The 67,896-nt window shown below is 48.3% G+C and overlaps 5 protein-coding genes across 17 annotated transcripts; 4 read left to right on the plus strand and 1 right to left on the minus strand.

The window, feature by feature from the left end:
- Positions 1–676: 676 nt before the first annotated feature.
- OTUD5 (OTU deubiquitinase 5) lies at positions 677–29,983 on the plus strand. Of its 5 annotated transcripts, none has more exons than XM_027533724.1 (10): positions 679–1,811; positions 1,980–2,053; positions 11,279–11,372; positions 20,443–20,507; positions 20,594–20,750; positions 20,846–20,994; positions 25,227–25,430; positions 26,929–27,130; positions 27,219–27,332; positions 27,640–29,983. In XM_027533724.1, the coding sequence occupies exons 1-10, from the start codon at positions 1,460–1,462 to the stop codon at positions 27,762–27,764; spliced, it is 1,536 nt and encodes a 511-aa protein (XP_027389525.1). In that variant the 5' UTR covers positions 679–1,459; the 3' UTR covers positions 27,765–29,983. The 5 variants fall into 5 exon arrangements, with proteins under 5 accessions (XP_027389524.1, XP_027389522.1, XP_027389525.1 ...); XM_027533725.1 differs by having other exon boundaries at positions 11,282–11,372; XM_027533723.1 differs by having other exon boundaries at positions 677–2,053; positions 11,282–11,372.
- A 1,571-nt stretch (positions 29,984–31,554) lies between these two features.
- PIM2 (Pim-2 proto-oncogene, serine/threonine kinase) lies at positions 31,555–37,243 on the plus strand. The gene is made up of 6 exons (XM_027533736.1): positions 31,555–31,878; positions 32,022–32,131; positions 32,841–32,891; positions 35,072–35,444; positions 35,885–36,061; positions 36,158–37,243. Exons 1-6 carry the CDS (start codon positions 31,818–31,820, stop codon positions 36,319–36,321), a joined length of 936 nt encoding a protein of 311 aa, XP_027389537.1. The 5' UTR covers positions 31,555–31,817; the 3' UTR covers positions 36,322–37,243.
- A 1,052-nt stretch (positions 37,244–38,295) lies between these two features.
- Positions 38,296–46,397, plus strand: SLC35A2 (solute carrier family 35 member A2). Of its 2 annotated transcripts, XM_027533727.1 has the most exons (5): positions 38,296–39,142; positions 40,541–40,723; positions 42,983–43,134; positions 44,106–44,842; positions 46,112–46,397. In XM_027533727.1, exons 1-5 carry the CDS (start codon positions 39,052–39,054, stop codon positions 46,137–46,139), a joined length of 1,191 nt encoding a protein of 396 aa, XP_027389528.1. In that variant the 5' UTR covers positions 38,296–39,051; the 3' UTR covers positions 46,140–46,397. The 2 variants fall into 2 exon arrangements, with proteins under 2 accessions (XP_027389528.1, XP_027389529.1); XM_027533728.1 differs by lacking the exons at positions 40,541–40,723; positions 46,112–46,397 and having other exon boundaries at positions 38,977–39,142; positions 44,106–45,947.
- Positions 46,398–46,462: 65 nt separating this feature from the next.
- On the minus strand, positions 46,463–52,240 carry PQBP1 (polyglutamine binding protein 1). Of its 7 annotated transcripts, none has more exons than XM_027533735.1 (8): positions 52,096–52,240; positions 51,873–52,007; positions 51,595–51,679; positions 49,427–49,538; positions 47,557–47,669; positions 47,108–47,386; positions 46,855–46,915; positions 46,463–46,682 (listed from the first exon to the last, which is right to left on the minus strand). In XM_027533735.1, exons 3-8 carry the CDS (start codon positions 51,659–51,661, stop codon positions 46,526–46,528), a joined length of 789 nt encoding a protein of 262 aa, XP_027389536.1. In that variant the 5' UTR covers positions 51,662–51,679; positions 51,873–52,007; positions 52,096–52,240; the 3' UTR covers positions 46,463–46,525. The 7 variants fall into 7 exon arrangements, with proteins under 7 accessions (XP_027389536.1, XP_027389535.1, XP_027389534.1 ...); XM_027533734.1 differs by having other exon boundaries at positions 51,822–52,007; XM_027533733.1 differs by lacking the exon at positions 51,873–52,007.
- Positions 52,241–52,343: 103 nt separating this feature from the next.
- TIMM17B (translocase of inner mitochondrial membrane 17B) lies at positions 52,344–56,354 on the plus strand. 2 transcript variants are annotated; one of them, XM_027533737.1, is made up of 6 exons: positions 52,344–52,452; positions 53,318–53,417; positions 54,434–54,497; positions 55,425–55,553; positions 55,645–55,755; positions 55,847–56,354. In XM_027533737.1, exons 1-6 carry the CDS (start codon positions 52,427–52,429, stop codon positions 55,933–55,935), a joined length of 519 nt encoding a protein of 172 aa, XP_027389538.1. In that variant the 5' UTR covers positions 52,344–52,426; the 3' UTR covers positions 55,936–56,354. The 2 variants fall into 2 exon arrangements, with proteins under 2 accessions (XP_027389538.1, XP_027389539.1); XM_027533738.1 differs by having other exon boundaries at positions 52,364–52,434.
- Positions 56,355–67,896: the final 11,542 nt, after the last annotated feature.

A 67,896-nucleotide genomic window follows, 5' to 3' on the forward strand; every position in this document is an offset into this window, starting at 1 on the left:
TTTGAGACACTGGCTTCCTCAAGGTCATACAGTGGTAATGGTCCACGTGTGCCTGGAACTGAGGTCTTCCTGACTCAAAAGCTTGGGGTCCTTTCCATTGCATCACAGTACAGACTAATTTAGTGATGTGCCAGGCATAGCACCAGACCCTTTGCAAGGATTAACCTTTGATCCTTAAATTGGGATTATCATTGCCATTTACAGAGAAGTAGAAACTAAGGATAGGGTGGGTATTAAATGACTTGTCAGAGATCACTCAGATAGAAGAGGCACAGCTAGGATTAGCTTGTAGTTCTCCATCCGTTCAGTAGCAGGAATTTTACCAACTTTACTGCTAGACGCTGGTTGGTGACCGAGCTGGTTTATAAACATTGCTCGATTCAGGTAAACAGTTTCAGAGGAGGGGGAAAAAAAGAAAAAAATTATGTGCCGCGCCTGCGCGCTAGCCACAAAGGCGGGGAGGTCAACGCGAGGGCGAGTGTACGCGGATGCCAGAAAGGGCGTGTCTGCTTCCCGAACACCCACTTGTCCCCACGATGCATGTCTGTCCCAAGGTTGGCCCGTCCGACTTGAGTGGTGGCATCTCTTAACCAATCACCGCGGAACTCGGCCTGTTGCCAGGGTGAAGCGGCGCCCGCCTCTCCACCGGATGTGAATTTGTAGGTGGGTGGAACCGGAATTGACGCTTCAGGGGCTAGCTAAGCCCTGGGAGTGTTGATATTTTTGCAGTCAGTCCGGCTGACTTCGGCCAATTTAAAAGCCTGGAAGGGAGGCGACTTTAAACTTGTGCGTGGGGCAAGCCACGCTATTCTGTCGCAGTGCCCCTGCCTGCGAGTCAGAGCCTCGGGGGAAGAAGAGCCGGACGGAACCAGCGAAGGGAAAGGCAAGGAACAAGGGTGCCGACTTTGGCTGAAATCTGAGACGGAGGGCAGGGGAGGGCGACGTCTGCTTCTGATTGGCCCGTGGTCATCATCGAACACCCACGCAACCGCTTCGATTGGTTGGTGCTCGCAATTGTTGTGGCGGCAGCGAAGATTTTGCCCACGTACTTCCGAACAAGAGGCGGGGCTGTGCCCCGGCGCGCCTGCGCAACGTTCCAGGCCCCACCCGGTAGTTCAAGAACCTGCGAGGGGGCGGGGCGAAGAGGTGCTTGTTTTGGTTCTGTTTCCTTTGAAGCCGTAGGCCGGAACGAGCGTAGCAATAAAGTTGTTGGACTTGGAGAGGCTACGACAAGCTCGCCGAGGTGCCTTAATCTTGGACTTCATATCCGAGTTCTCCTGCTGCGTGACCCGCGTTCTTCCGACGGTTCGAGAACCGGTGCCGCGCTCTCTTTATCCGGGTCCCGGCGATCCCGTCGTCCTTCGCGCACCACTGTACCCCCCCCCCCCCCCAAAAAATCCGGGTCCTCTCCCAGCGTCCCCCGCGGCGGGTTTGCTGGGGGCTACTCGGCGGTGCCGCCATGACTATTCTCCCCAAAAAGAAGCCGCCGCCTCCCGACGGCGACCCCGCCAACGAGCCGCCGCCGCCCGGACCGCTGCCCCCGGCGCCTCGCCGCGGCGGGGGTGTAGGCGTGGGCGGCGGCGGCACGGGTGTGGGCGGCGGCGACCGCGACCGTGACTCGGGCGTCGTGGGGGCCCGTCCTCGGGCTTCGCCACCGCCTCAAGGCCCTCTCCCAGGGCCACCGGGTGCGCTTCACCGCTGGGCGCTGGCCGTGCCGCCCGGCGCCGTGGCGGGTCCTCGGCCACAGCAGGCCTCTCCACCTCCTTGCGGGGGCCCCGGAGGTCCCGGCGGCGGTCCTGGTGATGCGTTGGGTACAGCAGCGACGGGCGTGGGCGCGGCGGGTGTGGTGGTGGGCGTGGGCGGTGCCGTGGGTGTGGGCGGCTGCTGCTCAGGGCCGGGTCACAGCAAGCGGCGGCGTCAGGCCCCCGGGGTTGGTGCGGTTGGCGGGGGCAGTCCTGAGCGTGAGGAGGTCGGCGCAGGTTACAACAGTGAGGATGAATATGAAGCGGCTGCAGCGCGCATAGAGGCCATGGACCCCGCCACCGTCGAGCAGGTATGGGCATTGGGATGGGGGAGGTGAGTGAGTGTGGTGGATGGGATCCCTAGACTGGCTAGGGACCCAAGGAAGGCTGTTTGAGCCTGCTCCAAGGGGCCTATGTCTTTTCTCTTGAGTCTGGCACTCTTTTCCCTGGTGATGGGGTTGCGATACACTCTCCCACCCCGCCCCCCCCAACCCCAGGGATTTGGGATTAGAGGCCCCAGATAAGATGGAGGATTTAAAGATGGAGTCTGTGGTCTCTTCTAGGACCCGTAGTTGATTGTGGGCCCTGGGGCCTCATCGTGTAGGGCCAGTAGGTAGGCACTCCCCAGGAGAGACAGGCAGAATGGAATGCTTCCTGAGAGGGGAGTCTCCTGACTCTCCAAAGGATCTTGGTTTGTGTTTGGTGACTTGAGATTTCTTTTCCCCTGGAATGAGATTCTTAAGATTCCTCCTCCTGGGAATACAAATAAGGTGGTGACCTCAGAGATACGAGTGTCCCCAGGATACCTAAATCCTTTTCAGGGGTCTGAGACACTATATAGGACAACCCTTTCTCCTCCTCAGGGGATACAGCACAGGACTATGCAGCAGTGGAGTCTGAGACTCTGTTTTCTAGAAGTCAAGGACCTGACACACACACACACACACACACACACACTCTCTCTCTCTCTCTCTCTCTCCCCCCCTCCCTCCTTCCCCCCCCCCCTCCTTCCCCCCCCCCCTCCTATGATCTCTTTCCACTTGGGTACTAGGATCAAAACCAACACCCTGGGATCAGAAACTCTACTAGGGTACATGAGATTTATCCCTTTCTAAGTGACAGGGGTCTGTGCTTTCTCTAAGGGATCTGAGACCTCCTTGGAGACAAGAGTCTGAATCTTTCTCTAGGAGCTTAAGCTTTTTTTAAGGGCTGGACACCCCTCCCCCAGGCCTGAACCTTTCTTCAAGAAAATGAGACTCACTGCTTTGTATACTGGAGCCTAGGATTCCCCCTGCTTATAGACTGGGGCTTTTAGGTCTGAAGCCCTCTTCAGGAAATTGATGTCCCCCCCCCCAGAGGTCTCTAGGGGACTTTTCTACTCAGGGACTGGTCTGAGTATTCTCTTTGGGCATCTGAGACCCACTGTGCCAAGGATTCTTGAGCTTTCCCTCAAGGATAAGAGATGCATACATACCTCACTGACCAGTATGTCTCTAGAGATGAGGTCCACGCTTCCCCCTCAAGGAACTTAAGGCACTCCTTCGGAACAGGAGGTCTCCCCAGACCAGAATTGAGCCCTGAGACCTTTCCCTTGGGGCATGGGTAGAGTCCCTCTGGAATAGGGTTCTGCATCTCCCATCATGAGTTTGACTTTGCCTCGGGTTCATGAGACACCTCCCCCACCTTAGGACCTGATAACTGAACCTACCCTGAAAGAACTGTCACCTCACTTAAAACAGCATATGTGTACCCTAGTCTTAAGAGGCCTTTTAGGGTCATAAAATTTCCTGCCTAAGCCCACCTTCCACTTTGAACTGAATTCTGGCTCTCATTCCCCTTGTGGACATGGGTAAGATGGGATTCTGAGGTAAGGAGTCTGAATCTCCTCCCAGGGGCCTGAGCTTGCCCTCTGGGACAAAAGATTCTTTCCATTAGGGAGGGGCTTGAGCTCACCTCGGGTATGAGGCTCTCCCTCCCTCCCCAACCCCCCAACCAGACAATCCTTTCTCATCTGGGAGAAGGATATGATGTCACCGCAGTGTAGCCTAAGGCCACCCCTCATTGAACAGAGGACCTGGATGCTTTTCACAATCGTAAGAATTCCCTGTCTGAGCTAGCTCAGGCTAGGAAGTCCCCCTTACTTTCTATGAGAAGGTTGTCAGGTACTACTGGGGACATGAGGACTGAGAAAGAACTATCCTCAAGAACTAGGAGGATTCAGCTGTGCCTCTAATTTTCTGGATCAGAGAAGTATTCTGAGTTTCCTGAATAGCTTTCAACAAGCTTTTTTCTTCCAGAGTGAGGGAAGGGGTTTGGGACATCCCCACTTGAGGGGATTCTCCACCCACACTCCCCGCCTTGGCTCAGGTAAATCTTTCTATGCTTCACAGGGCCAAGGCCTTGTCTTGAGCCCCCATCCTTGTTCCCTTTTCATCCATTACTACTTCTGGCAGGATGAATCATCTGCCAGGGTCCGGACCAGGAGTTGTTTCTTCTCTCTCTGGTTGTGATAAAGTGTGCCTTGCCTTTTCCTTATTTTCCACAGAAATAAGGAATTTCAGGGACAGAGAAAGTCATGTGCCACCATGGTGACTAGAAAGACACCACCTTACATCCCCTTTGCCATCTCTTAGGCTAGGAGTTCTTCCCTTCTATTGTCCCCATAAGAACATGGAAGTAAAGCCGTGTGGTTGCATGATACCTTCCCTTCCCAGTGACAGAGGAGAGGTTTCATGTTCTCTTCACTTCTTGGGACAAAAGGGCAAAGAAGATGCTTCTTGCCTTACCTAATTCAACTAGGGGATGAAAATAGAGATTCTTCCTGCTGCCCTAGGCTTGGTCCTGAACCATCACTGGGGCCATTTGTGACCTAGAGAGCCATTTAAACCCTTGGGAAAGGGGAGAGTTGTTGAGAAGGAGTCCACATGGTGACTCTGGTCCCTGTGACTACCAAGATTTCCTGTCTGACCTGGTGCTGTTACTGTATCTACTGCCTTTAGGAGCCCTTTTGACACCCCAGAGGTCCCAGTGCTAGGTGGTGTCAGGGATTTCCTTTCCTAGGTATGGCTGCCTTGCCAGAGTCTCCCCTGTGAAAAGAATGACTTGAGAGGGTCCTGAGCTTGAGGACCCCACAGAGCATTTTGAGAAGGGGGCCTGTGTGCTGAGATGGTGGAAGAAGGTGGACCTGGCACTGTAGCCAAGCTGCCAGGTTTCCCATTTTGGCTCTCCTGGGGCTTTTCTGGATGAACCAGAATTGTTCTGCCTATGCTCCCTGGGCCACAGTTTTCTCATTGGTCAGGTAAAAGCTGGTGGGGCATTGTTTAACTTTGGGATTTCAGGGAGCTCACACCAAAGCCCTTTGGGCCTGGAGGTGACAGGGTATGGTAGGTGTCTTTCAAGGAAGAACTGGATTCCTCCCCTGCTCCTCTGTTCCCTCTCAGCCATCCAAGCTTTGTGGTCAGGACAAACAGTCTGGTAAGTGTGAGGCTCAGGGTTGGCCTCACAGTGACTTTTGTGGCCAGCTAGCTTGGGGTTTGTTAAGAGGCCTGTTGGATGGTGTGGAGGTAGGATTGTGTGTAGAAAAAGTTTAGGCTTTGGACCTGACGGGTCTGACCTCAAATCCCAGGACTCCTGCTTAGCTGCCAAAAGTACATCCATGCCCAGGGTTATTGACTGGTTATCTGACCTGGCCCACCTTGGACCTTGGCTGATTTTTCTTCTGCAGTTTCCCCAGGATCATCTGGGTTCTTCCTAGGAGCCTTTGCAACAACTTCATTTGGCACCTATGAACCTGCTGATTCCTCTGATCAGGAGGCAGAGTGGTATAGCAGCAAGTGGTTGGACTTGGCCTGAGGGTCTGGGTTTGAGTCCTGTATCTTCTGCAGTTACTTTTTCTGGGTCTCAGTTTCTCCATCCTTAAAAATGGGTAGTGATGAGGAAAGAGGTTGTACTCGTTGTAATCTCTTTAATTCCCTGCTCCCTACTTCCCTCATCCATTGTGAAAGTTTTGAGTGGGGCTCCTTGGCTTTTGGGGGTATGCTATGAAGTTTTAAGCAGTTACCAGCTTCCCTCTGCCCAGCCAGTGCTGTAGGCCTTTGTGTGTGTGTGTGTGTGTGTGTGTGTGTGTGTGTGTGTGTGTGTGTAACAGCTTTATTGAGACATCATTCACACATCACACAATTCACCAGTTTAAAGTGTACAATTCAGTGACTTTTAGTGTATTCACAGTTTTGCATCTGTCATCACAATCAGTCCCTTTTAGAACATTTTCTTCATCTCAGGAAGAAACCCTGCATCATCATCATCCCCTATCCCTTCATCCCTTCTCAGCCTCTGGCAACCACTCATTTACTTCTGTCTTGATTGATTGTTTTTTTCTGTACATTGCATATAAATGGAATCATACACATGCAGTCCTTTGTGACTTCATTTCTTTCACTTACCATAAAGTTTTCAAGGTTCATCCATGTAGCATGCATCAGGACTTCATTTATTTTTGTCAGAGAATAATAGCATCTTCATTTTTTAAAAAAATATTTATTTTTATTTTTTGACTGCACCCGGTCTTACTTGTGTTATGTGGGATCTGGTTCCCTTGCCAGGGATTGAACGTGGGCCCCCTATATTGGGAGGCAGTCTTAGCCACTGGACCACCAGGAAAGTCCCCTGCATCTTTGTTTTTTAATTATTCCCTCCCTCCTTCAGTGGCCTAGTAGTAGGTTTGGGGCCTTGCTCTTTTCTGATTGCTCTGCCCTGGAGAGCTTCTGTTAGTCCGTAAAGAGCAGTGTGTCATCTGTATTTCTCACTGGATGGGTTGCATATGTTTAGCCGGTGGAGCAGAGCCAGTGTTCTGGGTGTTTTGGGGAAGAGAGGGGTGGTCTTGGCACCAGACTTGCTGGGACAGAGCTGTGTAGTCCAGAATACTAAAAACCTCTTGGCTGTGGGCTCTTCCTACACATCGGTCTGTCCATGAGCTACCACTGCTGCTGCCATCTCCCCCTGCCGCCTCCTTGTTTCATTGGCAACTCATTCATCAATAGACAGGGTCAGCAGCTTCCCAGGCTGGGAGGGGGGTTTCCAGGCCCTTTCAGCTTTGATTCTAACCCTTTCCCTGGGCGTGGGATTCAGCTGAGGTGGATCCTGTGGGGTGGGAGCCATGCCATGTTGCCTCACGGTTCACACTAGGGAGTGCTACAAGGGTGTTACCTTTGTGTCCTGTGGCTGCTGTGACAAATCACCACAAACTTGGCAGTTTAAAATAGCAGAAATACATTCTTTCTTTGTTCTGGAGGCCAGAATTTCAAAATCGGTTCCACTGGGTCAAAATCAAGGCATTGGCAGGGCCAAACTTCTTCCAGAGTCTCTAGGGGAGAATGCAGTCCTCTTCCATATTCTGGTGGCTGCTACCATTCCTTAGTTTTTGACTGCATCACTCTGACCTCTGCCTGGCTTTTCTGTGTATGGGTGGTCTCTCCTGTCTGTCAGATCCTCCTTTGCTGTCCTAAGGACACTTGAAATTGCATTGCATTTAGGTCCTACCCTACTCCAAGATAATCTCCCATCGCAAGATCCTTAACCACATTTGCAAAGACCCTTTTTCCTTGTAATATTTACAGGTTCCAGGGATTAGGGCCTGATATTTTTGGGTGGTCATTATTCAGGGATGTTCTTGTTTCCCTTCAGGGAGAGGAAGGGAACTCATTAAGTGCTCTCATACTGAACAGTCTTGTAATATTTGAGTCTGCCCAGTATCCCTGTTATTGGGAGGGTTATTAGCCCATTTTACAGATTGGAAAACTATGGCTCAGAGCAGTTAATCACTGACTAATAATTGTTGGATTGGAACCTAAGTCAGTTGGGTCTCCCCGGCTGCTTCAACTTCTCTTGAACCTTTGAAGTAGCAGGTTGCAGTTTTGTACCTCAGATGCCATTGTGTCAGAGAGCTTTACCCAGCCCTGTTTTGGAGGCTCAGAGATGTGGAGGGAGTCGCCCTCAGGTTCAGCAGTGGGCTTGCAAGATTCAGGGTCTGGACTTCTTAATTTCAATTTATTATTATTTTGGCCATGCCATGCCTCATGAAGGAGCTTAGTTCCCTGACAAGAGATTGAACCCATGCTCCCTGTGGAGTTTTAACCACTGGACCACCAGTGAAATCCCAGGGTCTGGACTTGACTTTCTTAGGCCAGGGCATTGATGTGGCTTATGGCTGGGCCTGCTCCCACCTCTTACTCCCACCAACCCTTCCTTCCTGGGCCGTTTTCCTAAACAGCATCCAAGTTGGCACCTTCTTTGGAGGCTCCTATCTAGCTGGAGAAAGGAAAAGACTGTTCTGAGCTCTTGGGACTCTAAGCTCTCTTGGAAGCCCAGGACCATGACCTCCCTGTTTTCTCCCCACAGTGGGAGAGAAGGGGTTTCAGCCAGAGCCTGCTCCAAAGGCTGCTGGTGCCAAAGGCAGTGGATGACTAGTTGTCTGGCCTCCATATCCAGGCCCAGATGCCAGTCTGGCTGCCCCAGGACCAAAGCCTTGCTTGTGCAAGGGGAACACGCAGGCCTTCTCCACTTTTAAGGACAAATCAAGATTTTCACAAATGGGTTGCCAGTTGTGTTTCTATGCTGTGATTCATGAAGCTTCCTTCTCTTGGTGCCTCTGCACTAGGCTTTGCTGATGCCCGAATCCCAGTTCCTTTCTGCCTTTATAAAATGAAGATAATGCTTCCTGCCACCTGAGCTGTGGTAAGGACAGTTAAATGAGATTACCTTTTGCATCTGGCGCCTGGCATGGTAGGCATTTGGCTAATAGAAATTCGTCTTTTTTTCCTGGCTCTGCCCTGCTTACTTGCCTAGTCGTCTCCAGGACTTTAGCTCTACTGGACTCATTGTTGGGTCTCTGGCATCCCTGGAATGACAGAAGTGATTACTAAGCATTTCTGGAGGTCTTGGTATTTTACTTCTTTACTCAGGTGGCACCTCCTCTCAGATGCCAGCTTTAATGACTGACGCAGGTCCCTTGCTCTGTTTCACAGCGACCCTGTGTTCACCTCTTTTAAAGCCCTGCTCACACCTGTGTGTGGACATTGCCTATTTCCCCACCCCCTAGCAGTTTATGAATTTAACACAGTTGAGACCAAATCTGATTCATTTTTCTGTCCTCATTGCCAGCCCAGGGTCTGACTTAGTAGCTGCCTGGTAAACGTTTGTTGGATGAATAGGTAGGAGCACCTCTCATGCTCTTTGACCCCCTTTTCCCCTGTCGATCTCCCCCCCCCCCATACCTGAAATCAAGAGGTTGTTATGTGTGCTGCTGCTTTAGAACGTCTCCTGTCCAGTCTGGGATTGTAGTCATAGTTGCAGCTTCTCTGCAGGTGCCATGGTACTGGAAGATGGCTGACCTGCAGGGCAGGGATAGGGGAACTGGCTGGAGCAGGCTAGTCCAGTGTGACAGCCTCTGGGGAAGGAGGGACACCTGGATTGCTGGCATGTTACACATAAACAAGAGTTTGTGCTGCCTGTGGAAGCCCATTAAGAGCTTCCAGGTGCCTTTGTCATCTCTGGAAAGCCAGCCACACCTTCCTGGGGTGTGGGCCCTGATGGTGGCGCTGTAGGGTATTCTCTTGTCCCCTGTGCTTCATTTCCTGTCTAGCCACTCACCTAGGACTTTCTGAGGGCCTCTCAGTTGTACGTCACCTGTGTGTGTGCTGGTCTTGTCCCTTCTCTTTCTGGTGACCACCTCACCAGTGCATGGTATGTTGTTTAGAAAGCTTTTTCAGTTCCTGAAACTTCTCTAAGCCTCTTGACAGCTCTGTCAGGCAGCTCAGATATCCCCCATTTGATAGGAAACTGAGGTTTGGAGAGTTCAGGTAGATTACCTAAACTCATGCAGCAAATGAGTGACAGAGCTGAGCTTGGACCCAGAGGTTTTATCCTCTAGACCTTATTCTTCCTACTTTGCCAGGAATTGCTCTCATCTGAGATAGTTAAAAATGGCCTGCGGAGAGGTGATCCCCTCTGTCTGATAAGTAGCCCAAATCCTGTAAATCCCTGGGCTGGGTGGTGTGCCCAAGGAGCAGCCTTGAGATTTCTGGCCCCTGGGCCTGATGCGGGCTCAGGCTGACTTCTTCTGGTGACCAGCAGATGGCGTGAGGAGGCTAAGAAAGGTCTGCTGCTTCTGGTTTGTTTAGTGTTGAGATGGAAAATGTTTTAAGTGACACGTGGACATTTTTTTAATAGACTTTATTTTTTTTTGAGCAATTATAGGTTCATAGCAAAACTGAGCAGAAGGTACAGGGAGTTCCCATATACCTCCTGACCCCACACATGCAGAACTTCCTCCAGTATCAGTGTCCCCCACTAAGTGGTACATTTGTTACAGTCATTGGACCTACATAGACACGTCATAATCACCCGAAGTCCATAGTTTGCCTTAGAGTTTGCTCTTAGTGTTGTACATTTTCTATGGGTTTGGATAATTGTAGAATGACATGTAACCACCATTACAGTATGTAGCATAGTTTCACTGCCCTAAACATTCTATATGTTCCATCTATGCATTAAAACGTTTGCAAATACACATTTGTACAGGTTCACTTAACCCATGCCTTTAGGGCCAGCTGTACTTTGGAATTTAGAAATATTTCAGAATTTTAAGAAAGTCACTTGGATATAAACTGTGTATTATGTAACACTTTCCATGAGGTCTATAGCAGCACCTCAAAGTCAAACACTTGGATGTTTCTGCAAGGAAATGTTTGAATATTCGCTTTTAAGTGGAATAGATGGGTTCTTGTCAGCTCAGGTCAGATTGTGATGCTAAGTGAGTTAGATAAAGACTTGGTTTTTAAAGCTTTTCGAATTTTGGATAACATATTGTATACCTCTTATAAATGAGATGGTAAAGTAGAATCACCTGTAATACCAACACTTAGGGATAATATTTTGTTGCGTTAAGTGTTCCCAACTTTGTGTGCATGTGTGTTTGTATACATATATATATATATATATATATATATATATGTTAAATGTCACAAGTGAGATTGTACTTTGCATGTATTTTGCTTTATACAGTATATCTTGGAATTCTCTGGCTGTATGTGGGGCTCTGGATCTAGGCTCTTGCCAGTCTATTCCCTCCTCAATATCTCCCCTACCCTAAGTGACTAGAGGGTCCCCAGGTGAATCTCCTCTAGGTCAAGTCAGGTTCTCCCCCTAGGCACTTGCTGGTTCTGGGCCTCTGGCTGCCTAGGGGATAGGCCCAACATGGGATTCCCAAGATGGTTAGCAGCGGTTAGAATATAGATGAGGCTTCTGCTCTCAGGGCACCTGAGGCCCCTCTGGGAGCAAGCCTTCTGCTTACACAGAGACTGATTCGCTAGAAGGGCCTCCTGCTCCACATGCATGGAGTGGTCTAGCAGGGCGGAGAACTGGACCTTGTCTGTTGTCCTCTCAGCCAATCATCTGGGTCCCTTAAGAGCTCAAGGACAGGGCCTTGGGGGTGAGGGTATGGGTCTTTCCTGTTGATGATCCCTACCTCTTCCCTCCAGCAGGAGCACTGGTTTGAAAAGGCCTTGCGAGACAAGAAGGGCTTCATCATCAAGCAGATGAAGGAGGATGGTGCCTGTCTCTTCCGGGCTGTAGGTGAGTCTTTGCCTTAGCCTTCAAGGGCCTAGGGCTGCCCCTGAACTATGCTGCAGTTGTCAGGAGTGACTTGTGTGACAGGGTTGGGCGCAGAGTTAGCTGGTCTTTTAGGGACTCCTGGCCTCAGCCTAAGTTAGTAGTTGGTCTCTAGCCTTTGGTCATGAGGCAGTGTGGTGGTGTGAAAGTAATAGTAACGGTAGTAATAGAGATGGAGAAAATAACATTACTTAGGGACAGATTGGAGAAGGAAATGGCAACCCACTCCAGTATTCTTGCCTGGAGAATCCCAGGGACAGAGGAGCCTGGTGGGCTGCTGTCTATGGGGTCGCACAGAGTCGGACACGACTGAAGCGACTTAGCAGCAGCAGCAGGGACAAACGGCTCTGTCAGGTGCTGGAGGAAAACTTTTAATTCTCCTCCAAGCTAGGTAAGTGAAGGACCATTGCTTCCAGTTGTCAGATGAGAAAAGCAGCTCAGAAATAGAGTGACTTACCTAGGGTCAGAGAGTACGTAGTGCAGTCAGGAGGCAGAGCCTGGGTTAGGTTAGTGTGAGGCCTGTGCTCTTAACTGCATCACACAGCTGTCACCTTGGGGTCACAGAACTTTTTTTTAAACTTACACAAAAGTAGAATAGTGAACCCTTTATGTACCCGTCACTCATCTTCAAAATAATTGTTAACATATTGCCAACTTTGTTTCATCACTACCCCACCCACTCTTTCACTCCCCTGAAACAAGAATATTTTTAAAACAGAATCCCAACATGGATCATCTCATTTGTAAATATTTCTGTATGTTTCTCTGACAAATAAGGACTCTTTTTTAACATAACAAAAATACCATTACATACATAACAAAATTAATAATTCTTTAATACCATCTGCTGTCCAATCTGAGCTAGATCTTTGAAGCTCCTCTGGCTCCGGTGATTCAACAAGCAATTGTGAAGTTCTATGCTAGTGTCCAAGGGAAACTGGGAGTGTGATTCACTCCCTTTGGAGCTCTGATGTCTCCCAAGGAAACATCCCCTCTGATAAGAGCCTTGACCTGAGAGTCAGAAGCCCTTTATTCCAGTTCTCCCCCTGACTCATAACTTCCGTTTTCCCATATTTGAAATGGTGTTGATTCTGCAGTTCTTAGTGGTGCCTCAGAATCACAAATGTTTGAGTGGGTGATAGAAAGTTAGGTGGGGTGAGTTGTTGTCTCCCTATTCTACCAAGCAGAAATGGTTCAGGCAGTGGACTTTGATGGGCTGGGAAAATGCCAACTCCCTTATCCCTGTGGCTCAAGTCCATGTTCTCCCAGGGATGTTTCCTAGAGAAAGAGATAGGTTTGGGGGCATCTTGGACCAAAGGAATGCGAAGAAAGAATAGATGGGGACCCGTTAGGTGTTAGGCCTGTGCCGAGACCTTCGTCTGAATGTGGGGTAAGCAAGGCTGCTGGTGGAGTGAGGGTCAGAGAATGCAGCTGGGCATCTGTGTCTTGGGTGTTATTTGAGGTGGGCCTTGGGCCTAGTTAAGACCAGGCTTGGCAGTAACCCATGTAAGAAACAAAATTTAAGTGTGTGTTCATCTGGCTGTTCTTCCCAAACACCTTCTGACCCTTCCCCCTCATTGAGACCTTCCAGTAAGGGGCCTAAGCTTACAGGAAGAGCTGACCATGACAGGTTGAAGGCCTTTCCCTATCAGCACTATGGCTACACATTTCCTCTGACTGGGCTGCACTTGGCTTTTCTTTGTAAAACCTCAGAAGCCCCATGGCCTCTCCCTGAGAAGTACATGACCCCTGGGTCTCTAGGCCTCATGTGGAGGTTTCCCTGGGGCAGACTGCACAGGACATGTAACCCCAAAGGGGACTTTATCCTCACGCTTTGTGCTACCCCTCTGCTTCCAGCCTCTCTGGGACAGGGACAGGTGGTAGTTGTTCTAGGCTCTGGTGAGAAGGGTGACAATTTCTAACTTCCTGTCACACATTGAATAGTAGAAGGACCACATAACTGAGGGTTGGAGTTGAAACGAGGAGAGACAAAGAGACCACTCTTGTTCCTTGACCTTGACTGATTGCTCGGCATTCCACGTGGTACTTCAGGTTCACCTGCAAAATTGGGGTCCTTATCCCATGAGACCAGGTGAGAAGAGCCTCCCATTGAGGCCAGGAAGGGGAAGTGACATGCCCAGGGTAAGTAGTGGCAGAACTGGCATGAGAACCCAGATGTGTCCAAAGGACACATTCTTTCTATGACCCTAGGAAAGCCCTACCTTCTTAGGAGTCAACTGGCTGGGTGACTGTGGCTGTATTCCGTGATCTCTAGGGCCTTGCTTCTTACAGCAAGGAGCCTGTGGCCCTCTACTCTTAGAAGTCCTGAGGCAGGTGGGTTTTGCCCTCTGTTTTGCCTCTGAGATCTGGGTGTCCCCAGTGTGAACCAGTATCTCATGCCTGTGGACAGTTCTTTCGCCTACCACCTATTGGAGACTCGTGGGCATCAGCATAGGCTGGGGTGGAGTGAAAGTGGGAGCTTGGGTCCCAGAGGGATCCTGTGGTCCACCCTGCCCCTGCTGTGCTCAGATAACCTTCTCCTGGAAACGTGAGTCTGCATCTCTCTTCACTCCCTCTCTGCGTACAGCTTTGACTCAGCAAAAACCTCTGGCCCTGGCCTTGGCCTCTGTGGGCAGAGTGGTGGCCTTGTGTGTGGGTGTCTGCATGAGTTGTGGGGATGCAGCTGGGGCTGTGCATATTTCGGTGATGGGGCCCAGAAACATTAACAAGGTCCACTGCTCAAGGCCTTTTGGTCTTGGAACATGGACTATCAGCATTGGAGGAATGGATCTTAGATCAATTTGTCATTTTATAAATGGGAAACAGGCCTCAAGAGAAGGTCAGGGCCTTATTATCTAGGTCACACAGCCAGTATCAGACATTTGTGTTTGAGGCTGAAGCAGGCCAGAAGGAGAAGAAGCCATTGACCACCATGTACACCGGCTTCTGTTGACCTCTCTGCCCTGCCTCCTTCAGTTTTTCCATCTTTGCGGTGGGAATTCTTGAGTAGAGGAGCAGGCATCTGAGAGACCAGGCTATTGAGAGGGCTGAGTTTTGCTGGCTCCCCAACTGAGGGTGGCAAGGGCATCTACTTTTTGAATGTGACAGTTCTCTGTAGTTGTGATTGTTGTGTGGGTATTTGGCTTTAAGGAACATCTTTTACTGACTGTGTGCATGCACATGTGCATTTCTGTGCTGGTGTCTCTGTACACTCAGAGAAAGGACATACATAGGGTGTGGGGAGGGAATGTTCATGCTGACCTCTGTGGCCTTAGTGAGGGGTACAGGTCCTAATATATCTATAATCTCTGACCACTTGCAGGCCTTTCCTAGGTTCCAGCTGATTCCTGCTTGTGTTGGTGGGGAAACTGAGGCAGACAAGCCTGACCTAGGGAGTCAGGTGGCTAAGTTGACAGCCAGATTGGTGGTGGTAATGTCTCCTGCGGCATCAGTGCTCAAAGTTACCAGTTATTCCTTGAAAGCCTGGCCTCTCCTTCAACCTCCCCAATGTGTGGCCTTGGGCCAGCTGTGCCACATTTCTGTACCTTAGTATCCCTCCTGTGTAAAGTAGGGTTTTTTAGGGTAAGAATGGAATGACCTGGGATGTGAAAAGGCCTTAGCGGAACCAATTGTAGTAATGTACTGAAGATTTCTGAGCCCTCTTTGAGCTGGGGACAGAGGTGAGGGAGTGGGGGACCCCCTTCCAACTGGACTCTGGGAGGGGAGAGCAGGTGCAGATTGCCCACAAGTGCAGTGTCAGCAAGAGGAGGAGTTTCAGTTTCTATCAAAACAAGTGCTCTGAATTCCCCTACCTCTGCAGGACCACTGGGCTCTTTTCCTCCACCTTGAGCCCCATAGGGAAGTCCAGCTCAGTCCCTAGTTCCATGTGCCAATCTCTAGGGAGGGAGGAGGGCTTTCTGGAGGACAGAGGTGGGGCTGGCAAATTCAGACAAGCATCTCCACAGTGAGAATTTCCTGTGTTCTTAGTCCTGCACTGGGTGTTTTTGTGTCATCGAGAAGGTCCTTCTACTCTCTTTCATTGGCAAGGTATTGTTGCTCTCTTTCTTTGGTTCAGAGATGCGCATTTTCTTCCACATTGATGATCCCTAAACTAGGGTATGTCTTACAACCAGTGAGATGGGTTTCCCTCTCCCAAAAGCTGTGATTATACATGTTCTGTACCACCTATTGGTGCATCTTAGAATTGAAGAGAGAAGGTGGTATTTTATAGGTAAATTGAGAAGGTCATCCCTTGCCCACACGTAAGGACCCTATTTTGTGAGGCCTGTGTTACTGATTTGATGTTAATTTGGTTGCTAAAGATTTGAACTACAGGCACAAGGTAGGCTAGTGGACCTTTGGATTCAGCAAAGGTAGAGAACCAGTTACGCCTGCATGAGGAGAGAGAACCTACACTTTGAGTTTGGGACTTTCTTCTGGCTGATGAAGTGCAACAGAAATGAGGAAGGACTTAAGTGGTTCTGGTGAAATTCTAGCTGACTTGTGGGTGACTGGCTATCTGAAGAAGTCATCGTTCTCCTTACGACAAACGGAACCCCATCTCTTGAATATCTAGTATGCCTTAGGTATTTGGCAGACCATCCCCTCTAGTATTGACAGTGTTCCATGAGAGGAAAAGGAGTTATTTTCCCCACTTTATAGATGAGGACATTGCAGCCCAGAGAGGTTAAGGCCTTGTCCAGTGCCACACAGGAGGCAGAGAGCCTTTTTGTCAAGCAGGGAGTCAATAGCAGGGAAATGGGAACTTCTTGGGAAGGTTCTCTCCCAACTCCCTTTCTGGTCCCATAGTCTCCCCTTTCCCCTGACTTCTTACATCTTACATCTGGATAGATCCACCTCCCAGGACTGGAAATGCCTGTTGATGCTTGCCTGAGAACATCTCAGCCACCTTCCTGAGCCTGGCAGACCAACCCCTATTTAACCCCTTCACTCCCATCTCAGTTCCTGTTTACTGCAGCTGCCAACAGCACTGCCTCTCTTCAGTACCCCAGGTTTATTCTACGGAAATAGCTCCTCAAGCAGCTCCGGCAGCCACAGTGGGTTTGTGGTCCTGGCTTCTAAGAAAGGCAGTGGCAGGGGGCCCCCAGCCTGTGCACAGGGCATGTGACTTGCTGGAAGTGCTGCAGAGGGGGAGGGGGATGAGGGAGAGTGTGGCCGCAGAACCCACATCCTTGTTTACATCGGTAAAGGGGCTACCCCTTCCCACCTCACAACCCCCACTCCCCATCACCCTCTGGTCTCTGCACTTCCAGGAGGACATGAGACAGGCATGGGCCCTGTTTTCTATTTCAGAGCTGCCTTTTTCTCTTTATCTCACAGAACCCTTCATGGAGGGGGGAGGGGGGAGGGCAGCAAAGGCGCTCTTTTGGCGACTCTTTGCAGAGGTAGACTGTGTCATGGAAGAACTCTGCGGTGTTTGCTGCGGGACCTGCCCCTGCCCGTGTCACAGGGAGATCCCATCAGAGCAACGGTGTTCTGAGGAGACAAAGTGACAGTCCCTCTTCGTCTTAGCCAGTGGACATCAAGCATGCCTCATCTTCAAGCCCATTTTAATTTCTCACGGAGAAGGCTCCCTGACTCCCCTATCCTCCCCAATGTGCTCAGCAAACTTGCATTTCTTGTACCGCACCAGGCTCTGAGCCTGGGGGTGGACTTGTATATGAACTTCCCTTTGCCCTCAGTGGGAGCCCAATGTGATCAGGCGAAGTCTGTATGCATCTTTGATAAATCTGGTGATGGGGTGCCTTAGAGGAGTGGGAAACTGTTTTAAGAGTGCATGGGTGTTTGACAAGTAGGCAGCCAAACAGGATGGAAAGAACATCCTGAAAGGAGGAAACAGCATGTGTGAACATCCTCAGCTGAGGCAGGGGGAGCCTAGTTCTTATTGTGACCAAAGCCCTGTGATGCCTGGACCTAAATTAAGTTAGGTGCATATGTGTCTTATCTCTCTTATAGACCACATACTTCTTGCGGATAGGGTCAGAATTTTACTCACTTCTGTCACCTTCATAGTACCCCACATTCAGGCCCCACTACGGGACAGGGTCTCTGAGTGACTGCTCTGTCCCAAGACTAGGGCTAGTCCCTTCACACCTGTTATCTCATTAATTCCACAACAGGATTGCCAGGAAGTTACCCAGCTTGATCCCATTTTACACTTGAGGCATATGAAGCTCAGAACATTTGAGTCATTTTGTTTACTAGTACCAAGACAACACACTGGTCATAGCAAACACCCTATTCCAACAACAAAAGAGAAGACTCTGCACATGGACATCACCAGATGGTCAACACCAAAATCAGATTGATTATATTCTTTGCAGCCAAAGATGGAGAAGCTCTATACAGTTAGCAAAAACAAGACCCGGAGCTGTCTGTGGCTCAGATCATGAATACCTTATTGCCAAATTCAGACTTAAATTGAAGAAAGTAGGGAAAACCACTAGACCATTCAGGTATGACCTAAATCAAATCCCTTAAGATTATACAGTGGAAGTGAGAAATAGATGTAAGGGACTAGATCTGATAGATGGAGTGCCTAATGTACTATGGACGGAGGTTCGTGACATTGCACAGGAGACAGGGATCAAGACCATCCCCATGGAAAAGAAATGCAAAAAAGCAAAATGGCTGTCTGAGGAGGCCTTATAAATAGCTGTGAAAAGAAGAGAGGCCAAAAGCAAAGGAGAAAAGGAAAGATATAAACATGTGAATGCAGAGTTCCAAAGAATAGCAAGGAGAGATAAGAAAGCCTTCCTCAGTGATCAATGCAAAGAAATAGAGGAAAACAACAGAATGGGAAAGACTAGAGATCTCTTCAAGAAAATTAGAGATACCAAGGGAACATTTCATGCAAAGATGGGCTCAATAAAGGACAGAAATGGTATGTATTAAGAAGAGGTGGCAAGAATACACAGAAGAACTGTACAAAAATGATCTTCACGACCAAGATAATCACGATGGTGTGATCACTGACCTAGAGCCAGACATCCTGGAATGTGAAGTCAAGTGGGCCTTAGAAAGCATTACTACGAACAAAGCTAGTGGAGGTGATGGAATTCCAGTTTAGCTATTTCAAATCCTGAAAGATGATGCTGTGAAAGTGCTGCACTCAATATGCCAGCACATTTGGAAAACTCAGCAGTGGCCACAGGACTGGAAAAGGTCAGTTTTCATTCCAATCCCAAAGAAAGGCAATGCCAAAGAATACTCAAACTACCGCACAGTTGCACTCATCTCACATGCTAGTAAAGTAATGCTCAAAATTCTCCAAGCCAGGCTTCAGCAACACGTGAACTGTGAACTTCCCGATGTTCAAGCTGGTTTTAGAAAAGGCAGAGGAACCAGAGATCAAATTGCCAACATCCTCTGGATCATGGAAAAAGCAAGAGAGTTCCAGAAAAACATCTATTTCTGCTTTATTGACTATGCCAAAGCCTTTGACTATGTGGATCACAATAAACTGGAATATTCTGAAAGAGATGGGAATACCAGACCACCTGACCTGCCTCTTGAGAAACCTGTGTATGCAGGTCAGGAAGCAACAGTTCGAACTGGACATGGAACAACAGACTGGTTCCAAATAGGAAAAGGAGTACATCAAGGCTGTATGTTGTCAATCTGCTTATTTAACTTATATGCAGAGTACATCATGAGAAACACTGGGCTGGAAGAAGCACAAGCTGGAATCAAGATCGCCAGGAGAAATATCAATAACCTCAGATATGCAGATGACACCACCCTTATAGCAGAAAGTGAAGAGGAACTAAAAAGCCTCTTGAGGAAAGTGAAAGAGGAGAGTGAAAAAGTTGGCTTAAAGCTCAATATTCAGAAAACGAAGATCATGGCATCTGGTCCCATCACTTCATGGGAAATAGATGGGGAAACAGTGGAAACAGTGTCAAACTTTGTTTTTTGGGGCTCCAAAATCACTGCAGATGGTGACTTCAGCCATGAAATTAAAAGACGCTTACTCCTTGAAAGGAAAGTTATGACCAACCTAGATAGCATATTCAAAAGCAGAGACATTACTTTGCCAACAAAGGTCCATCTAGTCAAGGCTATGGTTTTTCCAGTGGTCATGTATGGATGTGAGAGTTGGACTGTGGAGAAAGGTGAGTGCCGAAGAAATTTGGACTGTGAAGAAAGCTGAGTGCCGAAGAAATTGATATTTTTGGACTGTGGTGTTGGAGAAGACTCTTGAGAGTCCCTTGGACTGCAAGGAGATCCAACCAGTCCATTCTAAAGGAGTTCAGTCCTGGGTGTTCTTTGGAAGGACTGATGCTAAAGCTGAAACTCCAGTACTTTGGCCACCTCATGAGAAGAGTTGACTCATCGGAAAAGACTCTGATGCTGGGAGGGATTGGGGCCAGAAGGAGAAGGGGACGACAGAGGATGAGATACCTGGATGGCATCACCCACTCGATGGACATAAGTTTGAGTGAACTCTGGGAGTTGGTGATGGACAGGGAGGCCTGGCATGCTGTGATTCATGGGGTCGCAAAGAGTTGGACACGACTGAGCGACTGAACTGAACTAAACAGAACTGGGCTTAGAGCCCAGTTATTTTCCCTTCCCTTTCCCTCTTTTTTCACCTCATAAAGGCCATAATGACTCCTGAGAGTCAGGAAACTGAATTCTGTAGTTGAATCTGTCATGGACTGACTTCTGGGTGACCTTGGTCAAATCACAAACTTCCCGAGCCTCAGTGTCCTCATGTGAAGAGCGAAGAGTGGTGTATGTGGAATCGATGGTGCTTAAGGCCACTTATCTACACAAGATGCCTGTGGTTCTGTCCCTCTCACCTGTACTCTTGTTCTTAAAGACGGTCCTTGCCTGCCTCTTTTTTCATGACCATATTCCAGCGTACAAAGCCAAGAACTCTCCGTTCCTTAGGGTAGGGGTAGGTAAGGGAGTTTCCCTGGCCCCCAGCCCTTCACCCGCAAGGATGTTCTGATTCAGAACTCTTCTTTGGTGGCAGCTCTGACTCCAGCCTCTCCTTCTGTCCCCACAGCTGACCAGGTATATGGAGACCAGGACATGCATGAGGTTGTTCGAAAGCACTGCATGGACTATCTGGTGAGACCTTGCAGAGACCTTGGGGCGAGGGCAGAATGGAGGATCTCTTCTCCACATAGACATTGATCCTCTGATCTTTTCTGCAGATGAAGAATGCTGACTACTTCTCCAACTATGTCACAGAGGACTTTACCACCTACATCAACCGGAAGCGGAAAAACAACTGCCATGGCAACCACATTGAGATGCAGGCCATGGCAGAGATGTACAACCGGCCCGTGGAGGTGTACCAGTACAGCACAGGTACTTCTGTGGTGGGTAGGTGAGCAGTTGATCACTTGTGGTCTGAGCCTGTTCCACCCAGCCCACTGTGAATCCTGTCTCCTCTTTCTCTGCAGAACCCATTAATACATTCCATGGGATCCATCAAAATGAGGATGAACCCATTCGTGTCAGCTACCATAGGAATATCCACTACAACTCAGTAGTGAATCCTAACAAGGCCACCATTGGCGTGGGACTGGGCCTGCCATCATTCAAACCGGGGGTAAGCATGTCCCTGTGCCTAGAATGGATACTGGAGATAGACCAGAAGACCAGAAATCTCATGCTGGGGCCTCAATTTTGCCCCTTGCCCACAAAAGTGTCCTGTTAACCTCTCTGAGTCGCCTCTAAGGTCTCACTTCTGAAATTAGGAAGTTATCCAAGGTGATCCCTCAGGGCTCATTTTGTGGTCTCAGTTTGCCTGTCTGAGCTGGTTCACCTATCTTTTGTGCCTGTTGAGAGTTGGCATTTTGAGATATGGAGTCAAACTTGGGAACCGTGAACCATGGCTCAGTCTATGTATCTTGGTACCCGCATGGATCCTCCTCCAAACCCCAGCACAGACAGACAGCTGTGGTCACAGAGACTTGGAATGTAGGCCTGGCCCCACCACTTGCTGGCCTTGGTATCTAAGTCAGGTTGTACAAGTGATTTGACTGGCAGCTTGGGTGATACAGAAAGTGCCTAACACTGGGCCTGGTACCTATTAGGTGCTCAGGAAAGGGCAGTAGATTTTCTCAGCACACAGTGACAGATTTTCATTCTCTGTCTCAAACACTTGTCTGTTAGGGATTTTGCTATCTTCTGTTGAGGTTTCACTTCCTACAAAAGTACTCCTGCCTCATTTTAGGAAACACACCCTAACACCAACACACCCTCCAACATAGAGGTTTTTTGATGTGGACCATTTTTAAAATCTTTATTGAATTTGTTAGAATATTTCTTCTGTTTTATGTTTCAGTTTTTTTGGCTGATAGGCATGTGAGATCTTAGCTCCCCAACCAGGGATCAAACCTATACCCCCTGCATTAGAAGGTGAAGTCTTAACCCCTGGACCACCGAAAGTCCCCATAGAGGTTTTTTGGTTTCATTTTTTTACATAAACCTTCAATCTCAGAACAGTTTTAGATTTATGTAATTACTGTGATTAGAGAAATCGTATATACTCCACTGTGATTAACATATTATCATAATATGTTTGTCACAATTAATGAACCAATGTTGATATATTAACTAAAGACCATACTTTGTTCAAATTACCTCAGTTTTTGGGCTTCCCAGGTGGCTCAGTGGTAAAGAATCCACTTGCCAATGCAGGATACACAGGTTTGATCCCTGGGTGCAGAAGATGCCCTGGAGAAGTAAATGGCAACCCATTCCAGTATTCTTGCCTGGGAAATTCCATGCACAGAAGAGCCTGGAGGGCTTACAGTCCATGGGGTCGCAAAAGAGTCGGACACAAATGTGACCAAACAACAACAGTAGATGATACCTTCAGAAAGGGATAAAACAAAAACAGATTACCTCAGTTTTTCCCCAGTGATCTTATCTGTTCCAGGATCCCATCCAGGATACTGTATTTAGTTGTCATGTCTCCTTTGGCTCCTCCTGGCTGTGACAGTTTCTCCGAATTTCTTTGTTTTCGATGTGTTTACAGACTCTATGACCTTTTCTAGAATGTCATATAATTGGAATCATACAGTATATAGTTTTTTCAATGGCTTCTTTTAGGTAACACTGTGCATTTAAGAGTCACTCCTGACTTTTAGTGGTTTGACCACTTGTGTCTTTTCTTTTTCCTTTTGTTAAACTTGAGTGCCCTAAGTTTTTTTTTAATAGATTTAATTATTTAGAATAGTTTTAGATTTACAGAAAAATTAAGATAGTGCAGAGTTCCCACATACCTTCCTCCCTTTTGCACAGTTCCCACATACCTTCCTCCCTTTTGCACAGTTTCCCTATTATTCACACATCAGATGACTGTAATATATTTGTTATATGAACCAGTATTGATACATTGTTATTAACTAAAAGTCGTCATACCTTTTTATTCTCCTTTGTCTTTGATGGCTTCTCACATTTTCATGTTTTTGGTGACCTTGGCAGTTTTGAAGAGTACTAGTCATGTATATTTGGAGAAGGCAATGGCACCCCACTCCAGTACTCTTGCCTGGAAAATCCCATGGACGGAGGAGCCTGGTAGGCTGCAGTCCATGGGGTTGCTAAGAGTTGGACACAACTGAGTGACTTCCCTTTCACTTTTCATTTTCATGCATTGGAGAAGGAAATGGCAACCCACTCCAGTGTTCTTGCCTGGAGAATCCCAAGGACGGGGGAGCCTGGTGGGCTGCCGTCTGTGGGGTCGCACAGAGTCAGACTCGACTGAAGTGACTTAGCAGCAGTCATGTATATTGTAGGATGTTTCTCTTGGAATTTGTCTAATGTATTTCTCATTAGACTTGAGGTTATGGGTTTTAGAGACGGGGGTCACAGTGGTAATGTGGCATTCTTATCACATCATATCAACAGTATGTAACGTGAACATGATTTGTAACTGTTGATGTTGACCTTGATCATCTGGCAGAAGTAGTTTTATCAAGTTTTCTCCACTGTAAAATTACTCTTTCCCTACCCCGACTCCCTTTTCCATGTTATACTGTGTGGAAGGAAATCATTTATACTCCAAACTTAATTAGGGATTACGGGGACTTCCCTAGTGGTCCAGTGGCTAAGACTCCACCTTCCCAATGCAGGGGGCCCATGTTTGATCCCTGGTCAGGGAACTAGATCCCACATGGTGCAACTAAAAAAAAACCCAGTGCAGCCAAATAAATAGATAAATATTAAAAAAAGAAGTAGGGATTAGGGAATTTCCTGGTGGACTAGTCATTAGGACTCCACACTTTGACTGCCAAAGGCCTGGGTGCAGTGCAGTGCAGTGAAAAAATACAAATAAAAGGTGAAGGTTATACTCCATCTCTTTGAGGGCAGAGTATCTACATAAATTATTTGAAATTCTTCTGCAAGGGAGATTTATCTCATTCTCCATTATTTAGTTAGTCATTTATATCATTGTGGATGATGGATATTTATTTAATACTTTGGGTTATAATCCAGTACTATTTTTATTTTGATGCCCAAGTTTTTCCAGTTTTGGCTATTGGGAGTTCTTTTAGTTGGTTCCTGCATCTTTTTGAAATATCCCCATCATTGTGGTAGTGTTTGTGTGTTTGTGAGGAGGTGTTTTTTGGCTTGTTTGTTTTCATTTTTATTTTATTTTTCATTTTCATTTTTATTTTGAATATTTAACTTTCTGGCACTACAAGGTGCTAGAGGCTCATCTTGTATATTCCTTATCCCATTTCTAGAACCAGCCATTTCTCCAAGGAGCCTTAGTTCCTTTTATTGGAGAATGTTATATTAGAAACCAAGATCTGGGTGCTGAGTATGCTCTTTGCTATTGGGGTATCCTTGATTTAGGCCCTTTCAGCTGATAGAGCAAGAAAATATATGTATAAACTAAACCTGTGTGTATGCACATGTCTAGAAATATTTCTGTAACCTTCTGTATCTGAATGACACCATGGTTCTTACTGATACCTTTAACTGAGGGGCACCATGTTTTAATTTGCAATTCCTAATGACAAATGATGTTGAGTGTCTTTTCATGTGCCTATTTACTCTCTATCTTCTTTGATGAAGTTGTGTGTCTAGACTTTTTTGCCCATTTTTAATTGGCTTATTCTAACAGCATTTTGCATTCTTTTTGGACTGTTATCCCTGGGTAAAAAATTATACTTTACACCATTAGTGTACACACACGTTGGTGTATGGTGTGTATATGTGCATTAAAATAAGTTTTCACTGAACGAAATTTACTTTTATTCCGTGGGATAGGCACTGATACTTTTCATTATTCCTTTTTAAAAAATCTGTTATGTCTCACAGCCTGACACTCTCATACGGTGTTCCACAACTCATAGTACCCCACACCATGCTGACACTGTCCTCTTGTCTACTTAAATGCCCCAATACTCAAATCTACCCTGTGCACACAGGACTCAACTTCTTAGGTGATCTTTTCTCCTTGTCCCATCTGGGCATAGGTGAAGAAGGCCTCAACAACTGAGTCATCAATCGGTGAGGTGTCTTTAAATTCTAACCCTGGCTGGAGGGCACCTGACTGCCCCAGACTTAGTACATCAGTTGAGGTATCTTGGGGGTGGCAGCAGGACTTCTGAATATAGGAATTCGAAATGACAAGTCCCCCAACCCAAGCCTGCCTTCCCCTAGTCCCTGATGAATAGGCAGCCTGTCTAGGGGGTGCTTAGTAAGAGTATCCGCCTTCCTGCCTCTCTTCTGAGCCTGTGAGCCCACCTCCCTAAGCCACTTCTGGCTCTTGGCCAGAGTTCAGAGTGTCACCTCACATCCCTGTTCCTCTCCCACTCCTTGTAGTTTGCAGAGCAGTCCCTGATGAAGAATGCCATAAAAACATCAGAGGAATCATGGATTGAACAGCAGATGCTGGAAGACAAGAAGCGGGCCACAGATTGGGAGGCCACAAATGAGGCCATTGAGGAGCAGGTGGCCCGGGAATCCTACTTGCAGTGGCTGCGGGATCAAGAAAAACAGGCTCGCCAAGTCCGTGGCCCCAGCCAGGTGGGTCCTGGGGTCTGTCACTAGCCCGGCGAAGAACATGTTACTTCCCATGTTCTGTCCCCAAACAGGCAGAAACAAACTAAGCGATTCTGACATGTGGGAGAGAAGGAAGATCCTAGCCTTTTCTGTACCTCATCTTGGCCTTAGTCTTGGCATTGTGCCTTAGAACTCTCAACACCTGTGCAGAACAAGCTCTTTTTTTTTTTTAAGGAGTGAGGGAGGGCAGCCACTGGTGGTGAAATGCCAGATTCACGAATAGTTTCAGAGGGACAAGCTTTTGCTGAATGTTCTTGTGTGCCAGACTCTGCTGAGGATGTAAAATCAGGTCCTGCACATTCCACCCTCAGTGATCCTGTCTTTTGATGGGGAGACACATGCATCAGTGGAGCCCTTGACTCTGACTGGAAGACCAGTAGAGGTAGGGGGTCTGGTCAGTCTTCACATAAAAAGGTTGAATTTTTAGGGCAGGGAGTGAGGCAGGGCAGCCAGGTATTTGAGGAGTCACAAGGAGTTTATAGAGTGATTAATAGATGTTGGCAAGAGCTGACTCATTCGTTGAACAAGTATTTATTTCAGGTCTATGCCAGGCACTGTTCTTAGTGTATAGGAGTACATTGGTGAGCTGGGCAGTCCCAGGTCTGTCTTTGTGGTGCTTCCATTTATGCAGAGTGGAATGAAATAAACATAATGAATAAATCAGTTGAGAGGTGGTATGGATGAAAGATGTAGAGCAGGGTAAAGGGGATGAGTAGGACTGAGTAGGGCTGGGAGTTCACAGTATTAAATAGCATGGTCAGAGTTGGCCTCAGACCAGGTGAGATTTGAGCGAAAACTTGCAGAGGTGAGGGAATTACGTGCCTATACCAGGGAAGACAGAGGACCAGCTAGAGCAAAGACCCTGAGGTATGTGCACAGCTGGTGTGATTTGGAAGCAGCCTGGAGGTCAGTGTGGCAGAACAGAATGTAGTAGTAGATGGAGTCGGAAAGGTGGGTGTGCCGTATTGGAAGGGGCTTGTGACCTTCCAGTGTGGCCTGTGGTGAGGACTTTGGCTTTTCTTCTGAGTGAAGCGAAAATGATGAGAGGGTTATGAGCAGGAAAAGAGTGGGAATTTAGAATTTAACAGGATCCTTCTGACTGCTGAGTGTAAAATGGAGTTGAAGGGGCAAAGGTGGAAGCAGGAGACCACCAAGGAAAAGATGACTATAGTAGCTCTGATGATTGATGGTAGTACTGGCTAGGGAGGCAGTCAGAAGGGGATAGAGTCTGGATCTATTTTGAAGGTGGAGTAACAGGTTTCCTGTCAGACTGGCTGTAAAGGTCTGAGAGGGGCTTTAAAGTGCTTACCTTGATCCTGTGGTCCATGATGTGACCATTATTGGTAGCCTATGTAGAAGGTATTTCATAGCCAGGATTCTGGGAGGGAGTGAGCCCTTTGGGAATGGGGCAGAGGACAGTTGCAACTGCTATTGGTCTTTACCACCACCTTCCTCACCACAGCCCCGGAAAGCCAGTGCCACATGCAGCTCTGCCACAGCAGCAGCCTCCAGCGGTCTTGAGGAGTGGACCAGCCGGTCCCCAAGGCAGCGGAGTTCAGCGTCGTCACCTGAGCACCCTGAGCTGCATGCTGAGCTGGGCATCAAGCCCCCTTCCCCAGGCACTGTCTTAGCTCTTGCCAAACCTCCTTCACCCTGTGCACCAGGTCAGTGACTTGCTGATAGGGAGCATGCAGGGGTCAGGAAGTTCTGCCTAGGCCCTGAGCCCTGCCTTTGACTGTCTGTCTGCCCCAGGTACAAGCAGCCAGTTCTCGACAGGGGCCGACCGGGCTACTTCCCCCCTCGTGTCCCTCTACCCTGCTCTGGAGTGCCGGGCCCTCATTCAGCAGATGTCCCCCTCTGCCTTTGGTAAGCCTCTTCTATCTAGGGTCTAGGGGCCAGCTGGGAGTTGGGGAGAGATGGAAGAAGCAGCTGGTCCTGAAAAGGGGGCTTCTGGAGCCTCTGGACATCTCCTCAGGAAAAGAGAGTTTTTCAGGCCCAAGAGTCTGTCCCAGAGGGGATGAGTGGGGTTTTGTAGGCTCAGAGGAGCCTTCTCCTTAGAGAAAAAAGTGGTAGGGGTCTGAAGGGGATCTCTCCAGAGCCAAGAATCAGCAGAGGGCAAGGAGAAAGCAGGCTTAAAGTGCTGTGTCATTCTTTTCCCCTTCCTCTTGCCCAGCAGGTCTGAATGACTGGGATGATGATGAGATCCTAGCCTCGGTGCTGGCAGTGTCCCAACAGGAATACCTAGACAGTATGAAGAAAAACAAAGTGCACAGAGACCCACCCCCAGACAAGAGTTGATGGAGACCCAGAGACTGGAGACCATTTCCCAATCCCCACCACTCCTGCCCTCTGGTGCCACCCCACCTTCTTTGGCTTTCTTCCCTCTTGCCTTCTTCCTTCTTTCCGCTTCTTTCGCTCCTCCCCACTTCCCTCTGGCTGGCCCACCCCTGCGCACCCTCTCATCGCTGCCACCACCACCATCATCATCTGTCTCTTCGCCAGCTGATGTGCCCTGTTTCCCCTGCACAGCACCATCCCTGCATTCCACAGGGGACTTGGGCAAGGGTGCTGAAGGTAGGCGAGGGGCACACAGAGACAAACCAACTGGCAGCCAGGCAGCCCCGGAGGAGAGACAGCAAAGTCTCCCTGCCCCCTATTCCTTCCAAGATCAGAAACTTGTCACCCTACCTTCACAAATGATACCAGGGAGGTGGGAGGAAGAAGTGGGAAAAAATCCCCTTTCCAGTACCCTTAAAAGGTCTGAGCCTTCAATATTGAGGTTTTTCTTTATTAAAATATACTTTTATCTTATAAAATCAATCAGTGATGTAGACAACAGATTGGCTCTATGAAGGTGACATCTCTCTGGTTTGGAGGCAGGTAGGCCACAGGGCACAAAGATGTGGTTGAGGAACCTGGCCTCCAGCTCTGTGGAGATGGGCAGGATCTAGAGTATAAGCCAGGGTGGGGTGGGAGGGCAGGAAGGGGCAGGTGTCAAGTGGGCTTTGGACAATGAGACTCTGACCTCGCTGCATTCCTTATGCTTCCACCACCACCACCAGTCTTTTTGGAATCTCAGGGTGGGGGGTACTTTTGAGAATCATGGCTGTCGCCCAGGATTTGAGTGTGGGGGGTGGGAGCAACCTCGGCAGATGGGGCACCCATGCCTTGCAGGTGTCAACAAGATCCACCATCTGTAATGTCCTTGGCACAATAAAACCAAATGTCAGTTTCCCCTGAGCGCCTCTGTTCTGTGTGGGGCAGGGGGTGGGTGAGCCTTTTGGTCAGAGGCGGTGATGGCACAGACCTTGGCTTGACTTCTAAGGGCTATATGCTCTCCATTGGGGTCTCTCTGGAGGCCCAGAGTTTGTTCATACTTGATTCATTGCTTACTGAATCAGCCTTTGGACCTGTTACCACCAAGAAAGCTCTGTCTTTGCCCACTGCCCCTGCCTCAGTATTGGCACAGGATGTAGCCTGCCCACCCTATTTCCTGGGGTGTGATGGGAACAGAGAATTGAACTTGATGGCAGGGACTGAATGTCCCAACTTCTCTGCCTGCCTCTAGCCCCAATACATTTGCTGTTTCATTGTGAGTATTTGATGAGGAAATGCTTTGGACCGGCACAACAGTCGCTTCATAGCAACCTGAGTTTAGTGGAAGTGACCAGGGGGTGGACCCCCCACACAAGCACACTGGGTTTTAGAAATTGAGGAATAGCTATACCTTTTTTATTCATGTTCCCAGTTCTCTTGACACTTCTGTCCCTGCCCTTCCTAGAGATAAAGCCAAGGCAAAGAAGGATGGCTGGCCCCAGGTTTTTCAGTTGTTTTTTTCAGTGTCCCTCAATAATGGGGTCCCTGTGGAAGGATGTATGTCCAGCTCTGCAGATGAGGATGTGGCTATCTGCAGGTGTCTCTGGAATCCACTGGTTAAGCACTGTGTTGGAGAGTTGGTTTAAAACCGGCTTTTTCTAACTATGTGGCTTTGGTCAAGTCGCAGGCTCTCTGAGTTTCAAGTGTCCCACGTATAGGACAGGAGTGATAAATATCTACTACCTCACGCTCTCTCTGTTGTGAGCATTGAGAGAGTGTATATGGTCAACATAATGAATGACGGCACGGTGCCTGGCACATTCTGAGAGCTCTAATGTTAGCAGGTATTATTTATTATCTTAAAGTTGAAGTTTCTGTACTATTTGGCCCCTGACTACTTCATTTTGCCTCTCTGTCCAGTTTTCCTTGGCCTCCGCCTGGAATTTGCCCTTCCTCTGTCCCAAGCCTCCAACTTTGTCTTTCAAGATGGGTAGAGGGTCTCCTGAGAAGCCCTGTGTGACCCCATTTACATTCTCACCTTTATCTACAGATATGTCTTTACTTCTTCTCCGGTAACTGTACTATCAAATTCCTGGGCAGGGCTATGATGCCTGACTTAACCTGTGTATCTCTTAGTATCTGCACCCCCTCTAGGGCCTTGTAGGCTTACAGTAGACCCCTAATAAATGTTGGATGAATAAGGGAGAGTACCTGTGTATATTTGCTTTTTGAGTGTTTGTGTGTGAGAGAGACTGGTGAGTCTAAGCCTTTGTGCATCTCAGAGTGTCTCTAGTTGTGTGTGAGATGAGGGCTTGTTTCCAGGTGTGTCAGATGGGGACTGCGTGTGGGACTCAATCTCTGACAGTTTGTGTCTGTTTCTGAGACAAGTGCATGTCTGTGTGGGTCTGTCTGTGACAGTGCATCTGTGGTTTCTTTCCGATAGGGTGGATGAATGTCCGTTTGTATTCCTGTGACAGATTCTGGGTAGCTATTTCTGGATAGTTTGACAGTGCTGCATGTCTGCTGGTGTGTGTGTGTGTGTGTGTGTGTGTGAGAGAGAGAGAGAGCGAGCAACTGACTGGGTGGATCCGTGTCTGTTTTTGTGATACTGCCTATCTGTGGCTCTATCACATAAGTATATGTATGTCTTTGGAGCAGTGCATGTGTGTCTTGAGCGTCTGTGTGTCTTCCTGTGACAGACTTTGGGTCTCATTTCTGGAATAGTACTAGTCTTTCTGTGACACTGCATGTCTGATGGTACAAGTATCTTTGTGACAAGTTTTGGTGGTGTGTCTGACGGGACATTTTTGTGTCCTTGTCATATGGCAGTGTAGGTGTATGTGAATCTGTCTGGAGTGCCTTTCTGTAACTGCGTCTCTGGTGTCATGCTGGGACATAACTGGCAGCATGCCTGCTTGACAGTGGATTTCAGTCTCTGTGACAGTACATATCTGTATGTGTTTAGGACAAGCTCATGGGAATGTGGCAATGTTGTGTATTTCTCACATGGTACTTCCCTGTGTGTGTGTCTTTGGAGTGCATGTCTGTCTGCCTGCAGCATGAGGCCTGTTATTTCCAAATTTGTGGCTAAGGGTATTTTATCACCCTTCTGAGCTCCCGCGGTCCCTGTGTGTGTCTCATCCAGAAACACATCCCAAGCCACCACCGCTCTGGCTTGCTCCCACCTGCAAGAAGCACCCCTCCTCACTATTCCAGAATCTGTACTTGCTGACTGGGCTCATGGCCAGGTCTAGCCAGGTCTGTCTACATTAAGGGCTCCACAGCAGTGGTGGTCAGATTAGTCCTCCCTAACGGCTGAACAGGTTCTTCAAGGATCCCTGGCTTTACTTCCCGGGCGGAGGCCACCTGTCGCCTAGAGGGCTCTGGACCTGGTTTGAAGAGTACCCTTCGGAGAAAGGGTCATGGATAATCACAGGCTGATTCTTAGAAGCCTTAGAAGGCCTGGCATTATCTCTGCGCTAGTCTCGAGGCAGTGGCGGCCAACCAACTTCCTAGGAAAGGGGGCGGTGTATTTTTTTAAGTTTATATCTGCACATACAGACACACAAAAACAACGCCGCGCAACCAAAACAAACCCGGTTGCTGCGAAAGGGATTCCTAAAACCAGTTTCCTCTCCACACGCGTCCCCCTCATGTGCATGCAGACCCCGCCCCACGGAAGATACGGGCATGTATTTGCATAAGGGGGTACTTGAAACGTTGAGGGTGGTATGCAAATAAGAGCTGGTTCCGATTGGCTGGGGTACAGCAGGTGCTGAGTCCGGATTGATCAAAGACAAGTGGGAGGGGCCGTCGCCCCGGGCGACTCTCTCGGGAGGCGCGTGCCCTGTCTCAGTAGCGTCAGGGCTGGCGCGCGCGGCGAATCTTAACATTGCGCTCTTTGCTGGCCCTTCTGGGCCACCAGTCTCCTTACCTTCCATCCTGGCGCCCCCTAGTCCAGGTTCCCCGGACTCACTGCCCCGGGCGTCCACACCCTGCGGGCTCAGCGGGCTCAATCTGCGCAGCTCCTCCTCCATGTTGACTAAGCCTCTGCAGGGGCTCCCGGTGGCCCCCATGACGCCTACGCCGCTGCCAGGTGAGAGAGGCTCCCCCTAGTGCAACCAGGCCAGGCGGGCTGCAGTGGTTGAGGGCGGCGCGGGGGGGGGAGGGGAAAGGGTCTCGGGTCGCGGCCAGCCTTAGCACGCCGCGACCCTGACTTCCTTGCCTCCGCCTGCGTAGGAGGCAAGGATCGGGAAGCGTTCGAGGCCGAGTACCAACTCGGCCCCCTTCTCGGTAAGGGGGGCTTTGGCACCGTCTTCGCAGGACATCGCGTCACAGACCGACTCCAGGTACCCACCACGAGGGTCTTGGGAGAGCCAGGTGTGTGTGTGGTGGTGGCGGGAGCCCCGGGGCCGGGATGCTAATTGACCACGGAATGAGCCTACACTGTGTGAGTGGTAGGGTCATGAGGGCCGGGATCCGGTTGTTGAGGGTGTCCGAGTGCGCGCGCGCGCGCGCGCGTGTGTGTGTGTGTGTGTGTGTGTGTACGTCCTGGTGGGTATATGGGGGAAGGGAGAATTTTCAGGGCAAGAATTCTGGAGGTCCAGGGGAGTGAGACTGGGGAGTTGGGGGGTCATGAGGACTCTAGACCTTGGGATCTGGGAGAGGTGTATATATGTGGGAAGGTGGGGACCTAGAGCTGAGATTTTGGGGGATTTTGGAGGCAGGTGTCCAGGGAGGAGTCGTGAGGTCCAGGACCCCGCTACAGGGTTGTGGTATCCTGGGGCTAGATAGGAAGATCAAGGGTTTAGGGTGTTAGGAAGTTCAGAACTCAGCACCTGGCATGGGGGGTCCTGAAGCCTGAGAAGGGAGAGCCCGGGGCCAAAGATGGTGGGAGAGCTGTACTTGGTTTTGGGGACTTGGGAAAAGCTTCAGCTCATTTAGGATTGTGGTTTGGGGGGTGAGGGGGGTGGGACCAGAAAGACTAGGGTGAGGGTCCAGACTGAGAGATGTCTGGGGGTCATCTGCTGGCCCCCTCACCTCAGCCTGCTTCTTCAGGTGGCCATCAAAGTGATCCCCCGGAATCGCGTGCTGGGCTGGTCACCCTTGGTGAGTATCTTTGGAGTCCTTTTTGACCTGGCGACGCCATCTCTGACGATGGATTTCACCTTGATATGGTTTGTATGACTCTTTGGGCCCTGTAACGGTGAGAACACTCCTACCAGTCCATGTTTACTCCCCTATGGTGACATCCACACCTCCATGCAGTTCTCTGACTCACCCCTGTTCCTCTAGAGCCCTGGATTCTCCCCTCCCACCCTCCTTTTTCATCCTCCTCCAAACATTGCCTCGGGGGCTGCCCGCAGGGCATGCTGGTGAGAAAAGAGGGGCAGAGGTCATTGGTTGCCATGGTGATGGTGGCTGCTTCTTTTCCACAGCTAGAGCTCTAACGGACAACTGGGCGGGTCTGGGCAAGTTGTAGGGGCGGGAGTGCCCCCTGGTGGGCTATAGGGAAACTGCGCCTGTGCAGGCTGTGCGACGCAGAGGGAAAAGGTGCGCCTGCGCAGTAGCGGGATTTTTTTTTCAGCCCCGTGAGAAAACCTGTCTGCGACTGTGCGTGTCAGTAGATTGGCCGGGAGAGGGCCCCACCTCGGGCAGGAAGACTGCTTCTGGTAGTCCGTGTGTCCCCGCAAAGCTTCTAGCGTGGGGTGGATTTTGTGGCCAGTAACATGTATGCCTTTTATTGAGCACTGACGGTATGCCTCAGATTTTGTTTCATCGTAAAAGCTTACTATGTTCCAAGCTCCACTAAGTACTTGTATTCAACACAGTTTTAAGTGCTCAGTGATAGTGACAAAATATCATATGTTGACAGTATTGAGTTCTTGTTTATGCCAGTTCCCTTGCAATTAATTACTTTTAGCTATTTAACAAATGTATTTTAGCACTTAGAATGTGCCAGGCACAGTTCTAGATACTTGGCAATATATTACATTTATTGAGCGTTCTTTTTGCACGAATCCTTTTCTAATTGATTTCACCTATTTAACAACTATACCAGGCACTGTTTCAGTGTTTGAGCTGTGTCAGTGAACAAAGCAGATAAACCGTTACACAATAATAGTATTTATTGAGCACTGTGTCAGATCCTATGCTGCTGCTGCTGCTGCTGCTGCTGCTGCTAAGTCGCTTCAGTCGTGTCCGACTCTGTGCGACCCCAAGGACAGCAGCCTACCAGGCTCCCCTGTCCCTGGGATTCTCCAGGCAAGAACACTGGAGTGGGTTGCCATTTCCTTCTCCAGTGCATGAAAGTGAAAAGTGAAAGTGGTCGCTCAGTCGTTCCCGACTCTTAGCGACCCCATGGACTGCAGCCTACCAGGCTCCTCTGTCCATGGATTTTCCAGGCAAGAGTACTGGAGTGGGGTGCCATTGCCTTCTCCAGATCCTAAGCTATGAAGTGCTTTTTATCTATTTAACAAACATTTATCAAGCACCTACTGTGTGTAAGGTGCTATTCTAGTTTCTTTGGAGATATCAATAGACAAAACAGATAAATTACTGCAAAGTAGTGTTCATCAGTTGCTTCTGCTGAAGGCTTTTGTTAAGAATCACTTTCATTTATTCTTCAAACATTTACTGAGGAAATTCCCTGGTGGTCCAATGATTGACAGTCGGCACTTCCACTGCTACGGCTCAGATTCAGTCCCTGGTTGGGCAACTAGAATCCGACAAGCCACAGGGTGTGGCCAAAATAAAGAAAAATTTACTGAGCTCCTATTACATGCCAGATGTGCATAGACTTTGACTTTTAAAATTTTTTTGGCTTATTTTTAAATTAATTTTTATTGAAGTCAGTTGATTCATAGCATGTTAGTTTCTGGTGTACAGCAAAGTGAATCAGTTATACATATATCCACTTTTTTAAGATTCTTTTCCCATATAGGTCATTAAAGAGTATTGAGTACTGTTCCCTGTGCTATACAATAGATCCTTATTAGTTATCTACTTTATATATAGTAGTGTGTATGTGTTGATCCCAATCTTCCAATTTGTCTCTCCCCCACCCCCACCATAGGCTTTGGCTTGAATCAACTTCCCAATGGCTATATGAGTTTAAGCCCTTAAGATGAGAGAACTGTGGGCCCAGAAGGAAGGGGGTTGCTTAAGGCTACATAGTCAGGAGGCTGAGGACCTATGATTTAAGTTCAGATCATAGATCTGAGAATTCAGCCTCAAAGCTGCTAGCCTGATATCTGTGTTCTCTTTTCTCTCCCTGCTTCCCCCCACAGTCAGACTCAGTCGCATGCCCACTGGAAGTGGCACTGCTATGGAAGGTGGGTGCAGGCGGTGGGCACCCTGGTGTGATCCGCCTGCTTGACTGGTTTGAGACACCAGAGGGCTTCATGCTGGTCCTTGAGCGGCCTCTGCCTGCCCAGGATCTCTTTGACTACATCACAGAGCAAGGCCCGTTGGGTGAAGGCCGAAGCCGCTGTCTCTTTGCCCAGGTAGTGGCAGCTGTTCGGCACTGCCACGCCCGTGGAGTTGTCCATCGTGACATCAAGGATGAGAACATCCTGATGGACCTCCGCCGGGGCTGTACCAAACTCATTGATTTTGGTTCTGGTGCCCTGCTTCATGATGAACCCTATACTGACTTTGATGGTAAGTAAGGCTTCCCTAAATCTCTGTGGAGGGAGTTTTCACCTTTTATCTTTTTGGCCTCTTGACTTTTGACCTCCAGTGCTAGGGTGTTCTGTAACCCTTGATCTATAGTGCACCTTTATAATGTTCTTGGTTTTTAATATTAGGTACTTTCAAGCCTTGCCCTCTAATAAAGTCCATCCTCTGACAGTACCCTAGTCTTGCTCTGGGCTCTTATTCTGATGAGGGGATCCTATTATTATCCTGAGTAGTCTTTTCTGGTAAGGAGGTCCAACTGTACCTCTTAAGTGCTTTTATTCCAATGAGCTTCTATTCTGGTGAGGGGACCCTGCTCATATAGTGAGTTCTCTTAATTCTAGTGAAGGGACCATATTTCTGGAGAGGGTGGGGCGGGAGAAGGGCATTATCAGAAAATGGTCTAACCTGTGGTTTGCATGCAGGGACAAGGGTTTACAGTCCCCCGGAGTGGATCTCTCGTCACCAGTACCATGCCCTGCCAGCCACTGTCTGGTCACTGGGTATCCTCCTCTATGACATGGTATGTGGGGACATTCCCTTTGAGAGAGACCAGGAGATTCTGGAGGCTGAACTCCACTTCCCTGCCCATGTCTCCCCAGGTGAGACTCAACCCCTCTAGCCCACCAGCCTTCATCCCTCCCAGGGACTGGTGCCCCCAACTCACTGCTAATCTCCTGTGTGCTTCTGATCTACAGATTGTTGTGCCCTAATCCGCCGGTGCCTGGCCCCCAAACCTTCTGCCCGACCCTCACTGGAGGAGATCCTGCTGGACCCCTGGATGCAGACACCAGCCGAGGATGCATCCCTCAACACTCCCAAAGGGGGTCCCACCCCTTTGGACTGGTCCCTACTGCCCTAGTGCTAGCTGGGGCTCCCATTAGTTGAAATAGTCATCCCGTGGCCATGCCACAGGGATAGATGGTTATCTGTTGATCTGGTTTTACAGGTCTCTAAAAATCCAGTGTTAACTAGGGTCAGAGATTGGGGATCAGGGGTAAGAAGACATAACCCAAGTTTGCCCAGTTCCCATTCCCGTCCTTCTAAGGAGCTGTCTTTGTAGAATATATGCTCTCTTATTCTGGAGGGGCTCCTTCTTTGCTTCTCGTTTTGCTAAGGATGTTTATTTGGTTGAGGTTACTTAACATTCTGAACCCCCCGGGACTCTTATTCTGATGAGTAGTAACCCCTACACTGGCACCTCCTGCTACTACCACACAAACTTAGTTTAAATGCTCTAATTTGGGCAAGGGTGCTTTCCTTCCAATACCCCAGTGGCTCTTATTTTAGCAAAGGGACCCTTTCCCCTAGCCTCGGGTCCCCTATTCAGTCAAGCTGCTTGCCTGCCTCAGCCCAGGGTTGTTTATTCTGGGGGAGGTAAGCCCTATTGTTGTCCCAGGGCTTTTTTTTTGGTGAGGGGACCCTACTCTGTTATCCCAAGTGCCCTTATTCTGGTGAGGAGAAACCCCACTATCATGATGTGGGAGGGAATGGGAGATGGACACTACTAGAGTCCACTAGGTTGGGGTGGATGGTTTTTTGGGGGAATGGGGTGGGGGAAATAAGTCTTGTTGTTTGTTCTCCTGGGGCCCCACCCTCCATCTTTTTCAGATTCTTGCTGCCTCCTTCTGAGCCAGGGTTGTCCAGTTGCTGAAATGTAAATACTTATGTATTGGGGAAGGGGAGCTCCAACTGTTATCTTCCTCTTCCTTCTCCCCCTGCCTGGATTATTTAAAAAGCCATGCGTGGAAACCCACTATTTAATAAACGTAATAGAATCAGAAGTGACTGGCCATTTGTAGATGCAGTGAGGCATTCGTGGAGCATCTACTGAATGCTGAACCAAGAGGGAGATGAATTGGATCTCTCCTTTGTCTGCAGGAAGCCTCAGTCTTGTGGTACCATCCTGAAGATCTTTTATGGGTTCATTTAAGGAGGACCACTTTCCAGGTGGCACTAGGGGTGAAGAACCCACCTGCCAATGCAGGAGATGTAAGAGATGTGGGTTTGATCCCTGGGTTGGGAAGACCTCCTGGAGGAGGGCAGGGCAATCCACTCTAGTATTCTTGCCTGGAGAATCCCATGGACAGAAGAGCCTGGTGGGCTACAGTTCATAGGGTCACAAGGAGTTGGATACGACTGAAGTGACCTAGCATGCAAGGAGAACCACAAAGAAAAACTTGAGTTTCCCCTCAACTCATATGTAGCACCCAATATGTGCAGAAGGGCTCCTCTGGAGATATTGTAGACATTGAAGACATCTGGAACACACTCCCAAATCAATGATGGCCAGTTCAGAGGCAGAAAAAAACCCTTTTCCCCAACCCCAGGGGAGGAAATCCTTCCCCATGGGAGAAGAAAAGCCCTTTTGGGGCACTGGTGTGGTGTGGTGGAGGTTGAGCGCTGATAGGAATCCTCCTAGCCCTTGTTTTCTAATAACATCCAAGGTGTAGTCACCTGCTTTGCCCCAACCTTTTCACCTCTCCCTTGTCTTCTTACCTGCTCATCCCTCTAATCCTTAACTCTTGACTTGCTTGCCCTACCCTAATCTTGTCCTGACCTCAGCTGTACCCTCTTGCCATGCTTTCAAAAGATGCGTGCTGCGGGCTAAGTCGCTTGACTCTTTGCGACCCTATGGACCATAGTCTGCAAGGCTCCTCTGTCCATAAGATTCTCCAGGCAAGAATACTACAGTGGGTTGCCATGCTCTCTTCCAGAGGATCTTCCCGACCCAGGGACTGAACCCGTTTCTTACGCTTCTTGCATTGGCAGGCAGATTGTTGACCATGTGCCACCTGGGAAGCACCTAGAATTCCCTGGCGTCCAGTGGTTAGGGCTTGGTGCTTTCACTGCCTTGGCCAAGGTTCAGCCTCTGGTCAGGGAGCTAAGATCCCGGAAAGGCGCGGCCAAAAATAAAGCTAACCCGTAAGCCCCTCACCTCCTGGCTTACCTTTCCCCTTCTCACTTTTCCATTCTAAATGGTGACTCAATTGTCTTCCCTTCTCAGTCTCAACTCTCCTGTGCCTTTTCACTAGTATATCCTCAACTGCCCTGCTCGCTTATCTGCCAGACCCTCACCTGCCCCTGACCCCTCTCACTTCCCTTCCAGAGGCCTGTGGTCTCTCCAGAGGGCGCGGGGTGCGGTGGGGGGTGGGGAGCTCGCCAGAAGAAGGGAAAAGAACTTCAGGCCAACCGGGAAAGACCCAGGAGTTTTGATGCAGAAAGGGCGGTGCCATGAGAAGGTGGCAATGAAGAGCCGAGATAGGAGACGGATAGCGGAATCAATGAGACGAGGACACAGAATGAGCTGGTGATATGGGAAGACGAGGGCGAGTTTAGTAATGGGAATGGGCCAAAGGTTCTGTAAAGACGGCGGGAAACTGAGCCGGCTACGTGCCCAGTCTCCGGATCCGGGTGGAATTTGGAAATTCTGAGGCCGCTTTTAAAACTAGCGGTCAGGACGGACGAGGAGAACCAACAACGCGATCAGCCTCTCGCTTGCCCCACCCCAATTTAGGAGGCCCGGAAGCGGAAATGACGAATGCGGAAGTGACCGGCTGTTGCCGAGGGGACGGGCCAGGTAGATGCCAACATGGCAGCTGTTGGGTCTGGTGGTTCCACCGCTACGGCCGGGCCAGGGGCTGTCTCCGCAGGGGCGTTGGAGCCTGGGACCTCGAGTGCGGGTGAGACAGGTTGTGGCTGAGCCGTCAGCGGCGCGCCGGAGGTCGGGATCTCTGGGGGATTAGGAAGATCCTTCACTAAGGCGAGAGGGAGCATCCCGTATGGACCGACCTGTGTGTGTTGGGGGTAGAGGGGAGGAAGTGTGTTTTGGAGGCGGGGCAGAGACCATTCCGGGGAAGGTGTGGAGGTCCTTTCTGCAAATGGAGTGTAGAGACCATTCTGAGTTGGAGAGGGGTATTTCACTTTAAAGAGGCTAAGACCACTGAGACCATTCTCAGGGTGTGTTTGTGGGGGGTCCGTCCTTATACATGGAAGACACTTTTCTGAGAGCGGGAGAGTTTTTCCTTACAGAAGAGAGGGTAGTGATTTCTTCCTTGTAAAGGGACAGGGGCTATTGTGAGTTAGGGTGGGGCGGCTTCTCCCTTTTAGGACTTAGTACATTTTGAAGATAGGGATGTCCATTATATGGGGAGAAGAACGTTCTGGGGGTCCCTTCCTAATGGAGGTAGTTCATTGTATATTGCAGTGAACATACAGTTTTCCTTCTATGGCGGAGAAAGGACATTCCGAGGGTGCCAGGCCCTTCTTTATAGCGAGGAGAATTGATTGTGAGTAGGACAAGCGCTAATTCCTTGGCTGGAGGTAGGGGTATGCGGTGGTGGAAGGATGATTGGTGTATAGGGAAATACTTCCTTATATTGTTAAAGGACCCAGACCATTGTTAGTGGAGAAACCATTTACTCTATGGTGTTCAATCCTTTGGACAGTGGAAGAATAATTTCTTATATTTGTTAGACCATTCTGGGTCAGGGAGGAATCAGTCATCATAGGAGGGAGGGGTTGGAGAGACCATTCTGAATGTGAGGGAATAGAATAATTTAGATAAAAGAAAGACAGTTCCTAAATCTTTGGCTTGTTCATCCATAAAATGAGAATACTGATAGTTCCTTTGGAGATCAGAGCTGTGTAGGGGTCTGTTGAGGTGATCCATATAAATCCCTTATCCCAGTGATAGGCTCCCGGTAAGCACTCAATAAATGTCGAGGAAGCAGTTGGTATTCTGCCCAGGGCAGGGTTGCTTCTCACCCAGGAGAGGAAGAGAGAGGGCTGAGGTGGGTGTCTAGGACCTGCCCCACCTATTTCCTGACACCTCAGCAAGGATTCCAGGTATAGGCTGGACAGGGTGAGGCCCACTTCTCCCATTTTGGCTCTTCCTGCCTGTGGCTGAAGCAATGGAAGCTGACGTAGGGATCGGACCCACATAGGTCAGGATAGGCAGGCAGAAGGAGGAAGTACTGGTGGTTAGGAGGATCCTGGTTGATAAAGGAGAGGGGAGAGTGATGGTGTGGTTATGCCACAACAGCTTATGACCCCTTCCTTGCTCCTTCCATTCCCCACAGCTCACCGGCGCCTCAAATACATATCCCTAGCCGTGCTGGTGGTCCAGAATGCTTCCCTCATCCTCAGCATCCGCTACGCCCGCACACTGCCTGGGGACCGCTTCTTTGCCACCACTGCTGTGGTCATGGCTGAAGTGCTCAAAGGTCTCACCTGCCTGCTGCTGCTCTTCGCACAGAAGAGGGGTATGAGCCAGGGAGAGGGGCAGCATTGGAGTCTGTGGAGGGTACTCTGTGTGTTTGTGTGTGTGCCTGAACCCACATGGAGGGTTTGTTGGGGGAGTATTTCTGTGTCTATGAAAATTCCTGGCAACTGTGGAAGTGCAGCTTGGCTGCCTTGTAACTCCGTCTATGAGTAGCTGCATCCACATTTTTATACCCCTAACTCCCCAGGAACTGGCCCATAAACACTGAAGGAGGGAGATGGCCTGTCCCTATAAGGTAGCAGGTGACCCTTACATAATGGTTTATTGATTTCTCTTAAACTTTTCTTTGTGGAGAATTTCAAATACAAAATCAGAGAAAGTAATAAAATAACTATGTCCTATCACACAGATTCAACAATTATCATCTCATGGCCACTCTGCAATTAAGTAGATAATCATCAGTGATTATCCACTCACTACCAGTCTATGTGTCTGTTTACCTAACCCCACCATGTTATATTGAAATATGTTCCACATGAAGAATTATTTTGAAATAAATTCCCTGTTACTATCTTGAGTAAATATTTTGTTACATTTTAAAAAGTAACTGCAATATCTAGAAGTCATACATCAAAAAATTAATACTTTTTAAAGTTAACAAATAATCATACACTCAGTCGGTGTTCAAATTTGTAATGATTTCTCAAATATCATAAAAGTTTTAAAAACTTTGTTTGAATCAGATTTATATAAAGTCAGTGCTTTGTAATTGGTTGGTGTCTTCTGGGTCTGCTATTTCTGGGTTCCCTCTCAACTCTTTTTTTCCCTCTCTGCAGTTAATTTGTTGAAGAAACTGGGTCATTTGTCTTATAGACTTTGGGTAGCCTGAATTTTGCTGAGTGCCTCCCAGTGGTCTCATTTCACATGTTTTTCTGTCCTGTGTATTTCCTATAAGTTGTTGGATTTATTTACTAATGTAAACACCTCCCTAAAGGCCTTCTTCTTTAAAATGTTGCCCAATCATTTCTCTATAAATGTGGTTCTCCCTTAGGTATTTACACTGAAGAAAATATTCTCACCCATTCGTTAGCTCCAGGACACTGGGAGGCAACAGTTTAGGTACTAACCTCCTGTGTTCTTGATTGATTCTGAGAAGGTTTGAGTGAACACTGTGTGGCAGGCTCTGTTCTGGCTTGTGGAGGTGAACATGTTAGCGATGGAGACATACATCTTGCCCTCAGGGGGCTCATATTTTAGACAGGGAGAAACAGCTACAGGTTAATCACAGGCTTTCATCTCTTATCTATGATTTCAGCCTGTCCCCCACCCGATTTTTTTTTTTTTTTTAGTTTTCTCATCTGGCATGAACGTGTCCATGAGTCACTGCAGAAATATGAATGTGCTTGATTATGGTGTGTAGCCCCACATGTGTGGTGTGTGTTCTGTGAAATATATAGCATGTGTACCATGTTACCTTCCTAATACTTGGACATTTTTGAACACCCAAACCCCTGGGTGCAGGGGATTTGGGTAAGGGGTTAGAGATCAATAATTACTCCTGGGACTTAATGCCATGAAGGGCAAGGACAGGGTTTTGTGAATGAACATCAGGAATTCCTGCAATAACCAGGTACAGTGGTTGTGGGGTTTTCCCTGAGAAAGGATACTCAGCTGAGCCTTAAAAGTTGAGCTGCAAAAAAGTGGGGTGAGATTTGTAAAGGTCTTATTATATAGGAAAGTATTCTCATGAATTGACTGGAGCAGATCCCAGCCAGACTTTCTGCTTCATAGTCAAGCCTGCATTCTTCCATTTGACAGGGGCAAATGCTTGGTGTGTGGGAAGCTGACGGAAAGAAGTGGCCAAGTGGAAGATTGCCCCTGCTCTCAGGCAGCTCTCAGGCTAGGAAGGATCTAGGAAAAGTCTAAAAGCTCAGTCTGAAATAATCCCTCTTGGTAAACAGCCTTCCACCCACCATCCTAGAGCATCTACTTCACAAGCTCCTAGTTAGTGCTGATAGTTTCATTGCACACACTGCACTGAGGGCTTGCCCTGGGGCTTTGTGCCAGGGAGGTGGGCTCTAAGATGAGTGATGAAATATGGTCTGTGGTCCCCAGACTGAGTATCCAAAAGGCTTGCTGGAGACATTGTACCGTAGAGAAACTGTGAGCACAGACCTCATTCTAGCCCTCAGGAAGTCAGTGTGGTGGGGAGACACAGGACCAGGCTCACTCCTGTCCTTTAGAGGATCCCCATCTTTTGGTAGTCAGTGCTAAAACGGGCTCTCTTCCCTCCACCTAGGTAACGTGAAGCACCTGGTTCTTTTCCTCCATGAGGCTGTCCTGGTGCAGTACATGGACACACTCAAGCTTGCAGTGCCCTCTCTCATCTATACCTTGCAGAATAATCTCCAGTATGTTGCCATCTCCAACCTGCCAGCTGCCACTTTCCAGGTGAGCCCAAAGCCCAGCATGGCCCCAGAGGAACTGGCTGGGGTGGGGGATATAGGATGTTTGGGGAGGAAATACTGCAAAGTGCAGGGGCTGTGTCTCCTGTGGAATGGAATGCCCTTGGCTCTTCCTCAACCTCAGTTTCCTCATCTGTGAGAACTGGGAAGGGAAATGGTAATAGTAGCTACTCACTGGGATGCTGGAATGATTAAAAGAAATAATATCTGTGAAGAGCCCTTGGTTGGTGATGGATAAGCTTTAGGCTATTTACAGGTGGCTTCTTTAATTGGTTAAAGAGCCTGGATTCTGGCGCCAGGCTGCCTGGGTTCAAATCCCAGCTCTGCTGCTTTCCAGCTGTGTGATATTGGGCAAGTCACTTAACCTTTCTGTCTCTCTTTAAATTGGACATTGCAATAGTACACTTCTTTTGTGAGGATTAAATGAATTCATGTGAAGTGCTTAGACCCACACCTGGCACACACAGTAAGCTCTATGTAAATGTTTACTGATGTTATTTCATAACGGATTCATTTGTATCAATATGTACAGATTCATTTGTATCAATATGTATTTATCAAGACCTCCCTCATCAGGACGTTTACAATTCATTCATTACCTGTTGTGTGAGGTACTTCAAATAAGTCAGTCATATTTACAGATGATTATGTCAGGGCTCAGGGTAAGTGCTTCATCCCTTTTCACATAGCTGGGACACGGGGTTGGGATGTGGACTTGGCTGTGGTCCGGGGCATCCTTGCACAGCCATCCTCCTGTGTACTTTCTGGGAGGCACCTCAGAGCTGTGTAGTTGCATCCCAGTCAGTGGCCAGCAGCTGGATATCTTTGCTGTTTTTACGGCCATCTACTCTGCCCTGTGCCTCCACTGTGCCTGGGGGCCCACAGTGGGCGCCATCCCCCATGTGCACATGTTGGGGTCGGGATCAGCCCTCAGTGCCTTCTGCATGCCGCTCACAGGTGACGTACCAGCTGAAGATCCTGACCACAGCACTGTTCTCCGTGCTCATGCTGAACCGCAGCCTCTCCCGGCTGCAGTGGGCCTCCCTGCTGCTCCTCTTCACTGGCGTCGCCATTGTCCAGGCACAGCAAGCTGGTGGCGGGGGTCCACGGCCACTGGATCAGAACCCTGGGGTGGGCCTAGCGGCTGTGGTGGCTTCCTGTCTCTCCTCAGGCTTTGCCGGTGTCTACTTTGAGAAGATCCTCAAAGGCAGCTCAGGCTCCGTGTGGCTGCGCAATCTGCAGCTGGGCCTCTTTGGCACAGCCCTGGGCCTGGTGGGGCTCTGGTGGGCTGAGGGCACAGCCGTAGCCCACCGCGGATTCTTTTTTGGGTATACACCTGCCGTCTGGGGTGTGGTGCTCAACCAGGCCTTTGGTGGGCTCCTGGTGGCTGTTGTCGTCAAGTATGCTGACAATATCCTCAAGGGCTTTGCCACCTCCTTGTCCATTGTGCTGTCCACTGTTGCCTCCATCCGCCTCTTTGGCTTCCATGTGGACCCATTGTTTGCCCTGGGCGCGGGGCTGGTCATCGGTGCCGTCTACCTCTACAGCCTGCCCCGAGGTGCAGCCAAAGCCATAGCTTCTGCCTCTGCCCCTACCTCCGGGCCCTGCACTCACCAGCAGCCTCCCGGGCAGCCACCGCCACCACAGCTGTCTTCCCACCATGGAGACCTCAGCACGGAGCCCTTTCTGCCAAAGTCAGTGCTGGTGAAGTGAGGGCTGGTGGCAGCAAGGGGGGGAGACAGGGAGGGACTCTGGGTGGAGGGTGTTGGGCATCTGCAGGATTCAAGTTGCCACTGGGGCCTGGCTCCTCTGGGGTTGGAAGGGTTTTTTCTTCCAGGTCACTGAAATTTCCAGAAGGGTGTGGGACTAGGGCAGGGCATCACATGAACTCTTCCTTGTAGCCACGGGTTTTTAGAGCTGCCTCCTCTGCCCTAGTCTAACCCCTCAGCCAGAGGTGTCCTGTCTCTCAAGCCTGGGAGAGTCCCAGCAATCCCTCCACCTTTGTAGGGACAAACTGGACAAAAATTCTTCAGCTCTTTAGTAGTGACTGATGCCTTCCTGTGGGGTTCTGATTCCCATAGCTCGAGGCCTTCTCTCCTCCGTGGTAACTACACTGGATCATGTTAGCAGCTCAGTCTTTTTGTGGCCTTGGGGCAGCTTCCCTGACACAGGGACTTAAAAAACGGCCTCTTATGAGCACCTAGGGCCAGAGGAAGGGGGATGAGAGCTGAGATTTTTGCATCAGCCCACTCAGGGGGAGGGTGCAGTAGGAACCATTGGTTTGTAAGTGGTTTGGGGGTTTGTGGTGTAATCAGATGAATGATCCAGGGTGTGGGAAAAAAGGAGAAGGGAGGTCCTTGAAGTGGCCTAGTCTCATGGAATCTAAGACACTGTAAGTTGCTGAATGCAGGGTTATTTTCTGAGACATCCGGAGAGGAAAATAAAGCTGCGAACCACACTTGTAATACCCCACTGGCTGTATGAGGCACCCTTACTTCATGTGGAAGGGTGTCTTTAAATTGCTGACATGTGGAACCTGCCCCCCTGCACTCCCCAAAGCTTATTAACCCCTTAACTGTCTCCCAGGGTGTGTGGGGAGTATGTGTGTGCATCTGTTTGTGCGTGCGTGTGTGTGCTTGCACATGAGAGATGCCTGGGCTGTCTTTGCTATATGTACATAGGGCCATTGGATCTTTATTTTTGATTAATTTGTTCTGATTTTTTGGTTTGTTTTTTAAGGGACTGTAATGAACAAATGTCAGGATACCCAATGCCAAATAAAGATATTGTATTTATTTAGTCCACGTGTAGCTTTCTGACCCAGGGGACCCGCTCTCTCCGCGTGGGCTGTTACTAACCTCGGACTACCAGCCTCACTAGTCACCCTCGCTTGCTCAGGATGCCCACCTGCCAGCCCACCCCAGCTCTCTTGTGTTTTTCTTTCCTTCCCGTTCCCACCACAGGTTGCTCACCAAGGTGAAGGGCTCCTAGCTGCTGGGACTGAAGACGCTGGCCTGGCCTCGCTCTCCCTTGTTGCCCTGGCCCAGCCAGGACCAAACTTTCTGATCAGTATTAGTGGTGGGGAGAGGCAGACACTGAATCCCCTGTCCCCACCACCCCCTCCCATGCAGGGCTGACATGACTAAATGAGGGCCCAGACAGGACCCAACCACCTCAGCCTCCAGCCCCTACTATCCCTACAGTATTTCTTAGGTGAGTTTTTGTAAATAAAACATGCTTTGCATCTTGCTGGTTTGGGTTGGGAAGTCTCAAAAGTGTGAGAGAGAGAAGGAAGCACTCAGGTCTCATCGGCATGATCCACTGAAAAGCTTTTATTAAAAACCCCAGGGTGGGTGGGGGTGGGGGTGGGGGGAGGTTCAGTCCTGCTGCTTGGTTCGGGAGGCCTCGGCATTGGCCCGGAGAACAGCCCCTGGGGAGGGGTAAGGGCGCTGCTGGAAGAGGGGCCCAGCTGCTGTCGTGTCTGCACCTGTCTTGGCCTCATTCCGCTTGGGGAGTCCTGTTGACCACGTGCCCCTGGGGAGTGATAGAGGGTCAGGGGTGGAAATGTCTAGTATGTGTAATGTGTCAGGCACCCTTGCCCCCAACAAATGATGAAGGGGGAAAAGAGATAGTGAGGAAGAAAGGAATGATCAGTGGTACAGTGAGTCAAGGAAAAAGGAAGGGGTCTTGAGGGGTGGTCACCTACCGGGGTGCATCTGAGTATGAGCTGGGGTCCATGGGGTCTAATTCTTCATCCTTTCGGCTTGCTGCTGTGGAAGTACATAGCAGAGTGGGGTCTTCCACAGGGGCACAAGGAGTCCCGTGTCACCGAGCTCTTCCCCAGAAGTGGAGCCTGTGGTTGCCAGGCCCAAGGATCTGGCACTCACGAGAAGCCAAGTGATGGTTTCCTTACACTGTGGGCCCCTGGTGCCTCCCCGCCCCGCCTCACCCCAGCTTACCCTTCTTGCTCTTGGGGTAGGGAGCCAGCTCCTCCCGGCGATGATGGCGCCGTTCTTTGCTCTCTTCTCGGTCGACCTTGTCATACCCACGGTCCCGGTCCCGGTCTCGCTCTCTCTCTCTATCTACCTTGTCATAACCACGCTCCCGGTCCCTGTCAGACTTCTCATGGTTCCGCTCTGACTTCTCATGGCTGCGGTCTGACTTCTCATGACCTCGGTCCGATTTCTCGTGGCCACGGTCTGATTTCTCATGGCTCCGATCCAGCTTCTCCTCAGCGTCTGGGGACATGAAAACCTTGTGATCCTCTCCCATGATCCTCCTCCCACCTCAGAACCCAGCAGCCTTGGCCTCCAACAGCCTCCCCTGCCTGGGCTGGGCCTTCTGGTCTTACCCGCCCCTCCTTGATCCACTAGAAGGCCCTGAGGCACCCTTGTATCTGCCAACTCACCTGCATTACTGCTCCTGAGCTTCTTGGCAGATTTGGTAACAACAGAGTTGGGGTCATGTGGGGAAAGCCAGGACACAAGGTCTGTGTCCACATTCCAGTAGTAAGGAAGTCCGCTGTGAGGCAGTGGGGGGGAAGGGGAAGAGAGGGAAGGAATGTCATCACAGATATGCTCTCCTTGTAGCCTCAACCCGTCTCCCCAATCTCTGCCTATACCTGCCCCATTCCAGGACCCCACAGGGAAGACCCCCCCTAGATCTCTTCTCCAGTGGCCCCCATTTACCCCTTCCCAGGACCAGACATCCTAGAATGTGAAGTCAAGTGGGCCTTAGAAAGCATCACTACGAACAAAGCTAGTGGAGGTGATGGAATTCCAATTTCAAATCCTGAAAGTTGATGCTGTGAAAGTGCTGCACTCAATATGCCAGCAAATTTGGAAGACTCAGCAGTGGCCACAGGACTAGAAAAGGTCAGTTTTCATTCCAATCCCAAAGAAAGGCAATGCCAAAGAATGCTCAAACTACCGCACAATTGCACTCATCTCACATGCTAGTAAAGTAATGCTCAATATTCTCCAAGCCAGGCTTCAGCAATACATGAACCATGAACTTCCAGATGTTCAAGCTCGTTTTAGAAAAGGCAGAAGAACCAGAGATCAAATTGCCAACATCCGCTGGATCATGGAAAAAGCAAGAGAGTTCCAGAAAAACATCTATTTTTGCTTTACTGACTATGCCAAAGCCTTTGACTGTGTGGATCACAATACACTGTGGAAAATTCTGAAAGAGATGGGAATACCAGACCACCTGACCTGCCTCTTGAGAAACCTATATGCAGGTCAGGAAGCAACAGTTCGAACTGGACATGGAACAACAGACTGGCTCCAAATAGGAAAAGGAGTACGTCAAGGCTGTATATTGTCACCCTGCTTATTTAACTTATATGCAGAGTACATCATGAGAAATGCTGGGCTGGAAGAAGCACAAGCTGGAATCAGTATTGCCGGGAGAAACATCAATAACCTCAGATATGCAGATGACACCACCCTTATGGCAGAAAGTGAGAGGAACTAAAAAGCCTCTTGATGAAGGTGAAAGAGGAGAGTGAAAAAGTTGGCTTAAAGCTAAATATTCAGAAAACGAAGATCATGGCATCTGGTCCCATCACTTCATGGGAAATAGATGGGGAAACTGGAAACGGTGTCAGACTTTATTTTTGGGGGCTCCAAAATCACTGCATATGGTGACTGCAGCCATGAAATTAAAAGATGCTTACTCCTTGGAAGGAAAGTTATGACCAACCTAGATAGCATATTCAAAAGAAGAGACATTACTTTGCCAACAAAGGTCTATCTAGTCAAGGCTATGGTATTTCCAGTGGTCATGTATGGATGTGAGAGTCGGACTGTGAAGAAAGCTGGGCGCCAAAGAATTGATGCTTTTGAACTGTGGTGTTGGAGAAGACTCTTGAGAGTCCCTTGGACTGTAAGGAGATCCAACCAGTCCATTCTGAAGGAGATAAGTCCTGGGTGTTCACTGGAAGGAATGATGCTAAAGCTGAAACTCCAATACTTTGGCCACCTCACGTGAAGAGTTGACTCATTGGAAAGACCCTGATGCTGGGAGGGATTGGGGGCAGGAGGAGAAGGGGACGACAGAGGATGAGATGGCTGGATGGCATCACCGACTCGATGGACATGAGTTTGAGTGAGCTCTGGGAGTTGGTGATGGACAGGGAGGCCTGGCGTGCTATGATTCACGGGGTCGCAAAGAGTCGGACACGACTGAGCGACTGAACTGAACTGAGGGATAGCACAGGAAGGGTGAAGTCAGAAGTTAGCTCTCCCTCCCCACCCCCGTGTCGTCAGGCTCACCAGGAAGGGTCAAACACCTTGTACCAGCTTGGTGGCAGGCCCTCCAACCGGGTAGCCTCATAGTCCACAGGATCATCGTCATAGTCCTCAGCAATGATCTCTTCCTCTGGTTCTGGCAGGACAAGGAAGGGAAGAAGACAGCGTAAGAACCAGGGAGATTCCCATTCAATCAGGGCCTGGAGAAACACAGTCACATTCACGTGGACTGCGTGTGTGTGTGTGCACGCCAGGTCTCACATGCCAGAGCAAATAATGCTCATGTTCCAAATCCAAGTATCTGAATATCAGGATTTACCAAAAAATTTATTCAAATCTGTTTACAGGTACTGCTACCCAAACTTATCTGGTTTCAGACTTTAGAAAGGGATACATTTTTTAAAAAAAGTATCCATATTTATTCAGCTTCTGAGTTCAAATAGTATGTGACAATGTATTATGCAAATTTGAATAAAATGAGTTTCAACAGCAAGGGGTTTACCTAAAAATATGTCCAAATCTATTCAGCTTCCACGGCTGGCAAATATGGGGTTTCTGACTCCTATATTGGAGAAGGCAATGGCACCCCACTCCAGTACTCTTGCCTGGAATATCCCACGGACGGAGGAGCCTGGAAGGCTGCAGTCCATGGGGTCGCTAGGAGTCGGACACGACTGAGCGACTTCACTTTCAGTTTTCACTTTCATGCATTGAAGAAGGAAATGGCAACCCACTCCAGTGTTCTTGCCTGGAGAATCCCAGGGACGGAAGAGCCTGGTGGGCTGCCGTCTATGGGGTCGCACAGAGTCAGACACGACTGAAGCGACTTAGCAGCAGCAGACTCCTATATATTGACTAGCAAGTTTGGACAGCAAGGGATTTATCCAAACACTTCTCTGAATCTGTTCAGTTCCTGATGCCTGCAATAATTGTCAGCTACTATCAACAGAATAAAGAAAGGTGTATGAGTACTTGGACCTCAGTAGTCCTATCACAGATTTCACCCATGGATATAGTTAACAATGAAATGTATATGTCAGCAACAGCATAGTGCCTGTCACACAATAGGCCCCAAATAGATGTCAGCTACAATCATGAACATTGTTAGTAAGATATATGCAGTTAGTACAGGGCCTGGTAGCAAACAGCCTTAAAATAAATACTGTATCAATATCATTATCAGTATTATTAACCAAAGATCTTTGTTTGGCACACAACAGGCTTGTAATAGATGTCACTTATCAGTAAAGTGAAAATAAGATGAGTTTTCTAGTACCTGGCACACCTTAGCCCAAAATAGATGCCAGCTTTTACTATTATTGATAAATAAGGTATAAATACTAGCAACAGCAGCACAGTAGGCCTAAATGATAGATCCTATCATTACTTTATATACTGTTAACCACAATGTGTATGATAAGCACTTAAGTAGACTCAAAATACATATCAACTACTGATATGGTGAACAATAAGGTATGGACAACTCACACAGTGCCTAGTTCCACAGCAGGTCTGAAATAATGTTATCTACTAGTATGGTACAGAACAAAGTATCAGCACCCTGCGACCATACTTGGCCGACAGGAGGCTGCCATAGGTGTCAGCTTACTATTACTATCCTTATTACACTTCCAGGAATTAACTGATGGGTTAAACTTTGGCTACAGAAGACCCCAAAATACACATCAACTGTCAGTATCAAGGACGAAATGTCTATTCCACACCCCACCTCCCCTCCTCCTCATAGGATAGGAATATGCTATGCTAAGTCACTTCAGTCGTGTCCGACTCTGTGTGACCCCATAGATGGCAGCCCACCAGGCTTCCCCGTCCCTGGGATTCTCCAGGCAAGAACACTGGAGTGGGTTGCCATTTCCTTCTCCAATGCATGAAAGTGAAAAGAGAAAGTGAAGTCGCTCAGTCGTGTCCAACTCTTAGCGACCCCAAGGACTGCAGCCTACCAGGCTCCTCCGTCCATGGGATTTTCCAGGCAAGAGTACTGGAGTAGGGTGCCATTGCCTTCTTCGAGGATAGGAATAGGGGTCAGTAATACGTATTGTTAACAAGGAAATGCCTGCCACCCCAATGCTTGGTGCACAATAGGCCCATGCTAGATATCAAGTGCAGTATCCACAACAAAGTGCCTGTCAAGCCTGGCACATGGTAGGCCTCTCTTCTCTTAGTTCTCTCACCAGGCTCCAAATGTTTGAGGATGCCTCTCTTGGCCAAGCGGGTCTGCAACGCAACGGGCAGCGGCATAGCCGATGGCAGACAGGCCTAGGGAAGGACAGACAGACTGAAAAACAGCTCAGATGAGGACTGAATCTGGTTACAAGAGTAATCAAGCGCCTCCCCGCAGCATGTACTCAATCTGGACCCCCCACCTACCCATCTACACTATAAGGGAGACAGACCCTACCCGCTGAAAGGTGGAAGGGGTTGTAAACAGCAATATCACCAACACTCTCACCAACTCTGCTCTTCCAGGCCAGTGGCTCCAGCACCGGGTTCCCGTCCTAGGCCCAGGCTCCGCCCATCGCCCAAGAGGCCAAGCGCGGCTCCCCCGCGACCCAAAATGGTTTCACCCAACGTCCCCCAAAGACTGCTGGGTGGGAGGAACCAAAGCGTTGGGATGGGGGAGCACAGTGTAACACCTCCTCCAGCTCCAAAAAATGCGCCCACCCCGACATTACCAATACAGTCACGCAAGTAGTGGACGACTGTCCAACTGGCCACCTCTCTCTCGTCGTCTCTATGAGCGCCAGGACCACACGACTCTCTTCTCCCAAAGCACAGAATGAGTTTCTCTCTCCCCGAGCTTAGAGGTAACTGGACGACACTCACGCAGTGAAAAGATGACGCAAACCTGCCTAGCCAATGAGTGTGCGCTTTGGTCTGAAGTCTGGCGAAACAACCGAACCGTTGCCCTGGGATAGGTAGAATGCTCGGGCGCCTGTTTACGTTTCCAGTGGAGGTGTGGCCTGACCAGGGTTTAGCGATACTGCGCGGCCGGACGCCGGCGCCATGGAGGAGTATGCTCGGGAACCTTGGTACAGCGAGGGGCATAGGTGTCGGGACTGTTGCTGCGGCGCCACGGCCAGCGGTGGGAGGCGGGTGGGGGAGGCACGGGCCACACAGCGCCACGTCCCAGACTCGGAAGACATTTAGACTTTTGTTGTCTTCTGCTCCTCTCCACTTGGTTTCTCTTACTCGGGCTCCGTTAAAAGGGGCCAAAATTGTGTGCCTGCAGAAGAAGGTGCGGTGCAGGACGGACCACTCCACGTTTCCCTTGATTTCGTACTTCCCAGTCCCTCTGTTAAAGACACGCTGGTCGAATCCATTCCAGCCAGGGGGTGGTGCGGTGTTGAGCGGAAATCCCCTGGAAAAACGCATGGTTTTTCCCAGGTCGCTTTGGTTAATGCCGTCGGGGCCTGGATGAGCCTGACCATGATTGTGGTCACGGAGGGGTGATGGGTCCTCCGCACTGTATGCGCTTGATTTTTCCCAATTGTGCGAGGGTGAGAAGGGAAGAGGGCGTGACTTTGTTGGACGTGCTCATTGTCGGAAAAAGGGGTGCTACCCCATTCTGCTTAAGGAACAGTGCCTGCAACACCTGTAGCGTAATTCAAACGTGCCACTTCTTTCCCTCTCATTAATTCATTTAATCTTTGATAGTAGTCAAGCAGTTGGTTGATTCCCTGGTTGGCTGTGAAGGGGAGGGGCGGACAGGGCCAAGACTGATGTTTTCCACTCTTCGCATTATTTTTTGCTTAAATGAGGGGGGAAATAATCCCAGTATTATCTGAAGTGCTAGTTCTCATTTGGGTGACGTGTTGCTCCCAGTTGGAAAGAGATCTTGTGACTTGGCATGAGGGAGCGCTCACATTAACCTCATCCTCCCCTTCCCACTTGCAGCCCATGGAGAATTGTGGATGATTGCGGTGGAGCCTTCACTATGGGTGTTATCGGCGGTGGAGTCTTCCAGGCCATTAAGGGCTTCCGCAATGCCCCTGTCGTGAGTCCTAGCCTTCCCTGAGTGCTGCTGAGGTCCTGCCCTGACCACATGGGATACTGTTCTGAAACTGCTTGGAACTGCCAGTCACGTGCACTTATTCATTCTGGTGTCTGCTTACCTACTGTGTGCCAGGCCTAGCTCCAGGATCTGGGAGTTTGGGGGAACTGCAAACATGACGTCTGACCCTCACCCTGCTGGATCTCCTCGGAAATACTGTGCTGTCAAAAGGGTCATAAAACCAAAACTTAATTGTGTGCAAAGTCAGTCAGATTTTACCTAGAGTCAGATTCTGGGTGGGAAGCCTGGGAAAAGGGAAGTGACAGGAGTTTAACTGGCAGGAGGAGGACAGCCTTAAAGTTGAGCAAATGCTTTTAATGTAATATAATCAGTTCTCTCTGTCTGACAACTCTCCCCTTTTCCCTTCTTGGGACATCTCATCAAATGTCATGACTTTAAATGCCATCCACTTGCCAAGGTCTCTGCAATTTCTCTATCTAGCCCTGTACTTCCTCTCAACTCCTGGCACTCTATTTCCTGAATCTTTGTCCACGTTTCTCCCTCTCATCCTCAAGGTCTCAGAGCAAATGCCCCCTTCCTTTAAGAGGCCTTTCCTGACCTCTCAGCCACTGTCAAAGCGCTTTATCTCATTTCCTCTAGGGTCCCGATTGCTGCCTGAAGCTATCTTGTTTATCTGTATCCTTATTCAGGATCTGTCTCTCCCACTATAATGTGAGCTCTGAGAGGGTAGGGGCAAGGTCTACCTTGTTCACTGCTGTATCCCTGCATATACCATGGTGCCTGGCACATCGGTGCTAAGTACTGAATGAATGAATAACTTCCTATCCTAGCTCTGAGAGCACTTGTAATGGGCCCTAGTTCTTGGCCACTTCTCCACATCTGTACCCTTGAGGCTCCTAACAGGTTTCCTCCCTCCATTTCTCTCTTAAAAACTAGAAACCTTATCTGCCAGTGACCTGAACCCTGCTCTAACTCCCTTACTCCTCACTTTCCCTCAGGGAATGCGGCACCGATTGAGAGGCAGTGTCAATGCTGTAAGGATCAGAGCCCCTCAGATTGGAGGTGAGAGGTTTGGGGAGACAGGTGTGATAACAGAGTTGGGAATGCTTGCTCCTTGGAGTCTAGACTGTAACTTGAGGGTCCAGATTCTAGCCCCAACTCTGCCTGGGGCTTCCTGGGGGGAGTGATATTTCTCGGCAGTTTCATACAGGTGAGTTCTGGAGTTTAAATCCAGGCCCTGGCTCTTCCCTGATGTCTGTGTGACCTTGGGCTAGTGGCTGAACCTCTCTGAACCTCACCTGTAACATGGGAATGATAAAAGCACCTCAATCAGTTTTGTAGTTTATGTAACTTACATAGTATTTACTAAGTGCTGGTTGCTTGCTAAGCACTTTAATAATATTAACTAATATAAATTTTCAGAAGTCAGTAACATGCACTGTGTAGATCAGGTCATGGCACATGGTAAGACTTCTGTAAATATTTTAACTATCATTGTTAACTGGCTCTCCTCACCCATTTCCTTCTCTCCAAAACCCAGGTCAGATTCCAATTCTATGTGGTAGTTATGAAGGTCAGAGTTGCTCTGTTAAAAGCCGTATAGACAGGAGTTCCCTGGTTGCCTAGTGGTTAGGATTCTGGGCTTTCATTGCTGTGACCTGGGTTCAGTCCCAGGTTGGGGAACTGAGATCTTGAAAGTCCCGTGACAGGGCCAAAAAAAAAAAAAAAGCCACATTGAGGCAGACAAGTCTGCTTGTAACCATGTATCTGCTCCCTATGAAGGTGAAGGGAGTGCCGATGGGGATTATAAAGAGCTTGAAGGAGCTACCACAGGGACAGATGGAGATTGTCCTCTAGGAGTTTGCCATCTGCCTTTATGTCTGGTTATTCTCCCCATTCTTTGCCACAGTATTCAGGCCCTGGGAGTCCCTGAGCCATGGTTTCTCAGGACTACCCACGGACACTGATTAGGCTTTGGTTCCCCCACAGGTAGCTTCGCTGTGTGGGGGGGCCTATTTTCCACCATCGACTGCGGTCTGGTGCGGCTTCGGGGCAAGGAAGATCCCTGGAACTCCATCACCAGTGGAGCACTGACCGGGGCTGTGCTGGCTGCCCGCAGTGAGTGCCCCAACCCTAGGCCCCAGCCCCTTCCACCCTGCTCTGCCTGTTCTCACCGCTCTCCACTTCCCCCGCCCCCTCCTTTCTCCAGGTGGCCCATTGGCCATGGTGGGCTCGGCAATGATGGGGGGCATCCTGTTGGCCCTCATCGAGGGTGTTGGCATCCTTCTCACTCGCTATACTGCCCAGCAGTTCCGCAATGGTGAGTACCCAGTGAAGCTGGTCAGGGAGAGGTGGGAAATGCTCTGTCTTGTCTCCTCCACTCAACGTTTACCTGTTTATTTCCTTTCCAGCACCCCCATTCCTGGAGGACCCTGGCCAGCTGCCCTCTAAGGAGGGTACCCCAGGCCCAGGCTACCCCAGCTATCAGCAGTACCACTGAGGAAGTGACCACCTATCACCGCCACTGTGGGAGCTCCTCCTCGGTCCCCTCCCCGATGATCTACCTCGAAGGGAGGGCTGGCTCCCAGTTGGCCCATGGGACCCTCGAGAGGGCCTCTATCTGTTCCCTTATCCCAGGTTGGGGGTGGGGCACCCCAGCTGCCCTGATGGATGGGTCCCTTTTCTCTCAGGGCACCCCAACCCCCACTCATATGTAACATGCTCTCACCCCAATCCCTTTGCATGGCGCTCTGATGAGTATTTAAAGCCAGTTTTGAAAATGCCTGTGTATGTACTCCTTGAGCCACCCATAGGAGCCGCTCCTAGAACAGGGGGCAGAGCCCTCTTCAGGGATGTGGGAACCATCGCATTTGGAGTCACACAGAGAGTCGTCTCTAATAAAGGTTTGTGGATGAGTGAGTAGGAAGGGGTCTATGAATCAAGATGGGAATAGTACATGAATAAGGATGTGTGGGGGCCAAGTGGTGATCACAAGCAGACAGAAGAGGAACGGGCTTAGAAAAGGAGTAAACACAGGTTGCTGGGGTGGAGGGGGTGGTTCAGCATGTGGCACCTCTGATCCCTCTCCCCTACGTCCCCATTGCCAAGGCTGAGAAATCTGACCTCACAATGAACAGTCTGCCTAGATAGCAGTCCCCGCATTTGTGAAGATAATTCCCCCCTCCATGTGGCTTCATCAGGGACCTGGGATGGAAGTAGGGATCCAGGAGACCCAGCTTCCTTGAAGAAGGTACCTTTAGTTTCCTCTTCTGCACCACAGCCATATTTGTGCTCTGCGATGCTCAGTGTTGTCAGTATTTAAGAGTACCACAGAAAAACCAGAAAATTAGTTTTCATTTGAGGGTGGGGTGGGGATTATGGGAAAGAGAACTTCCTGGATAGACATTGGCCCCAAACACTGTCTCTTGTGTGCAAACACCTACATGTGTGGGGCAGACGCCTCCACTGGGGTGCAGATGGCCTCATGGGAGACACACAAACTGTCCCTTGCACAGAGGTGGAAATACTCTCTCTCTTATACAGAGTCACTCCCTGGGGGTGCAAATGCTGAGTTCTCAGGCCTCCCAAGGCCTCAACAAGGACCTAGTGATCCTTGATGGTGGTAGAACTGCAGCACTCCTTGATGGACTCAGTGCCAGGTATGGGCAGCCAGCCCAGTGCCTGTAGCTCTCAATGTCACAGCAGGGCTCTAGCCTTGAATTTAGAGACTCCACCATCACGCCACCAGCAGCAACACAGCTGCCAGTTCAGGACCTGGTCTCCAGCCAGACCCAGGGTATCTCGGTCTGCAGCCCTTGTGTTGATAGGCCACTTCCGTTGGTCCCGCCCATTCAGTGCACCTAGGCCTCACACTTCCTGACTTCCAGACCCCATTCCCCACTGTTTCCAGACCCCGCCCTCCTCCTATCAAACAGGCATGCCCTAGCTCTTCTAAGCGTTGTTCTCCTGTCAGCCCTCTGTTTCCACCATCCTCAGCCCTCTGTAACATCCACAGACGTCTCCAGGATCCTCCCGCTCTGGTCCACCCTCTCTCCCACCCAGCCCTCTTAGCCTCCTGCAGGCCCTCTATCAACTCCAGCTCTCCTGAGACCCTGCCCCTGCTGTGTCTCCCTTAGTACATTTCAGTTCAGTCACTCTTAGTACATTTCAGTTCAGTCACTCAGTCATATCCAACTCTTTGTGACCCCAGGCTTCCCTGTCCATCACCAACTCCGGGAGCTTGCTCAAACTCGTGTCCCTCGAGTTGGTGATGCCATGCAAACATCTCATCCTCTGCTATCCCCTTCTCTTGCCTTCAATCTGTCCCTCGAGTTGGTGATGCCATGCAAACATCTCATCCTCTGCTATCCCCTTCTCTTGCCTTCAATCTTTCCCAGCATCAGGGTCTTTTCCAATGAGTCAGTTCTTGGCATCAGGTGGCCCAAGTATTAGAGCTTCACCTTTAGCATCAGTCCTTCTAATGCATATGCAGGACTGATTTCCTTTAGGATTGACTAGTTTGATCTTGCAGTCCAAGGGACTCTCAAGAGTCTTCTCCAACACCACAGTTCAAAAGCATCAATTCTTTGGTGCTCAGCTTTGTTTATGGTCCACCTCTCACTTCTGTGCGTGACTACTGGAAAAACCACTGCTTTGACTAAACAGACCTCTGTCAGCAAAGTAATGTCTCTGCTTTTTAATATGCTGTGTAGGTGGGTCATAGCTTTTCTTCCAAGGAGCAAGCATCTTAATTTCATGGCTGCAGTCACCATCTGCAGTGATTTTGGAGCCCAAGAAAATAAAGTCTCTAACTGTTTCCATTGTTTCCCCATCTGTTTGCCATGAAGTGATGGGGACCAGATGCCATGATCTTAGTTTTTTGAGTGTTGAGTTTTAAGCCAGCTCTTTCACTCCTTTTTCACTTTCATCAGGAGGCTCCTCACTTCATCTTTGCTTTCTGCCATAAGCATGGTATCATCTGCCTATCTGAGGCTATTGATATTTCTCCTGACAATCTTGATTCCAGCTTGTGCTTCATCCAGGCCGGCATTTCGCATGATGTACTCTGCATATAAGTTTAATCAGTGTGACAATATATAGCATTGACATACTCCTTTCCCAATTTGGAACCAGTCCATAGTTCCATGTCCAGTTCTAACTTGCTTCTTGACCTGCATACATATTTCTCAGGAGGCAGGTAAGGTGGTCTCTTCCAAGAATCTTCCACAGTTGTGATCCACACAGGCAAAGGCTTTAGCATAGTCAATAAACCAGAAGTAGATGTTTTTCTGGAAATCTCTTGCTTTTTCTATGATGCAGTGGATGTTAGCAATTTGATCTCTGGTTCCTCTGCCTTTGGGCTTCCCTTTGTGGGTCAGCTGGTAAAGAATCCACCTGCAATGCAGGAGACCTGGGTTTGATCCCTAGGTTGGGAAGATCCCCTGAAGAAGGGAAAGGCTATCCACTCCAGTATTCTGACCTGTGGAATTCCATGGACTGTATAGTCCATGGGGTCTAAATCCAGCTTGAACATTTGGAAGTTCTCACTTCACGTATTGTTAAAGCCTCACTTGGAGAATTTTGAGGATTACTTTACTAGCGTGTGAGATGAGTGCAATTGTGCAGTAGTTTGAACATTCTTTGGCATTGCCCTTTGGGATTGGAATAAAAACTGATCTTTTCCAGTCCTGTGGCCATTGTTGAGCTTTCCAAATTTGCTGGTGTATTGAGTGTAAAACTTTAACAACATCATCTTTTAGGATTTGAAATAGCTCAACTGGAATTCCATCACCTCCACTAACTTTGTTCGTAGTGATGCTTCCTAAGGCCCACGTGACTTCACATTCCAGGATGTCTGGTTCTAGGTGAGTGATCACAGTACTGTGGTTATCTGGGTCATTAGGATCTTTTTTGTATAACTCTTCGTTTAATTTAATTTTTTAAAAATTTATTTAATTGAGGCTAATTACTTCATAATATTGTAGTGGTTTTTGCCATACCTTGACATGAATCAGTCATGGGTGTACATGTATTCCCCATCCTGAACCCCCCTCCCACCTCCCTCCCCATTCCATCCCTCTGGGTCATCCCAGTGCACCAGCCCTGAGCACCCTGTCTCATGCATCAAACCTGGACTGGCGATCTGTTTCACATATGATAATATACATGTTTCAATGCTATTCTCTCAGATCATCCCACCCTCGCCTTCTCCCACAGAGTCCAAAAGACTGTTCTATACATCTGTGTCTCTTTTGCTGTCTCGCACATAGGGTTATTGTTACCATCTTTCTAAATTCCATATATATGTATTAGTATACTGTATTGGTGTTTTTCCTTCTGACTTACTTTGTATCATAGGCTCCAGTTTCATCCACCTCATTAGAACTTATTCAAATGTGTTCTTTTTAATGGTTGAGTAATTCCATTGTGTGTATGTACCACAGCTTTCTTAATCCATTCATCTGCTGATGGACATCTAGGTTGCTTCCATGTCCTGGCTATTGTAAACAGTGCTGTGATGAACATTGGGGTACATGTGTCTCAATTCTGGTTTCCTTGGTGTGCATGCCCAGCAGTGGGATTGCTGGGTCATAAGGCAGTTCTATTTCCAGTTTTTTAAGGAATCTCCACACTGTTCTCCATTCTGTCTCTCCAGAATGCTGTACTAGTTTGCATTCCCACCAACACTGTAAGAGGGTTCCCTTTTCTCCACACCCTCTCCAGCATTTATTGCTTGTAGATTTTTGGGTAGCAGCCATTCTGATCGGCGTGAGATGCTACCTCATTGTGGTTTTGATTTGCATTTCTCTGATAACGAGTGATGTTGAGCATCTTTTCATGTGTTTGTTAGCCATCTGTATGTCTTTGGAGAAATGTCTGTTTAGTTCTTTGGCCCATTTTTTAAAATTTAAATTTATTTATTTTAATTGGAGGCTAATTATTTTACAATATTGTATTGGTTTTGCCATACATCAACATGAATCTGCCAGGGGTGTACACGTGTTCTCCATTCTGAACCCCCCTCCCACCTCCCTCCCTGTACCATCCCTCTGGGTCATCCCAGTGCACCAGACCCAAGCATCCTTTATCCTGCCATCTGTATGTCTTCTTTGGAGACATGTCTATTTAGTTCTTTGGCCCATTTTTTGATTGGGTCATTTATTTTTCTGGAATTGGGCTGCAGGAGTTGCTTGTATATTTTTGAGATTAGTTGTTTGTCAGTTGCTTCATTTGCTATTATTTTCTCCGATTCTGAAGGCTGTCTTTTCACCTTGCTTATAGTTTCCTTTGTTGTGCAGAAGCTTTTAAGTTTAATTTGGTCCCATTTGTTTATTTTTGCTTTTTTTCCAATATTTTGGGAGGTGGGTCATAGAGGATCCTGCTGTGGTTTATGTCGGAGAGTGTTTTGCCTATGTTTTCCTCTAGGAGTTTTATAGTTTCTGGTCTTACGTTTAGATCTTTAATCCATTTTGAGTTTATTTTTGTGTATGGTGTTAGAAAGTGTTCTAGTTTTATTCTTTTACAAGTGGTTGACCAGTTTTCCCAGCACCACTTGTTAAAGAAATTGTCTTTTCTCCATTGTATATTCTTGCCTCCTTTGTCAAAGATAAGTTGTCCATAGTTGTGTGGATTTATCTCTGGGCTTTCTATTTTGTTCCATTGATCTATATTTCTGTCTTTGTGCCAGTACCATACTGTCTTGATGACTGTGGCTTTGTAGTAGAGCCTGAAGTCAGGCAGGTTGATTCCTCCAGTTCCATTCTTCTTTCTCAAGATTGCTTTGGCTATTTGAGGTTTTTTGTATTTCCATACAAATTGTGAAATTATTTGTTCTAGTTCTGTGAAAAATATCGTTAGTAGCTTGATAGGGATTGCATTGAATCTATAGATTGCTTTGGGTAGTATACTCATTTTCACTATATTGATTCTTCCAATCCATGAACATGGTATCTTTCTCCATCTATTTGTGTCCTCTTTGATTTCTTTCATCAATGTTTTATAGTTTTCTATATATAGGTCTTTTCTTTCTTTAGGTGGATATATTCCTAAGTATTTTATTCTTTTCATTGCAATAGTGAATGAAATTATTTCCTTAATTTCTGTTTTCTCATTGTTAGCCACCTCTTCTTAATATCTTCTGCTTCTGTTAATTCTGTACTGTTTCTGTCCTTTATTTTGCCCATCTTTGCATGAGCTGTTCCCTTGATATCTCTAATTTTATTGAAGAGATGTCTAGTCTTTCCTATTCTGTTGTTTTCCTCTATTTCTTTGAATTGATCACTGAGGAAGGCTTTCTTATCTCTCCTTGCTGTCCTTTGGTTTGAATGCTATTCTGCATTCAAATGGGTATATCTTTCCTTTTTTCCTTTGCTTTTCATTTCTCTTCTTTTCTCAGCTATTCATAAGGCCTCCTCAGACAACCATTTTGCCTTTTTGCATTTCTTTTTCTTGGGGATGTTCTTAATCACCACCTCCTGTACAATGTCATGAACCTCCATCCATAGTTCCTCAGTTACTTTGTGTATCAGGTCTAATCCCTTGAATCTATTTTTCACTTCCACTGTATAATCATAAGGGATTTGATTTAGGTCATACCTAAATAGTCTAGTGGTTTTCCCTACTTTCTTCAATTTAACTCTGCATTTTGCAATAAGCCACAGTAAGCTCCCGGTCTTGTTTCTGCTGTTTCTGCTGACTTTCCATTTCGGCTGCAAAGAATATAATCAATCTGACTTCAGTATTGACCATCTGGTGATATCCATGTGTAGAGTTGTCTCTTGTGTTGTTGGAAGAGGGTGTTTGCTATGATCAGTGCGTTCTCTTGGCAAAACTCTATTAGTCTTTGCCCTGCTTCATTTTGTACTCCAAGGCCAAACTTGCATATTACTCCAGGTATCTTGACTTCCTATTTTTACATTCCAGTCTCCTGTGATGAAAAGGACATCTTTTTTTGTGTTAGTTCTAGAAGGTCTTGTAGGTCTTCATAGAACCGTTCAACTTCAGCTTCTTCAGCATTAGTGGTTGGGGCACTGACTTGGATTGCTGTCATATTGGAAATGAACCAAGATCATTCTGTCATTTTTGAGATTGCACTCAAGTACTGCATTTTGGACTGTTTTGTTGACTGTGAGGGGTACTCCATTTCTTCTAAGGGATTCTTGCCCACAGTAGTAGATATAATGGTCATCTGAATTAAGTTCACCCATTCCAGTCCATTTTAGTTCACTGATTCCTAAAATGTTGATGTTCACTCTTGCCGTCTCCTGTTTGACCAGTTCCAACTTACTTTGATTGATGGACCTAACTTTCCAGGTTGGTATGCAATATTGTTCTTTACAGCATCAGACTTTACTTCCATCAGCAGTGATATCCGCAACTGGGTGGTGTTTTGCTTTGGCTTCGTCTCTTCGTTGTTTCTGGAGTTATTTCTCCACTCTTCTCCAGTAGCATATTGGGCACCTACTGGCCTATGGAGTTCATCTTTCAGTGTCATATCTTTTTGCCTTTTTATACTGTTCATGGGGTTCTCAAGGCAAGAATACTGATGTGGTTCACCATTCCCTTCTCCAGTGGACCATGTTTTAACAGAACTCTCCACTATAACCTGTCTGTCTTGGGTGGCCCTACATGGCATGGCTCATAGTTCCATTGAAATAAACAAGGATATGGTCCATGTGATCAGTTTGATTAGTTTTCTGTGATTGTGGTTTTCATTCACAGAGAGCTTAGGCAACTGGCCTAAGATCACAGCTCAGAAGTGGAAACAAAGAGGGTTTAGGCAACTAGCATAAGATGACACAGCTCAGAAGTAGAAGCACACAGAGGTCTCACAACTTGCTTAAGATCACACAGCTCAAATGCGGAAGCACAGAGAGGTTTGGCAACTTGCCAAAGATGACAGCATAGAGGTGGAAAAACTGAGAGGTCAGGCAACTTGCCTATGATTACCCAGCTCAGAATTGAAAGCACAGAGAGCTTAAACAACTTGCCTGAGATCACAGAACTTAGAAGTGGAATCATGGAGAGGGTAGGCAACTTGCCAAAGATCACACAGCATAAATGTAGAAAAACTGAGTGGTCAGGCAACTTGCCTATGATCACACAGTTCAGAATTGAAAGCACAGAGAGCTTAAACAACTTGCCTGAGATCACACAGCTCAGAAGTGAAAACACAGAGAAGTTAGGCAACTTGTCTAACATCACAGAGCTCACACATGGAAGCACAGAGAGGTTAGGTACCTTGCCTAAGATGACAAGGGTTCAGAAGTGGAAGCACAGAGTGTTCGGGCAACTTGCTTAAGATTACACAACTGAGAAGTGGAAGCACAGAGAGGTCACGCAAATTGCCTAAGATGACACAGCTCAGGAGTAGAAGCACAAAGAGGTCAGGCAACTTGCCTAAGATCACACAACTCAGGTGGAGAAGCACAGAGCAGTCAGGAAACTTAGGCCTATGTTCACATGAATCAGAAGTGGAACCCTAGAGTAATTAGGCAACTTGCCTAAGATCACACAGCTCAGAAATGGAAACAGATTCAGGCAGCTTGCTTAATATCACACAGTTCAATTATGAAAACACAAAGATGTTATGCAACTTGACTAAGATCACAGAGCTCAGAAGTGAAAACGAGAGGTTAGACAACTAGCGTAAGATCACACAGCTCCCACGTGGAATCACAGAGAGGTCAGGCAACTTGTGTAAAATCACATAGGTCAAATGTGGAAGCACAGAGAGGTCAGGAAACTTGTCTAAGATCACGTAGATCTTAAGTAGAAGCATAGAGAAATTAGGCAACTTGCCTAATATCACACAGCTCCAAAGTGGAAGGACAGAGAGGTTAGGCAACTTGTCTAAGATCACACAGCACAGATGTGGAAAAACAGAGATACTGCAACTTGCCTATAATCACACAGATCAGAAGTGGAATCACAGAGAAGTTAGGCAACTTGCCTAAGATAACTAAGCTCATAAGATGAAGCATAGAGAGGTCAGGCAACCTGCCCAAGATCACACAGCTCAGATGTGCAAGCTCAGAGAGGTCAGACAACTTGCCTAAGATCCCACTACTTAGAGGTGGAAGCCCAGAGAAACTAGGCACCTTGGGTAATATCACACAACCAAAAGTAGAAGCACAGAGAGGTCCTGCAACTTGCCTATGATCATATAGATCAGAAGTGTAGGCCCACAGAGATCAGGCAACTTGTGTAAGATCACACAGCTCAAATATGGAAGCACAGAGAGGGTAGGCAATGTGCCTAGGATCACACAGCATAGATGTGGAGAGAGGTAGGGACCTTCCTAAGATGATACAGCTCAGAAGTGGAAGCGCCAAGAGCTTAAACAAGTTGCCTAAGATCACACAGCTCAGATGTGGAAACAGAGAAGTTATGCCATTTCCTTAAGATAGCACAACTCAAACGTGGAAGCACAGAGATGTCAGGAAACCTAAATAGATCACACAGACCAGAAGTGGAAGCATAGAGAAATTAGGCAACTTGCCTAAGATCACACATCTCCGACATTGAAGCACAGAGAGGTCTGGCAACAGGCGTAAGATCACACAGCTCATGAATGGGAGGAGAGAGAGTTTAGGCAACTTGCCTGAGATCACAGAGGTCTGAAGTGGAAGCATAGAGAAGATAGGCAACTTGACTAAGAGAACACAGCTCGGATGTTGAAGTACAGAGAGGTCAGGAAACTTGCCTAATATTACACTGCGGAGAAGTGGAAGCACAGAGATGGTAAGCAAGTTGCTTAAGATCACACAGCTTAGAAACGGAAGCACAGCGATGTCACGAAACTTGCTTAAGATCACACAGCTTAGAATTGGAAGTACATATAGGCAATTTGCCTTAGGTCACACAGCTCAGAGCTGGGAGCACAGAGAACTTAGGCAACCTGCCTGTGATCACACAGCTCACATATGGAAGCCCAATGAGGTTAGGCAACTTGCCTAAGATGACAGAGCTCAGAAGTGGAAGCATAGATAGGTTAGGCAATTTGCCTAAGACCACACAGCTCAGAAATGGAGAGGTCAGACAATTTGAATAAGATGACACAGTGCAGAAGTGGAAGCACAGAGAGTGTAGGCAACTTGCCCAAAATCACATAGTGTATATGTGGAATAACTGAGAGGTCAGAAACTTAACTGAGATCACCCAGCTCAGAAGTGGAAACACAGAGAGGTCACGCAACTTGCCTAAGGTCACACAGCTCCAAAGTGGAAGCACAGAGAGGGAAATGGCCTAATATCACATAGCTCAGTTATGAAAACAGAGATGTTATATAACTTGACTAAGATTACAGAGCTCAGAAGTGGAAACAGAGAGGTTAGACAATTAGCCTAAGATCACACAGTTCAGATGTGGAAACACAGAGGTCAGGCAACTTGCCTAAGGTCAAACAGATCAGATGTGGAAGCACACAGAAGTCAGGCAATGTGCCTAAGACCACACAGCTCATAAGTGGAAGCAGAGAGAGCTTAAAGAACTTGCCTAAGGTCACACAGCTCAGAACCAGAAATACAGAGAAGTGAGGCAAATAGCCTACATCACAGAGCTCACATATGGAGGCACAGAGGGCTTTGGCAGCTTGCCTAAGATATCACAGCTCTAAAGTGGAAGCACAGAGAAGTTAGGCAACTTGCCTGTGATCACACCACACAGATGTAGAAAATCATAGAATTCCTGCAACATGCCTATGATCAGATCAGAAATGGAAGCACAGAGAGGTTAGGCAATTGCCTAAGATGACAGAGCTCAGAAATGGAAGCACCAAGAAGTTAGGCAACTTGCCTGAGATCACACAGCTCAGATACGGAAAAACAGAGAAGTCCTGCAACTTGCCTATGATCAAACATATCCAGAGTGGAGGCATGGAGAGGTCACAGAACTTGTCTAAGATCACACAGATCTTAAGTGGCAGCATACAGAAACTAGGCAATTTGCCTTAGATCACACAGCTCAGAAGTATAAGCACAGAGAGGTGTGGCAACTTGCTTATGACCACACAGCTCAGAAGTGGAAGCACAGAGTTTAGGCAACTTTCCTAAGTTCACACAGGTCAGAGGTGGAAGCACAGAGAAGTCAGGCAACTGGACTAAAAACACACAGCTCCCAGTTGGAAAAACAGAGTTCTGCAACTTGGCTATGATTGCACAGAGCAGAAGTGGAAGCACAGAGAGGTCAGGCAAATGTCCTAGATCACACAGCTCAAAAGTGGTATAAAAGTGAGGTCAGGCAACTTGTCTAAGATCACACAGCACACATATGGAAATACAGAGAGGTTGGGCAACTTGTCTAAGATCACATGATACAGATTTGGAAGCATGGAGGTCAGGCAAGTTGAATAAGATTACACGGCTCAGAACTGTAAGCAGAATTGTAAGATAGCATAGGCAACTTGCCTAAGATCACTCAGCTCAGAGGCAGAAGCACAGAGAGGTTAGACAACTTGCCTAATATCACACAGGTAAGAAGTGATGCAAGGAGAGGTCAGGCAACTTGCCTAAGATCACAGAGCTGATAAGTGGATTATATGAGCTTCAGTCAGTTCAGTTCAGTTCAGTCGCTCAGTCGTGTCCGATTCTTTGCGACTCCATGAATTGCAGCACGCCAGGCCTCCCTGTCCATCACCAACTCCCAGAGTTCACTCAGACCCACGTCATCGAGTCAGTGATGCCATCCAGCCATCTCATCCTCTGTCGTCCCCTTCTCCTCCTGCCCCCAATCCCTCCCAGCATCAGAGTCTTTTCCAATGAGTCAACTCTTCGCATGAGGTGGCCAAAATACTGGAGTTTCAGCTTTAGCATCATTCTTTCCAAAGAAATCCCAGGGCTGATCTCCTTGCAGTCCAAGGGACTCTCAAGAGTCTTCTCCAACACCACAGTTCAAAAGAATCAATTCTTTGGCATTCAGCCTTCTTCACAGTCCAACTCTCACATCCATACATGACCACTGGAAAAACCATAGCCTTGACCAGACAGACCTTTGTTGGCAAAATAATGTCTCTGCTTTTCAATATGCTATCTAGGTTAGTCATAACTTTTCTTCCAAGGAGTAAGCGTCTCTTAATTTCATGGCTGCAGTCACCATCTGCAGTGATTTTGGACCCCCAAAACATAAAGTCTGACACTGTTTCCACTGTTTCCCCATCTATTTCCCATGAAGTGATGGGACCGGATGCCATGATCTTCGTTTTCTGAATGTTGAGTTTTAAGCCAACTTTTTCACTCTCCTCTTTGACTTTCATCAAGAGGCTTTTTAGTTCCTCTTCACTTTCTGCCATAAGGGTGGTGTCATCTGCATATCTGAGGTTATTGATATTTCTCCCGGAAATCTTGATTCCAGCTTGGGCTTCTTCCAGTCTAGCATTTCTCATGATGTATTCTGCATATAAGTTAAATAAGCAGGGTGACAATACACAGCCTTGACATACTCCTTTTCCTATTTGGAACCAGTC

The sequence above is a fragment of the Bos indicus x Bos taurus genome, chromosome X, assembly GCF_003369695.1.
Source record: "Bos indicus x Bos taurus breed Angus x Brahman F1 hybrid chromosome X, Bos_hybrid_MaternalHap_v2.0, whole genome shotgun sequence".
Taxonomy (NCBI): domain Eukaryota; kingdom Metazoa; phylum Chordata; class Mammalia; order Artiodactyla; family Bovidae; genus Bos; species Bos indicus x Bos taurus.

What these genes read in the sequence shown, in the direction of transcription:
- OTUD5 (XM_027533721.1), top strand. Translation starts at nt 1,460, where the DNA reads ATGACTATTCTCCCCAAAAAGAAGCCGCCGCCTCCCGACGGCGACCCC. An exon ending in ACCCCGCCACCGTCGAGCAG is followed by an intron (nt 2,054 to 11,278) that starts GTATGGGCATTG and finishes TCTTCCCTCCAG; the next exon opens with CAGGAGCACTGGTTTGAAAA. An exon ending in TCCTTCACCCTGTGCACCAG is followed by an intron (nt 27,131 to 27,218) that starts GTCAGTGACTTG and finishes TGTCTGCCCCAG; the next exon opens with GTACAAGCAGCCAGTTCTCG.
- PIM2 (XM_027533736.1), top strand. Translation starts at nt 31,818, where the DNA reads ATGTTGACTAAGCCTCTGCAGGGGCTCCCGGTGGCCCCCATGACGCCT. An exon ending in TGCTGGGCTGGTCACCCTTG is followed by an intron (nt 32,892 to 35,071) that starts GTGAGTATCTTT and finishes TTCCCCCCACAG; the next exon opens with TCAGACTCAGTCGCATGCCC. An exon ending in CCCTGCCCATGTCTCCCCAG is followed by an intron (nt 36,062 to 36,157) that starts GTGAGACTCAAC and finishes TCTGATCTACAG; the next exon opens with ATTGTTGTGCCCTAATCCGC.
- SLC35A2 (XM_027533727.1), top strand. Translation starts at nt 39,052, where the DNA reads ATGGCAGCTGTTGGGTCTGGTGGTTCCACCGCTACGGCCGGGCCAGGG. An exon ending in GCCTGGGACCTCGAGTGCGG is followed by an intron (nt 39,143 to 40,540) that starts GTGAGACAGGTT and finishes CATTCCCCACAG; the next exon opens with CTCACCGGCGCCTCAAATAC. An exon ending in TGCCAGCTGCCACTTTCCAG is followed by an intron (nt 43,135 to 44,105) that starts GTGAGCCCAAAG and finishes TGCCGCTCACAG; the next exon opens with GTGACGTACCAGCTGAAGAT.
- PQBP1 (XM_027533729.1), bottom strand. Translation starts at nt 51,661, where the DNA reads ATGCCGCTGCCCGTTGCGTTGCAGACCCGCTTGGCCAAGAGAGGCATC. An exon ending in CCTCAAACATTTGGAGCCTG is followed by an intron (nt 49,539 to 51,594) that starts GTGAGAGAACTA and finishes TTGTCCTGCCAG; the next exon opens with AACCAGAGGAAGAGATCATT. An exon ending in CTACCCCAAGAGCAAGAAGG is followed by an intron (nt 46,919 to 47,107) that starts GTAAGCTGGGGT and finishes GTACTTCCACAG; the next exon opens with CAGCAAGCCGAAAGGATGAA.
- TIMM17B (XM_027533737.1), top strand. Translation starts at nt 52,427, where the DNA reads ATGGAGGAGTATGCTCGGGAACCTTG. An exon ending in GCTTCCGCAATGCCCCTGTC is followed by an intron (nt 53,418 to 54,433) that starts GTGAGTCCTAGC and finishes ACTTTCCCTCAG; the next exon opens with GGAATGCGGCACCGATTGAG. An exon ending in GGCTGTGCTGGCTGCCCGCA is followed by an intron (nt 55,554 to 55,644) that starts GTGAGTGCCCCA and finishes TCCTTTCTCCAG; the next exon opens with GTGGCCCATTGGCCATGGTG.